This window comes from Ostrea edulis, chromosome 6 (genome assembly GCF_947568905.1).
Source record: "Ostrea edulis chromosome 6, xbOstEdul1.1, whole genome shotgun sequence".
Lineage (NCBI taxonomy): Eukaryota > Metazoa > Mollusca > Bivalvia > Ostreida > Ostreidae > Ostrea > Ostrea edulis.
In genome coordinates, this window is record NC_079169.1 from 19,474,899 (window position 1) to 19,546,987 (window position 72,089).

The window sequence follows — 72,089 nt, forward strand, 5'->3', positions numbered from 1 at the left end:
CCACCAACAAGAGGCCCATGGGCCACATCGCTCACCTGAGTCACCTTGGTCCATATCAGAAGATTTTCCATATCTATTTGCATGTAAAACCGTAGTCCCTATTATGGCCCCAAACCTACCCCTGGAGGCCATGGTTTTTGCAAACTTGAATCTACACTATGTCAGAAAGCTTTCATGTAAATGTGAACTTCTTTGGCCCAATGGTTCTTGAGAAGAAGATTTTTAAAGATTTTTCCTATATATTTGTATGTAAAACTTTGATCCCCTATTGTGGCCCCATCCTACCCAGGGGGCCATGATTTTAACAAACCTGAATCTGCACTATATCAGAAAGCTTTCATATAAATTTCAGCTTTTCTGGCTTAGTGGTTCTGGGAAGAAGATTTTTCCTATATATTTGTATGTAAAACTTTGACCCCTGTTGTGGCCCCATCCGACCCCCGGGGGCCATGATCTTAACAATTTATAATCTGCACTATATCAGGAAGCTTTCATATAAATCTCAGCTTTTCTGGCTCAGTGGTTCTTGAGAAGAAGATTTTAAAAGATTTTTCCTATAAATTTGTATGTAAAACTTTGATGCCCCCCTTGAGGCCCCATCCAATCCCCGGGGTCCATGATTTTAACAAACTTGAATCTGCACTATATCAACAACAAACAAACAAAAAAAACCAAAAAAAAAACAAACAACTTTGACCCCCTATTGTGGCCCTATCCGATCCCCGGGGGCCATGATTTTAACAATTTAGAATCTGTACTATATCAGGAAGCTTTCATATAAATCTCAGCTTTTCTGGCTCAGTGGTTCTCGGGAAGAAGATTTTAAAAGATTTTTCCTATATATTTGTATGTAAAATTTTGAACCCCTATTGTGGCCCCATCCGACCCCCAGGGGCCATGATTTTAACAATTTAGAATCTGTACTATATCATAAAGCTTTCATATAAATCTCAGCTTTTCTGGCTCAGTGGTTCTTGGGAAGAAGATTTTTAAAGATTTTTCCTATATATTTGTATGTAAAACTTTGATCCCCTATTGTGGCCCCATCCTACCCCAGGGGGCAATGATTTTAACAATTTAGAATCTGCATTATATAAGGAAGCTTTCATATAAATCTCAGCTTTTCTGGCTCAGTGGTTCTTGAGAAGAAGATTTTTAAAGATTTTCCCTATATATTTGTATGTAAAACTTTGATCCCCTATTGTGGCCCCATCCAACCCCCGGGGGCCATGATTTGAACAAACTTGAATCTGCACTATGTCAGGAAGTTTTCATGTAAAAATCAGCTTTTCTGACTCAGTGGTTCTTGAGAAGAAGATTTTTAAAGATTGTTCCTATATATTTGTATGTAAAACGTTGATCCCCTATTGTGGCCCCATCCAACCCCCGGGGCCCATGATTTGAACAAACTTGAATCTGCATTATGCAGAAAGCTTTCATGTAAATCTCAGCTTTTCTGGCTTAGTGGTTCTTGAGAAGAAGATTTTTAAAGTTTTCCCCATTATATTTGTGTGTAAAACTTTGATCCACCCCTTGGGGCCCCATCTTATCCCCGGGGTCCAGGATTTGAACAAACTTGAATCTGCACTATGTCAGAAAGTTTTCATGTAAAAATCAGCTTTTCTGGCTTAGTGGTTCTTGAGAAGAAGATTTTTAAAGATTTTTCCTATATATTTGTATGTAAAACTTTGATCCCCTATTGTGGCCCCATCCAACCCCAGGGGCACATGATTTGAACAAACTTGAATCTGCATTATGTCAGGAAGCTTTCATGTAAATCTCAGCTTTTCTGGCTTAGTGGTTCTTGAGAAGAAGATTTTTAAAGTTTTTCCCTATATATTTGTATGTAAAACTTTGATCCCCCCTTGTGGCCCCATCCTACCACCGGGGGCCATGATTTGAACAAACTTGAATTTGCAATATGTCAGGAAGCTTTCAGGTAAATTTCAGCTCTTCTGGCCCAGTGGTTCTTGAGAAGAAGATTTTTAAATGACCCCACCCTATTTTTGTGATTATCTCCCCTTTGAAAGGGACATGGCCCTTCATTTGAACAAACTTGAAAGCCCTTCACCCAAGGATGCTTTTGGCCAAGTTAGGTTGAAATTGGCCCAGTGGTTCTGGAGAAGAAGTCGAAAATGTGAAAAGTTTACAGACAGACGGACAGACAGACGGACAGACAGACAGACAGACGGACGCCGGACAAAATGTGATCAGAATAGCTCACTTGAACCTTCGGTTCAGGTGAGCTAATAAAAACTGGGCGCCACCATATTATTGAAAAAATGTTGAGTGTGACGGAAAACATCAATCAATCTCAATATAACTGTATCCATACGCATCACAGTTTGATCATTTACAGGTATAAATCATTTTTTTTAAAAATGTGCTCCAATTGTCTAAAATTTTTATTTACATGTACCATCAGTCCTACTCTGCTCACATTTTTGTAGTTTTTGTTGCGTTTTCCGCGGCGGGGGGGATGTTGTACCCCCGCGCAACTGTGGGTTTCTCAAGTCTGTACATTGGACAAAAGGATAAGTCAGGAATGATTATAAAAAGTGTATTACTAAAGGTTGAATTTGATGGATCATCAGAACTTCCCCCAATAACTAATCTGATAAATATAATTATGGGTACCCGATAAAGCAGTGTTGTTTGACACCAACGCCAAGAAAAACATAAGGTTGGAATTGAATGGTCATATGCATTTATTACTAAATAAACTATTATGTAAAACAGATACATGTAAGTATCCAACAATATATACCAAAAAACTTAAAAGAAAAAGTATCATGGAATCTAAAAGTTAGAATATTATGCAAAAGTTACATAAGTCATAAATTAAAAAAAACAAAACAAACAAACAAAAAAAAAAAAACATACCGTGTCAATGTGACCAAGTTATTTTTCTGGCTCCCAACAACTATGGGATAAAATTTAACCCTTCAAAATAGATCATTCTAGTATTAAGAATATAAATTTATTAAATTCATAATATACCAAACAAACATCAACTCCCAACAGTGATTCCCAATAATATTTACCCATCTATTCACCTGTTTCCCAGACATGCTAGCGATAGACGAACCTGTCCATTTCTGTTCTAGCAGACAGCTGATCAACGTATTGACGTCGGATTCGATTGTTGACGTCACGTGCAATATGTAAACACCCGCCATTTTCAGTTAAAGCATAATCTAGTAACACTGAAAGTGGACACGTGCTATATGGCGCAGTTATGGCCGTTTGTCGTTGCTTGGAGAATGGAGATCGCCGATAGCTTTTAATATATTATACGGTGTGACCGTTGAGACGAGCGAAGCCCATTAACATTTTACAACACGACTTTTATCCGTCTCTTCATTTAATGCGGGAAATATAACGCGCTTGGTGTAAACAGTTACAAATTGTGACGTCATATTAGCTGCAATGTTTTCTTCTTCTCTCAAACCAAGCAAAAACAAAACGTTTGAAGCTATGACAAAGCTTGTCTGGAATTTAAAAACGTTAGTTGTACTTTCTAAACAATCTAATTATTTTAATTACGGGATTGTCAATGAAGGATACCGCAGTGACGGCGACATTTTTCCGGAGGCATTATGGGTAGTCCCCATCATTTTTCAGCTGATGAAGAGTAAACCACGTGACTCAATTGCGTAATCATTGGAGCGAGCTTCGCTCGCTATTACAGGTTTCGTGATAGGATTGCTAAGTACGGATATGCCGATAACATCAATTAAAACAAATGATACAGAAAAAATCATCGACGAGGAATTTCGGGACGACATGTTCCACAACCTTACCTTAGTACAGCACTCGGTAAATAATATGATTACGGTGTGACCGTTGGGGCGAGCGCAGCATATCTGAATACATTTTCAAAAAATTTATATTGAAAACAAGGAAAACTGATCTGGTTCACTGTCAATACGTAAGATTACTGCCTTGCTCTTCTCGCCAATGTAGGAACCAGTTTAGCGGGAAATGCAACGAGCTTGTTGTGACGTAGCCTGGTAGTTGTGACGTGACTGTTTACATTTCTTTAGACAATATTTTAAAAAGAAAAAGAAAGGGGGAAGAATATGATTGTCATCCTTTCCTTTCAAATAAGAAAGGTTTGTAATACTTCAAAGATTTTTTTTCATTATTATTTTACGAATCGAACCATCCGCCATTTTGTACGAGGGACTTCTGGGATTGGCGTAAAAAAAATTCTTGTTAGAGGTTGAGATTTATCTCGGATTATTTCCCGCGCTCTAGTCATTAGAGCTCGCAGTACGAGCCATCGCTCCGCGCTGGCTCGCTATAAACCATATCGTATTAAAATACAATTCGTATATAAAACTACAATACATTTCATTCCATTTATATTCTATACCCAATTGGGATCGCCTCATATTTTTCTATATGTATTCTTTTATGGAATGGTGGCCATTATATTGGCACTAGGGTACCGTTTTCGTAACATTTTCTAGGGAACTCTGTCTAATTTCCCTCCTTGTTGCTAACTTCAGGCCATCCAAGTTCTTTAGGGGTCGTGAATAAATACCTACAAAAATAGACTAAAGGGTTGAGATCTAGGGAAAGGGGCCGCCATTCCATATGAAAGCGCAGGGATATTAACTTTTCCCCGAATCTATCCGACAACCATTCCAACACTAGTTTTGCAGTATGTGGAGTGGTACCATCTTTTTGAAACCATATATCATTACTTTCCATCCCTTTTCTGTTTAATTCTGGCACAAATCTTCTTAGTGATGATAATTAACGTCCAGATGTAACTTATGCTGTTTCACCATCCTCCTTATAGAACAAAATGGTCAATAATTCCAGTGCTGCTTAGCGCTGCTCAAGCTGTTTCTTTCTGGCTATGTAGGTCTGTGGTCTTTCTTCATTAAAATTTGGTTTTGATTTCCCCCACTATGCCTACTTTATTTATTTTTTTGTCCATAAAGAGTAAGTTGTGCCTCATTGGAGAACCAGATGGCATCGGTTAAATCTGTGCTTAACATTAACTCTGTAAACCAATGATGTACTAAGTCTTACGCTTGCATTTAAATACCCCCTTGATTGATGTGTGCAGTGTTTCTTGGACAATTTGATTTACTTCATCAAGGTTCTCATCTGAATCTCCTATCCTTGGCCTTCCTGGTATTTCCCTTTTTCTATCGTCAATAGTTCCATACTGTTCAATATGTGAAATAGCAGCTTCCTGGATAAAGATTGAACATAAGGATATTATTTCTTTTTGAGAAGTCTATTCACTAGTGTTGGTGGATTTCTCACGACGTCATTACAAATAGTTTTCTTGGTCATCTTATGATGTCTTCAAAACATCATTAAAATATATGTGACGTCATGGTTTTTTGTGCACATATTACAGCAAATTCTGACAGGTTGCACTTTGCAAACTTCTTATTTTGTGATTATCTTGCACCCTGTATGTAAGCGCCGAGCATAGGCTTAAATTGTGCAGCTCTTCGTCGGCAATGGGGACGTCTCCATGAGTGAAAGATTCTCGAGCAGGACGTTAAACAATATACAACCAACCAATCTGATCAAGATATAGGGTTCACAGAGGGTGTAACCGTTCGACAGGGGATGCTTACTCCTCCTAGGCACCTGATCCCACCTCTGGTGTGTCCAAGGGCCTCTTGTTTGCCCAACTATCTATTTTGTATTGCTTGTGGGAGTTATGAGATTGATCACTGTTCGTTATCTTCACCTTTCAATTCCTTATTTCATTATTTTGTGAACCAGCTTTACTTGTTGATAGTACAATGATGCAATATATCGTATATCATGGACCCATGGTATATCCAGGGTCCATGATTGCCCTATTCGTAATTTTGTGTTCCTTATAGGAGTTATGAGATTGATCACTGTTCGTTTTATTCATGTTTTCATTGCAGACAAGTTCAATGAGCATTGTACGTATTACTTATACTGGTTAGGGTCTACATGATTGTTAGGCAATATATTAGTATTGTGTTTTTTGGTGTCATGTATTCTGAATTTAGCAAGTGTATTGTGTGTTATGGTTTTGTTTGTGTGAAGTCGTTTCTTTGTAAATCCACTTATTTCTCGTTTGTGTTTCCTTTTCACATGCCAAGGTTCAGTTTGAATACGAGTGAATTCTCTTATCTCGAGCCAAACTGTTGACACTCGGATATTGTCATTTCTTGAATAAAGGTTACAAAGAAAATATAAATACGCAACTGTAAACACAAGTGTTCAAGCAACTTTACAAGAACAGATAAATTAAGATTTATCAAACTGGCTAGAACTATATAGTCAAATTTCCAACCCTCTGCAAGGTGTCAGCATTATGTGTTATACCTTAAAAATTGTCTCACGAAAATAAGTCAGATGGATCTATGCTGTACCTTGTAATTGAAAGTTACATCATAACAAGAAATAGAACGATTTTTTATAGATTTTTTAAGGAATAATAATAATTTTACAGATTTCTAATGAACTTTAGCATAGATCAGTAACGTGATCCTATTACCAATAAATGTTGATTAGTTGTATATTGTTTAACGTCCCGCTCGAGAATGATTTCGTCACCATTGCCTGTGAAGGGCTGCATAAATATATTGATCAATATAGTTCGACTATTGTAACGACTGGGAATATTCTGACAGAAATGAAAGTAAAATGTAAATGTTTAAAAATATATATTTTTCGAAAATACATGAGGGTATGAACAGCAACGCCTCACCCCGGCTTACTTTTCATAAAACGCTACAGGTAATTAGGGAAATGATTCTATGATAGAGGAAATACCAGCATAGGAGCTGTTGCTCTAGACAGCATTTCTAAAAGTATAAATAATTAGTTATCTATGGAAAATAGAAACTTTTCCACTATTGATAGTTAGCTATTTTTAAAAACGTTTATCCTGTGAATAAAATTCCTCTAGAATACACTATTTCTCTATCATGCGCAAAATTTAAAGATTTCTGCAATAACCTATGAGATCACATGAGGATCGATCTACCTTAAATGAACCCCTATTCTATAGACCCTTCCTTAGATGTATCAAAGTGTGTCCTTTAATGACGTCCAGGGACAACCACATGGTCCATGTATTCATTCTGTAGCGCGCTTTGATGCAGGAGCTGGTGTACGCAATTTGTTCGATCAGACGTCATCAATATGTATATATCATGGAAATATTTCAGAAATGTTCGTTTTGTAACAATTGGCAGATCTGTTGAATATACAAAAAACACTAAAACAATTAGTGTTAAATAAACTATACAAACTCTCTCCGTACACGAGTCGATTGTTTATTGATGAATCACACGAGCGTTTCGCTGAAATAAATATAAATCTCCTTAATCAAAGTGCAAAGCAATCACATTTATATTAGCTATATTCTTAAATGTTCGGGTTTTTCTTCTTCTTTTATTTCATTGATTGAATTAGGCCATTACATTGCGTTCCCATGATGGCAATGATTTCAACAGGCAAACACAAGTACGGCGTTTGATTGGGTAAATTTGATTCTGCGGACTGTCAAATGTGGTCTGCATGACGGGCGGAATCGAAAACTCAAGGTTACGAACCCACATCAACATGAACTACGTTAAAAAAGCAGTTAATGAATGTTTTTGAAGTCATCATTGAAATTATCAAGTACACAAAGCAATCTCCAAACGATTGTTCCATTAAACCTCCCCTTGGATTGCATCCTTTGTTTAACAAATGGTACCTATTAATGTGGATGGACATCCCATTTGCTTTCAAATCAACTGACCTAGTACATTACTGTGATCATAACAAAAACAAAACTTTGTTCACATCACGATGTAACGCATCGCTTCATACAAGAACAGTTTGGGATGAAGAATTCAAACTTTTGCTATAACGAACACATTCGATATGCCATCTCATGGAAATGTGTTGTGTGGATTTTGGACAGATTTCAATGCTTCCACCGACCCACAGCAAGTTGCTTTGAAACTGAATGAACTGCAGATATTTTGATATACATGACAGGTATACATGTATGTTTTTATTCCAATTTACCAATCCTTTCCATTTTAATTAAGCACATCATAGATCTCGGTCATGTTATAAACAACCGTGGATTTTCGAAATTTCTGCAATTCTAACTCGGACACTTATTTTTCCTGACATCCGTTCATCTGCCGGGTGTAGGTGTGAGAAACTGCACTACGTCACCCCGTAATATATACAATATGAACACAAAAACATTGTGGTGAGTGATTGCATACACCAAGAGAGTTCATTAGCACTAAAGAATGCGATGTCAACGGGAAGGTTGAGCGGAAAACCTAATCAAACACGTTTTCTTAATTAAATTTATTTCAATCAAGACGATACAGAAAAACGATCCCGTGTTTGCTTTTTCAAGCAGCATTTATCACCTTTACTGCGATCAAAGAATTTCATTACCGACCCAGATCAGTCAAAGCGGATTAATCAGGGTCACCAGAGCGATCGTTATCCCCAGTACCGATAAATCATAAATCGCTTACGTAATCTGATCAACTCTGCATCAGGCTGCTGCAGAGGGGGAAACACCGCTTGATGATAACCGGTCTGATTGTGTGTATTTCATGTATACAGAAACCCCGCTTTATGTTCCTTACAACTCGGACGTTGCTGAGTAAAGAGGACATTGCTCGCAAAAGTATTCACCAATATCGTTTATCTGTAATAGAGAAAATTACGTGGGATTGGTCACATTATATCTATCCCGATACCTTTGTCACGCCTGCTCTGTATCCCACATCTGGTCATCACATTGCACGATCCGGGTAACCTGACACAGAGCAGGACTGGCGGTCCTCTTCACTTGAGAGACCACATATTCCTTATCTGTGTTCCAAAGAGTACATGGCTTCAGAAGTTTACGCTATTTAATGATTCAAAATAGCATCGTAAATATCTTGTTTTAATGTCCTGTTATGCGTAAATATTTACATTCCATGGAGAAATCTTCAAGGTTTCATTGAAGGTATTGGACTATAATATGTAACGAGATTGCCTCGTTGTTCTGATCCCTTAACATGCATTGTGCTTCGTCACCGCGAACAAATTGTACCATCACAAAATCGTATGGAGGATATAGATGGAGTATCACAAACAATCGGATAGTTTCACATGTTTCCGTTCCATTTACGGACTTATTCTGTTTAGGTTTGGTCGATGTCGAGTAGGTTTCTGCTTTATTGAATAGCTTTATGTGTTTCACATTAGCGTGTAAATGTGATTACAGATAGTGTATTGAATCTGCTGAGTTCACTTAATGTGACACGTCGGTAGGAGCGGGTACTATACAATTCCATTATGTGTACAAGTGAAATGCTTATAAACGTGTCCAGCAATGCACGTGTTTCGTATACAGTATAACTTGTTTTAACTGGCTCCTGAGTAGTCCAGTGCTCTATTGATTCCGGCCGCTAAAGTTGGTCCCTAACATATCTTTAACAATTACTTTATAAATACTATCGTTCCGATAACAGCGTGACACTTTGCTTGATCGAGCGTGCAAATTTCAAGACGAGACTTCTCATATATTTCAATGAAACAGGTATTATTTTTTGTTCCTAGTGAACAATCACATCGAAAGAAACTTAAGATACATTTTAGCATACTTGATTCTGATAAAATCCGGCCGAATCGAACTAAGCCAGGGTATACCCGGCGACGCGCTAAGAATCAAGTGACCCGGCTACAGTAAAGTCATGAAAATGTTGACCTTCTGTTGTATAAACATTATTCCGCATAGAAATGACCTACATATTTACAAATCATGTTTATTTCACCAGTGTAAAAATTAAAAACATTTTGTCTTACAATAAGCCACTCTCGATACTACTGTCTCCAAGGACGCCAGCTTGAAGCCGCCTTTGCCTATCAAAATTTCCCAGCTCAATAGGCAGAATGCGTGCGCAATTCCGGCTCACAATCAATTGTGTCACCGGTCATCGCCGATTAACCCGGGTACGCCGGATCGTTAGAATCAAGTATGCTAATTGTGTACTGTATAGTGTGGTCATATTGAACCTATACAGCCAAACAGTGACCAATGTATCGTCGTATGAAACTTAAGCCTGCTCACTCGAGTAAATTGACACGCTGTTTTTGGAATGATAGTAATAGGTGTGGTGATAATCGATTTGCTTTCAAGGTCCTAACCGCTATTGATTAGCTTAAACTATCCTGTTTAAACCGGTCACTCATAGATCCACCATCCAACTTGTTCCGGTCGATCGCATTCATTTTACACAAGGTTCCAAGTACTCGTAAGTAACTACTCAACAATTACCCACCTAGCTGCCAATGCGACGAATTTGTCACCGTCGTCTGCACGTGGTTTACGCAAATTACAAACTCCTCTGGGGAAACTAGCTAAATAAAGGTGAGTATTCATTAATATCAATACACAATAGGCCTCTGACGAGTCAGACAGTGAAGATATACCGTTAGTTCAACCAGACAGTGAAGATACACCGTTAGCTCAACCCTTCGTGGTCCCGTGGGGATCCGGGTTACAAATAGGTCCTTAGTACCCCTTGCTTGTCGTAAGAGGCGCCTAAATGGGACGGCCCTTCGAATGAGACCGCAAAAACCGAGGTCCCATGTCACAGCAAGTGTGGTACGACAAAGACCCCTCTCTGCTCAAAGCCGTAAGCGCCGAGCATAGGCATAAATTTTGCAGCCCTTCACTAGTAATGGTGACGTCTCCATAAAAGTGAAATATTCTCGAGAGGTACGTTAAACAATATACAATCAATCGATCAACCCGTCATGTCTGGTCGATTCATCGGCATTACAGAAATGTCTGTCTCTCAGTTTGAGACAGTTGAAAGCGATGTTCCTGTTGTAGATATCTACGATGAAAATTGGGAAAGACTACCACAAACATGCCGAACAATGACGGCGGTGTGCACTGTAGACGAAATCGAACATTTATTTAAAAGAGGAAAGGTTTAACAATTTAGCAATTGAGAATACGAAAGCTAAGTAATCCTAATACAAGATTTGAAATCCTACAGTTGGAAACAAAATAATTTTAATAAAAAACGAAATTAGATTAAACAACACTGGACGCTTATTTCAAGAAATTAATCAATCTGGTATTGTGCATTTAATTGAATAAATAGCTGTTTAAATTGGAATGCATATTGTACTAGTATAACAATATTTCGTATTTTTCTCGTATTGAATGACTTTGCAATCCAATCATTACTTCCATATCTTGATGACATTACATGCATTGACAGTGAATCAAAGGGGAATAAATCTGATACTTGTAAGCATTCTACACTCCGGACTCTTGAATAATCCGGCCAATTTCTTTGGAGACTCCCCAGAGCCGGTATAGACAGCTTCTACTGTAAAGTTAAAGCAATGCTATGTCTTTCAAAATATTTTACCGAATATACAGGATCCCTATTTTGCATAAAAATCCATATCTTTTTAAAGGTTTAATGTAAAAGGTCAAGGTTTTGTTTTACGGAATTCTGAAAATCGTTTGAATGACACTCGTAGGAAAGGTAGAACTAGCTTGGATTTCTCGTAAAAATCTGATACTTAATTTTAGTTGGTGCAGTCAAAATTTGAATGAAAGATCAGACTTGAGTCCATGTTTCAAGTGAAGTTTTTATTTATGAGAAAACCAGGCCTGGAACATGTATCTTTTTCATTTTTAAAGGTCAAAGGGCAATACAATTAAGGTACACCTTTGGAAATATGGCGAGGTTCCGGTGGAATCTTTGTGCATTACTTTGTTTGCCTTTCTTTGGTCAATGTTCACTTTGAATATACTTCAATATAATTCATAAAAAGATAAAAAGTGCCTTCACTTGTTCATACTACGTGGGGATTCTTCGTATGACTCACAAACCCATCTCTCTCTCTCTCTCTCTCTCTCTCTCTCTCTCTCTCTCTCTCTCTCTCTCTCTCTCTCTCTCTCTCTCTCTCTCTCTCTCTCTCTCCAAAATCACGTTTTATGTTCCGATGTGAAATTCATCTGCTTTTTGTCAATGGAATTTTCCAGTAGAGTTCACCCTTACTGGTTCCTATTTCTGTTGTGTATATATATGTACATGTAATTGTTAAATAGATCAGTATTTCCTTTTCATTGTCTATTGCGTTGGACATGGGTAACTACACTTAGTCTTGAAATATTACAAATAATGTGAAAGTATTGGTGCCTTTTTGTATAAATCAATTAGTTTCCTACTGACCTGATGACAGAAAATAATCAATGAAGAATATAAACTTTTGTATGACGTGTCTACTCGGTAAAAAATATTTCACACCCCTTCTACTGGGTGAACGACCATTCGACCAGTCTGTATAAAATATGGAAATTTTCATCTTTAAGATTCTTGAAGAGAATTTGATTTCTATGTGCCAGAGATCGGAACGTCGTTTCGGAAATTGAGGCAGGGTTCAGCTGTTTATCAATACAGTGCTGACGTTCGGTAGTACATCCCAAACTTCAACAGTTAAACCGTTTATAAACCCCGTCCGTGTTTGATTCCATCGATTCGGGTAATTCTTCGCGTGAAATCATTCATTACTATTGGTCAAACTGACAGGCCAGCAATTCCTACTCCGCGCGTGCAAATGTGCCTTATTACGACCCGATTTCAGATATATCCGCAAAAGCCGTTAATCCTTCTAACACTGTTTTTCTTTTATTTTGAGGTTAGCCTGCATAGGATTATATTTTTTCTTTCAATATCAACACCGTTCGATAAAGATGACGAAGCACACAGGAATATTGGTAATTACTTGAAAGGATTACGAAGGAAGGGGTTTTGATATCGTGAAACACGCAGTTTGTGTTCAATTTGCTGAAGAAATTGACGAAGTTATTAATTAGAAGTTATTAGAAATGAGCAAACGATGGATTTCAATGGGCAGAGGGAAAGCAAAGGAAGGGAGCAGTTTGAAGGTAATTATTTTTTTCTTTGCAATACCAAATTGTAAATTTGAAATAACTAAAATGTTTTTAAAATTGGAAAAGAATATTTACATTTCTGAATATTTCTTGGTGCTATAGTGATATCATTTTATGTACCTTTAGATACATTTGTGAACATAAATTTTTACATTTTCTGAAATGTCTTTTGTTTTTCATTTTTTTTATTCATTCATTAATTTTTCTGCTTATTCTTGATACAAAAAAGGGGAAGTATTTCGTAAAGAGATAAGAACAAATTGTATGACATTGATACAATCAGGTAAACTCTGATAACATCAAGGTAAAAAACAAATTGATGGAGTTAACTTCCACGCGTTCAAATCGTTGTGTTCAAAGTTATAAAAGTTATAAAGAGTTCTCTTTCCAAACATTACATGGCTGATTTAAACTTAGATTAATATAAATGGTTTTGTTAATGTATTTCTGAAATTTGGCGAGTACCTTATGACGAAAATTCCCGTGAGGCCCTATGGAACGACGATTCGTGACAGATGTCGGCGCGTTAATTCCCGGACGACAGTTGTTTATACCGGTAATCGAATCATCAATTACATTACATGGCCCATTTCCTGTGGCTCACCTCGGCTGATGTACTGGTCAATTCTGGTCCAATTGTGACCCCAACCAATGGAAAGCTAACTATTGAGGAAATGATTTCTTGTTTTTTAGCGAGATTAACCAAATCGTTGTGCCCTCGTAAAGCCGACAAAACTACCTTTAAAAAGCTGATAACAAATATTTATGAATACGATAACATATTTTGAAAACCATCTTAAATAGATTATTTCCCTGACGTTTCATAAAAAAGTAATATACACATTGTAACTAAAGCATGTGCCGCAGTTTTCCATGCACAAAAACCCCCCATGTAAACAGAGGAAATGTCGGACATCCCAGGTTTGGATTAGAGATAAATGTATTCCTTTCACCGTCTAGAAAACAGGACAGGTGCGCTAAAAAACTACTCACGTATAACGTTTTCGTCAGACATGCACAAAAATAGATTTTGATATACAGTGTAAATATATACCACAGAGAAATACAAAATTATGTTTTTGAAACATAAATGTTACTAAATAAATTGTGGCTTGTTCATTCTATAGACTGGGTAAGTTGTGACCATGCTGACGATCGTTGCAGACTTCTTGGTACATTTCATTTCTCGATTATGTGCTACTCTCTGTTTTTCAGTAAAATGGAAAAGTGCATCGAAAACATTTTATTGCAAAAAAAGAGAACACATAGCTAATATGTCTACTCTAGAACACGAGTTCTAACACCATTTTTGTGGAGTTAGAATGTTTTCCTAATTAGTACGTAACAATTACTAAAATGTCAAATTAATGCCCCTCTGACAAAAAGCCTGTGATACAAAATATATTGACCGCCAAACGAAGCCACTTTATATTGACCGCCGAAGAAGCCTCTTGTGGTCTCAGGATGAGCAGCCGCTAGAGGGGATATCACAATAGAATTATAAGTCTCCAGACCTCGATGATTAAACTTGAATGCCGTTTCCAATCGGATTACAACAGAGTCTTATAAGTCACTGACAGGTCACAGTTTCTGCGCTTCGAGGCGAGGAGGGGGCTGAAGGAAAGCTTCCGGCCATGGCGCCATTAACGCCACCTCTCGAGACAAAGGAGAGTCTGCGACATAAATATGCACATAGGACAGGAAGCATACTGTTTAGAAATACACAGGAGTACATAAAACATAGAGAACGCTTCGGCTACTTTTGATTGGTTAAGTGTTGTTGTATAAGTGGGTATTTATGTTGATCATATTGGCTGAAAAATATAAATAAGATGCAATATATGAAGCATTTCAGTATTATCTGTGAATGAAATGTTTACGTTAACCTTTATGAAGGTATTGATTTTGTTGCTTCGCAAAACATCTTTTCGAACACGCCAATAAGTTTAAACAGGAACCATCACACGACCCAATTTCTTTTGTACAGAAACTGGCCGCAGGGTCGCTGACGTTTGTCAAGGCCTATTCCAGTGGGCAGGCCAGTTCCGCCATCGATGGTTTGGAGGACGAGCTCGAGGCGGAAATACAACGGGAAAAACAGACAATAGCTACATCCGGATTCGGAAGGTAAATATCACGTGACAAATACGTGGTGGCGAATAGAGTATTAGGTATTAATGATATGATTCAGAGAATAACTGCGATTCCAGAATTTGAATGATATGACATCATCCGTAGCCCTGGAAACCATCCGTTTGTCCTCCACCGTTCTATATATCACTCGTTTATTATATAATAAATTTTCAGGTTTGATCAGATATATTGTGCATATTAAATTCAAATAATATCCCTATCAGAAAATTTTCTGACGTAAAATACAAACCTTCAGAGTTCACTTGGAACATTTCGGACCAGAAGCCCATGGACTACAAAGCTCACATGAGTTATCTTGTTCGTAATTCATCAATAAGGTTTGGACGTAACCGGAACAATGTTCAGTGAAGGGTCTGAGGTTTCCCTACCCTCTGTATAAGTGTGCATAACTGGTCTTGAATCCCTCTCTTAGTGACACTCTGACTTAAGATGTTAGAGGATGTCTGTATGTTCAGATGTAGAAATGAATTTTATCCATCATATTCTGTGTATCTTCTACTTGATGGGTCAACATCTGAACAATGCAAACAGAGACTGTGACATAATTTGGTCTTTTCTGGCTTATTAGCTTAAAGTGAGCGACATCTCACATGAGCCCCTGACTTGGGTGTAATGAGACTAGTGTACAATAACCATGATAACTACAAGAGGTAAACATTAAACCGAAAATTGCTGTCATCAACGGTTGGTAATTCATGCTTTAAAATCTTAAGTACATTAAATGATTTTGTTCATCCGTATAAACTGTATAAATATGTTTTGGATTGCCGTAAACTTGACAAATCAATACTTAAACAGATTCATGAACAGCCCCACTCTTCAGACCCACCGATTAGAATCTAAGCAGCGGATTTTATACCGCACAATTTAAGCAACAGTAGCAGCCAAATCCCGCTAGTAGGTCTCGAGGGGCTGTCATCCCCTAGAAAATTACCAAAGTCTCGCGGGGCTGTCATCCCCTAGAAAATTACCCAACTTCATAAAGCATTTAAAGAAACAAAAAAGGACAGTCGATTTAATCTGGAACTCAATGTGTGAGTAATTTTTATGTTATTCTCGATTTGTATCGAGCTGAAGAATTCACCACATGCAGATTTACACTTTCCAAGATTAAACAAAACTCAAGAACACATTGCAAAAGATACAAACAAATTGTGAGGAGTTTGTAGGCTGGGATGCTTGTTATAGGCTTCACCCGCCGCTATTTTGGTGAACCCCGACATGCTTTATTGCTATTTCAGTTTCTTTGTGAGATCATTGTTTTAAAAAATAAATTTCAAATTACTCTGTTTTTAAAAAGCTCTCTTACAACTACTAAATACATAGGTTTTCTGCAGGATCTCGTTTCAGTTATCCAATATAAAATTAATAGTCTTTCTAAAGTGAAGATTATTAGAACACGATGATGCAATCCGCGAAAGCGTGATTTGAGTAGATTAACATTAAATAGGATAATGGTATTCTGTCAGAATAATGACTGGTATTTTGTGGTAATTACCGGCGTTTTTAATAACAAGCAATGCATCCTCCTATCAGGGAATCTACAACACTCCTATGCGTAACTCTTAACAACAGCGCCTTATCTCCAGTTACACACGATCTCAACACCGGATCAGATGCTTCGCCAATAAAAACATTATCACCTCCCTGATTACCTTCTGGAATTTGTTTATTTATTAAATTTGATTCTTATTTCGCTCTCCTTCTCTTGATTATCTATGTCAATCACTCGAGACATGGGGCCCGTGAACTCTTGTAATAATGCATCCATAAATTCTCATATGCGAACAAATGAAACCCCCATTCCTTATTCATAACACATCAGTAATATTGATCATTATTGTGGATAAGATGCCTTTAATTAACAGACAAATTCCGTATTGTACGCAAAACCACGTTGTTAGAATACTGAATATAAATTGGGGTGTCTGCAAGGCCATCTATTCTCGGGTCCTTGATGAGACGTAAACGACCCAATTGTTGATTATTTGTGTATAACGTTAATGGGTTGTAGGGTTTCAGTATTACTAAATATATCAAGCTTCACAGCTTCGTAAAAACAATGACGTCACTATCTAAAGAATAACAGTATATTATCAAATATATAGATCCTTTGAATTATCCTTTAAGAGTGCAAAGTCAGAGAAATTCTGTTCAATGCATACTAAAGTAAATCAAATAAATATGTATTACTCCTGGGGGATGAAAACAATAATTCATCAAAGATCAAGTGCCTGGAACCCTGATTTTCTGAACACAAACGGCGTCAATCAGATATCATATATTTACCATACGGTGGATATTAATTACAACCTACCTTTTTTGTTCCTAACTTTGGACAGACATTTTCAGAATTCCTTTCTATACACATGCACTGGTTCTTGTAACATTTTATATTAAACGTTTGATTTATTAAGCGTATGTACATGTACAAGTTGACATTATAGAAATGTTTAGTTTGTATAGTCGCAGGTTTGTGAAAGTCAGCTTAAGCTCATGTCGCCACAAGTTGCTACTGTGTTGTCTGACCTGTGTGTTGTCTGACCTGGGTTCTATATATGTTGTTTCTTTTAGGAATAACTCAATGATGGTATATTATTATTCTCTTATAGAATGATTGAATGAGAAATTATACAGCGCGATTGGTACTCCTCCTAGGCACCTGATCCCACCCCTGGTGTGTCCAGGGGTCCGTATTTGCCCAACTATCTATTTTGTATTGCTTATAGGAGTTATGAGATTGATCACTGTTCATTATCTTCACCTTGCATCTTATAAATTCTCCGATTAGGTATTGTAATTTTACTGGGTTTTCTTTCTATATACATGTATTTGTATGAAATGTTTGGGACATTGCCCCTAAACTGGTCGCGGCTACTCAGTATTTACATGTATATAACTGGTCGCGGTTACTCAGTATTTACATGTATATAACTGGTCGCGGTTACTCAGTATTTACATGTATATAACTGGTCGCGGTTACTCAGTATTTACATGTATATAACTGGTCGCGGTTACTCAGTATTTACATGTATATAACTAGTCGCGGCTACTCAGTATTTACATGTATATAACTAGTCGCGGTTACTCAGTATTTACATGTATATAACTAGTCGCGGCTACTCAGTATTTACATGTATATAACTAGTCGCGGTTACTCAGTATTTACATGTATATAACTGGTCGCGGTTACTCAGTATTTACATGTATATAACTGGTCGCGCTTACTCAGTATTTACATGTATATAACTGGTCGCGGTTACTCAGTATTTACATGTATATAACTAGTCGCGGTTACTCAGTATTTACATGTATATAACTGGTCGCGGTTACTCAGTATTTACATGTATATAACTGGTCGCGGTTACTCAGTATTTACATGTATATAACTGGTCGCGGTTACTCAGTATTTACATGTATATAACTGGTCGCGGTTACTCAGTATTTACATGTATATAACTGGTCGCGGTTACTCAGTATTTACATGTATATAACTGGTCGCGGTTACTCAGTATTTACATGTATATAACTAGTCGCGGTTACTCAGTATTTACATGTATATAACTGGTCGCGGTTACTCAGTATTTACATGTATATAACTAGTCGCGGTTACTCAGTATTTACATGTATATAACTGGTCGCGGTTACTCAGTATTTACATGTATATAACTGGTCGCGGTTACTCAGTATTTACATGTATATAACTGGTCGCGGTTACTCAGTATTTACATGTATATAACTGGTCGCGGTTACTCAGTATTTACATGTATATAACTGGTCGCGGTTACTCAGTATTTACATGTATATAACTGGTCGCGGTTACTCAGTATTTACATGTATATAACTGGTCGCGGTTACTCAGTATTTACATGTATATAACTGGTCGCGGTTACTCAGTATTTACATGTATATAACTAGTCGCGGTTACTCAGTATTTACATGTATATAACTGGTCGCGGTTACTCAGTATTTACATGTATATATCTATTTTGTATATAACGTTCGTGCTCGTGCTATGACAGCGCAAAACCTAAAATGTAGCTACTTAAAAATGCTCCTCCGTCAAACGCTCGGCATTCAGAAGTAGGAGTCGTGAGTCTTTTGGACGATATCCCCGTGTCGCGACAGACGTCGTCATGCTACGGTCCTCGCCGTCCTGCATAGGTCTATATTTGTGGCACTTCATCTGCAGCCGGTGACGTTTGGAGGTTTTTTTTTTAGAAGGGACATACAACAAAGCAAAAACAAATCATTGTAGTGGGAGGTCCGTATTAATACGACACCAAATCTCTCGGATTTTTGTTTTTAATGAGGGAATATTACGGAAGTTTAAGGAATGTGTTTATGATTTTCAATGTTTTAGTGAGTTCATTAGAGTACTCAATGTCCTTGTTTAAGTGAGTTCGATAGAGTAGTCAATGTCCTTGTTTAAGTGAGTTCGATATATTACTTCCTGATTTTCTTTGTTGGTTTTCTTTGTTGTAGTGAGTTTGATAGAATACTTCCCGGTTTTTTTGTTTGTTTTAATGAGTTCGATAGAATACTTTCTGATTTTTTGTTTGTTTTAATGAGTTCGATAGAATACTTTCTGATTTTTTGTTTGTTTGTTTTAATGAGTTCGATAGAATACTTTCTGATTTGTTTGTTTGTTTGTTTTAATGAGTTCGATAGAATATTTTTTGATTTTTTGTTTGTTTGTTTTAATGAGTTCGATAGAATACGTTCTGATTTTTTGTTTGTTTTAATGAGTTCGATAGAATACTTTCTGATTTTTTGTTTGTTTGTTTAAACGAGTTCGATAGAATACTAGTACTTCCTGATTTTCCTGTCTGAGGAAGTATGATCAAATACATCCTTATTATCCCCAATTTCGTGAATACAATGAAATACTTCTTGATCGATGGATTCAGGGGGAGTGGGGGACGTGCTCATTAAAAAAAGTTATATTCAATAGAACATTACTAAGTAGATGTCTGAAACTCTCCATTCCTGAAAAATAATGGAACGTTATCACAATAGAATGACGTTCCAGCTGGATTTTAATCCTTAGTCCTATTCATTCCTTAGTCATTCCAGTAAAATTGTAATAGTTCATTGTACATCCCCAGTCCTATACTAAATCTCAATCCGGTAAACTTGTAATGGTTCATTGTACATTCCCCATCCTATACTAAATCTCCTTTCGCTGACGTGTTTACTCTTCTTCAGCAATGTTTACACTTGGCCAATCGGCATCAAATAAACACACTTCTGAAATGCACTTCTACCATATCGTAAAAAGCGCTGCTTTAGTTGCCTTGTGCTTTGCAATTACACGGATTCAAAATAAGGACATTTTTATATTATTGACAATTCCATGTACTCCCAAGGACACAGCACAGTCTCCCGATCCAGAATAATAAATGCTAGATGAGTTCTGTATGAAAGTTGGGGAGGATGGAGGACAGGGATATCAACTAGTCTAGAATAACTAATTGCATTTATTATAAAGTTTGAAATTTTATCAAATGCATCTTCACCAGTAAATAAGATTCTCGCAGGTCTTATGTTCCGGTTATGTTGAGGGTGAACGTAGAACCGCATGAAAGGTGAAAAATTCCCCATGGGATGATTTATGTTAAGTAAATATTCTACCTAATTGTTTTACTACTTTTCAATATAATATGCTAACGGTTTCTGTAAAATAACATTTGCTGTTTGATATGATGCCATGAACCCGTTTAAAAGAGTAGATACTTTATTTTTATCAGATAATGAACAGTTCAATTTCACAACGTAACAATTATGAAAGCGTTGCAGTGGTTTAAATAAAACTTGGCATAACTGCCTGTAGAGAATCAACGTTTGATGCTGTTGTTGGGACACATATAAATGAATTCTTATTCATTGGATTGCCCTAGCTTATTTTCATATTTCAATGAAAGCTGAAGATAAGATCAATCTCATAACTCTGATAAGCAATACAAAATAGATAGTTGGGCAAACACGGACCCTGGACACACCAGAGGTGGGATCAGGTGCCTAGGAGGAGTAAGCATCCCCTGTCGACCGGTCACACCCGCCGTGAGCCCTATATCCTGATCAGGTAAACGGAGTTATCCGTAGTCAAAATCAGTGTGCCACGAACGACCTAACAAACACCAATATCAATATTACGTAAAGGTTTGACACTACACAAATTCACTGGGTTTATTTTTTTTTTTTTTTTTGTATTTTGCTTTTTTTTTTTTTTTTTTGGTTTATCGTTGCAGAAAGTAAACACAGTCATACAGCATTTAACACATAGCCGATACATTTAAATTCAAAATAAATACATGCAATTTGTAATTGCAAAATTTGATTTATAAACATATTTTTAATTGGTAAATATAGATAAGAAGTTTGAAATTTACAAACTGTTGAGACCAATGTAGATTTGTTACACATTAGACAGTGCATTGTGCTATCAACACCCCCATCAATGCGAACACATCATAAGAAACCACTATCCCAGGAGCGATCTGATCTTTCATTGATATGGCTGAGGATCGTTCTTCAGAATTATCAAGTGATTTGTTCTTCCTCCCCTTCGTCTTTTGTCCCAAATCTTTCTTGATCACGATTTTAATCGGAAATTGTGAATATGAACTTTCCTGTTCGTGTGTAGTAATTATGAATCTATATCTATATCTCGCTTCTACGATCGACTTCCAATCCAGGCGATATTGTCTTTTCTCGTCAAATTAGGCTGGCTTCTGTCAACTAGCCCTCCAATTAAAGGGGAAAAGAATGATCGGTTTCATTCGATAAGAATACAAATTAATCTCAGGCTGCTTAATTAAAGTTGCACGTACGACATCAAATGGCAAAATTCATATAAAACAGAATAGCATTCCATTACCACCAGTATTCTTTAGTTAAAGGTTGAGTTCGTTCAAAATGAGGAAGAAATAACATTTAGATTAAGATTCATAAAATTAATTAGATTTTTCTCTTTCTGGACCAGAAGGTTAATTATGAATTTATTGAAATCTTATTCCTATAGTTACACGTATTGCTGTTCACAGCAGCTTTAATTCGATGTGATTTGTTTGTTGTGAAAATCTTTGATGTACAGCTTTAAGATATAACGAAGTTTTGGCTTTCATTGATACATTGCTAGGTCAAACCCTTTTTTCTGCATTTCGTGCAGAACTTCCATTATACCTGCTGACCGCCTCATTTCCACCTCAAGGTACAGATAGTATATTGAGGTAAAGACTAACGCCCCAGACCACAAAACTCTCCCAGAAAAGCATTATATGTGTCAAAACAGGCTAAAACTCTTCTTTATCTTGATGGTTCGTGAGGTGTAAATACACGTAAACTCACCACGTGGTCAATAAGATTCTAAACACAGCGGATAAACATACGGCGAATCTTAATTGATTAGATGCATGTACATTCTCACTGTGTAAACAACTAAAAGCATGGTACTTAAAATGTCGAAAATCGTCAATGTTGAAGGAGGAATGGTTTCGTATTTCTCCCGAGAATCTCTGTTCTGTTTAATATACTCTTAAGGTATTATACATTGATGTTAGATGATAGAAGAAATATAAAAAGTACCTGTGCGTGTACCCTCAGAACGTGTTAACATACAGCAATAAATAAGGTCTAAAACTTGACATCTCTTTGTTTTTGGTATGTCGTAAACAGTTCAATAACATGTAACAAGCATGGCCCAGCGAAACAAATCAAGACCGAAACTGAAGATACAGAAGACGTTTCAACACCTCTAGACTTAGACTTTAGTGTCATCACTTTATAAATGGAGGGATGCTGAATTCTGAAATAAGCAATGGTGGCTACACATGATTTGTGATTTATCCGTTAATTCAAGCTAACGAGGACAGGACACGGAAATGTATTCTGTTGATGAGTTAAAAGCGAGTCTTAATGAGTATTAATTGATTTTTTTGTCTAGACTATTGAATAGATAGAATGTTCGTAAACATGGAAGATGTGTCCAGAAAACACAAAAATGCATTAAATTGTCTTTAATAGTACAGTCGTTTATGGAGTCCCTCATATACAAATCGAGCTTGAAGACTTTCAAATCACAATGCATTAATCTTTCTTTAACTCAACATTTTGCTCTAGAAAATCAACAAAAACATGTAACATAGAATGACTGAAGATGTTGATAATTTGGCTAGACAATAGTTACATTCTACTATTTAACAAGCATTCTGGAAGTATCGTACCCAACCGGTCACAAGTCAATTCGTATGCGTAATATTCTTTATACGGTCCCAAGTTAATTCGTTTGCGTAATATTCTTTATACGGTCCCAAGTCAATTCGTTTGCGTAATATTCTTCGTACGGTCCCAAGTCAGTTCGTTTGCGATATATTCGTCGTACGGTCCCAAGTTAATTCGTTTGCGATATATTCGTCGTACGGTCCCAAGTAACTTCGTTTGCGTAATATTCTGCGTGAATATTCTTCGTGAATATTCTTGAAGCCAACATTTTATGCACACTGTGAATAGATTTGATAATAAAAATGATTAGGAAAATTGAATTTAATAGATATACACATTGTCAGGACCACATTCGGTCTTGAAATTTCAGTTGTAATGCTTTTTGCATTTTCTTTAATTTTTATATTCAAAGCATGTCAACGATCATCTACAAACGAAATATTATAATTAATAGATGTGGTAAATCAGAGAAACTTGATTTTTTTTCATAATTAAAACAAAAAAGTAAACTAAGTTGTGACAGATGGATTGTAAAGTACATGTAGTAGTTCACTTCGACTCCGTCAGCAGCGGATTAATAAGCGGAACCTTGACAAATATCAATAAAGCATTGTAATGAATACACGCATTGCTTTATTGTTTAGCTGATAACTGATTATACCACACTCCTATATAATAAATATGCTAACATTGACTCCGCTGACCAACATATTGGGTGATTGTAGAATTACTGGCGAACGATTCCCGTTCCCACCGGCCCTAACAGCTTAATAAATCCCATTCCATTCCATTATCTCGTCCTTAAGTCGCAATGAGACAGTCCCAAATTGAAGTGCGCTGAATATGAGAGATTTTATTGAATATGACAAGGCATCGGTCGTTAAGCCTGTTAAAAACGACCAAAAACAAAGTAAATTGTATTTCCAGCGTTACCCTAGCTCTGGCCTATTTGTCAGATGGCGTTCAGCGATCGATACACAAAATCCATCCTGTTCTTGTCCTTTAATATGTTATGAGTTTGTAAAGAACTAAGTTGTTGTGACGTCTTGAACAGAAACCATCTCATAGGGGTGGAAAAACCGTGAAATGTTTTTTAAAATAGTTTTTTAATGTCCCATCGAGAATGTTTTCACTCATATTGAGACGTCACCAGCTATAGGTGACGGTGTTAGACCTCTGCTTAGAACTCAGGACCGTGCCAACGTCTGCTGCGACATGGGACCACCGTGTTTAATGTCATATCCAAAAGACCCATGTTTCTCACTTCTAAATGCCGAGCGTTCGGACAAGGAGCAACATTAACCTATATTTAACGGCTATGACACAAGTGGGGAACGAACACACGACCTTCCTGTTACGAAACGAACGCTCTATACCACTGAGCTACCGCTGGGTGGGGATGAAGAACGGGCGGGGGTGAAGTGTGAAATATGTCAAGGAAATCCATTAGCTCCCTTTATAGTTCAGTGTGGTGTAAATTACCGTGTGTTGGTTCTTTAGTTGGTTGTATAGTGTTTAACGTCCCGCTCGAGAACCTTCTCTAATATGAAGACGTCACCATTGCCGGTGAAGGGTTGCAAACTTTATGCCTCTGCTCGGCGCTTACGACCCTTCAGCATGTAGGAATCTTTTTTATGCCACACCTGCTGTGACACGTGGCCTCGGTTTTCGCGGTATCATATGAAGGATTGTCCCATTTAGTCGTCTATTACGACAAGCAAGGGGTACTGAGGACCTATTCTAACCCGGATCCCCACGGGATGTACAGATTATGAAGGCAGTTTGATATGGTTTTGTTTGTATTAAAATGAAGAAAAAACCCCCACAAAACTCCAGATCCACCCATTCCAAGTAGGAAACACGCCCCACAGCATGATTATCCCTTTCTGGGACCGAATGTTATGTTTTCTGTTGATTTTGCTCTCCTATGTTGAATAGTCCAATTCGCTGGTCTGGTTTATACCCTATAGTTTTCTCTGATGTGTCGAACTATTAAAACGACTTGTGAAGTACAAAATAACAAGATACCATCAGAGGAAATTAACAGGTCATATGTACAAATGAATAGGGCACTACCATCAGAGGAAATTAACAGGTCATGTGTAGAAATGAAAGGGCACTACCATCAGTGGAAACTATCAGGCCATGTGTAGAAATGAAAGGGCACTACCATAAGAGGAAATGAACAGGTCATGGGTAAAAATGAAAGGGAACTACCATCAAAGGAAATTAACAGGCCATGGGTAGAAATAAAAAGACGTTACAGGGGGGAGGGGGATGCAACGAGTTACTGGGAATACAGCAGGTCAACAAAGAAAGAAATCGAACAAGTCACCGGGGAAATAACGGAACCGACGGAAACTGTAAGGACGGTGAAACGAAACACCTCCTTTGTAAAATATCGCTTGTAATGGAGGATTGAAACTATGTGTTGTTTTAAAACATTTCACTACAAATTTAAGACATTTAGATACATGTTCGTCACTATGTTCGTCTGTTTTACCTGTACATGTCACTATGTTTGCCTGTTTTACCTGTACATGTCACTATGTTCGTCTGTTTCACATGTACACGTCACTCTGTTCGTCTGTTTTACCTGTACACGTCACAATGTTTGTCTGTTTCACCTGTACACGTCACTATGTTTGTCAGTTTCACCTGTATATGTCACTATGTTCGTCTGTTTTACCTGTACGTGTCACTATGTTTGTCTTTTTACCTGTACATGTCAATATGTTCGTCTGTTTTACCTGTATATGTCACAATGCTCGTCTGTTTCACCTGTATGTTTTACCTGTACATGTCACTATGTTCGTCACCTGTACATGTCACTATGTTCGGCACCTGTACACGTCACTATGTTCGTCACGTGTACACGTCACTATGTTCGTCACCTGTACACGTCACTATGTTCGTCACCTGTACACGTCACTATGTTCGTCACCTGTACACGTCACTATGTTCGTCTGTGTTACCTGTACACGTCACTATGTTTGCTTGTTTCACCTGCCACTCCGTTTATCTGTTTCATCTGTTGCTCTGTATATTGTTCGTCTGTTTCAACTTTTGCCTTGTCCCGGTTCAACTGTGGAGTTTTAGATATGTAAAGTGCAGCATGACTAATTTGCATTCTATCGGCGAGTAAACTGAGATCTAAGTTAGCATTTGCATGTATTAATTATATAAATGCATGGAATAATTACTGCATCGATACCACATCAAACATCGGGTTTGTGGATTGCATATTAACCAAAGTAAAATTCGTTTTATTTGAACAATATTCATTATTTTTCAGCCATATGATAAAAAACCTTTATTGCCTGTTTGAACTATATTGACATTCTATAAACTTGTAAAATATGTATTCATTTCATGTCGTGTTTGATCAAATTGATCGTTGTTGACATAGCATAGCAGTAATTGATATTTATTTTCTTTCACTCTTTTTCATTTTTAAGCCTGTAGATAGTACTAATGTACTGCATAACTGCATGATGGAAGTCATATGGATATATATGTATATATATATAATTATTGGAGTACAATATTTGGTGTTCGAGTAGTGCAGTGGTAGCGACTCTAACCTCTACGACTCGGGTTCAGTCCTCATTATCAGCGGTGATTGCATGTGAGAGGCCATGGTGGTCACCCACTCGGATACAAGGTTTTCTGTGGGCAGTCTGAAATCCTTCCACACTAATGACCCCCTCAAGCAAACAGCTGTGTTAAATCAGATAAAGGATACCTGGGGAAATATGATCTCAAACTTTTATGAGATATCCTAGCCTTTACCATCTAAACCGTATAAAGATGTATTTTTATCTAATACTAACAAAAGTACAAAGAACCTTTTTTATCAAGTGTAGTTTCTTTCACACAGCAAAAGGCGGTCAGTGTATCGTATGATTTTCATTTTCGTTAGGCGCTGATGACAGAAATATTTAACAGATGGCGCAATTAAAGGTTTAATTCTCTATTACAGATGGCGCTACAAAGGCAGTAAGGTACTCCGCAGTAAATACGTCTTGCTGCTGATTGTTCTGTTAAACATTGTGGACTGTGCTCTCGTTCTTGGTGAACTCGTCCTTGACCTCCATCATGTAAAAAGTAGGCCAATCTGTAAAATTCAATCATATCAAATTTGAAAGGTTTGAATTCAAAAGCGATAGATTCTCATGTTTAAATTCTACCACATGTCATGTATGTATTTTCCGTTTTTAGATATCATAACTGACACTGAAGCCATGTCTTTAACATTCCAACAAAACCTTTCCCAAAGATACCCGGAGAAATTTCGAGTGCAGGACACAAGGCAGGGTTTGCTAACGGCGTATGATACTGTTCTAAAAGCAAACTTAGTTTGGCCTTCTAACATCAACAAAACTACAAAAAAAGACGGAACTATTTCTTTTCCAACGGTGGTGAAAATACAGGAACTCAATTCATCCAAAAGTGATAATGACAAGAAACAATCTCTAGAACACGGAGACTTGGATACAAGAAGGAGGGTCAGAAGGGCGGTGACAGATGATGGATCCACCTCTGAGTCGACTGGCGAGGAGTCTGGCTCGGTTGCCATGGGAAACGGAATGCACTCCGACAGCGTAGAAGAAAAGGTAGCCAGCGTCTTTCACGGGCTCAGTCTCTTCATCGTGGTGGTCCTTCTCATCGAGGTAACAATTATAATGTTCGAATAGCATAGCTCCATAGGGTGAATCAATGAGAAAGAAAACATGGTGTCCTCTATTGCAAAACACTGCGTAAAATGTTGGAGACGCTGTCACAAAACTATCGCAAAATAGACGGGATAAGTTGCCCATGGAACCTTTTCACAAGATACCTCATGGCTAAAATAAGAATGTTTCTTCATTCCATACTATCACCTATAAGAATATTAAACATGCATACTCATTCTTTGTTCATTCAAAAAACTTCATTGTAACAAATTACTGAGGGTTAGATGCTTCTGTTAGATGTAAATGAATAACATTGCTCAAACTTGATTTACAGATGCACACAATCATAATTATTTGATAAATCAGCCTAATGTCACTATAGACATGTGTCTATAACAGAGTATATTATTGTAATGTCATGAAAGAGGGGTGGAGGATGCAGGTGTTGCAGAAATCAGTTTACATTAATCAGGTTGCTACTCAGTTATCTAAGACACTGGGAAATCTTAAGTATCAAATTAATTGCAATCAAGTCTATGTGTTAAAAGGAACCGGTTATTAAAATTTTCTGATAATTGCGATATTTTTGTTAACAGAATATTTGCAGACTTGAAAATACCTGTATGCGTCCTTTCCTGGTAATGCACTGCGAGGTTTATATGTGAATCGAATGCTCTAAACAGGGAAGTAAAATAAAAGTACCCAATCAGCATTATATTTCTACCAGATTCTTTTATATCCATCGTTAGTATAACTATAGTGTTGTAATGATGTGAACAAATGTTTCTCTTTTTGAAGAAAAAACGTTAATTTTTCTTTCATTTGGCTAACAAGTCTACATTATATAGTGTGGTAATGATGTGAACAAATGTTTCTCTTTTTTAAAAAACGTTAATTTTTCTTTCATTTGACAAACAAGTCTACATTATTTGCAAACAAATATGAAATAACTTCCGGTGCTATATACGCACCATTTCGCTGTAGTTCTCGTACTTTTAAGTGATCATATATATATATATATATATATATATATATATATATATATATATATGTGTGTGTGTGAAGACATGAACTGTAACGAAGACGTGTAAAATTTGATTTAACGTGTCTAGTGAAAATGCGCTGAAATTTTATTACGGCATAATAATTCTTTTTCTTTTAAAAGGGTAAAATTATGAATTGTTGAAATTCCAAAACTTTATAGATTGATAATACTAACAATCTTAATAATTAGTATAGCAGATGTTGAAAATAGCTACGAATTGTGCGTTGCTATTACAGAATGTTTACATTTGGAGAAATTGTAAAGGCTTTGGATATCCGAACACTCAGCACAAGCCGATAATGTATCGCAAAGAAATCTCTTCGTCCTAACATTTCTTTCATTTTTTACTCTGCATTCATCTTCTTTTGTAGAGTGTATTCTAAAGATCATGTCTATCATTTTCATTCAAGTTTATCAATACATTCCAGACTTCGCTGAAGGTCGTCTGCTTTGGCAAGCACTTCTTCAACCAGAAGCTTGAGGTGAGAATTTCTTTAGTTTTATCGTGTCTGATTTACCTCTAACATCCAATATGGCGGTGATGTTTTGACACAATGGATGGTAACTACGCAACGAAACACTTGTATGAAGTCTTTAACATGCTGAAATATTCTTAAACAAATGTGGGGAAACCTTTGCAATCAAGGCTATATCTAATGATATAAGCAATTGTTATACTGAAATTCAGCTTTGTGCCTAAAACTAATGTATCGCTCCAGCATTTCTAAATTATAAATTAGACACTTATGATTATAACAACGATAATTAGATGTCTCTGATTCTAACACCTATATAGCAACACCCGACTTTAATGAGGATGATTAGTCCTCTGATTTTACAGAGGATCATAAGACGCCTCGGATTTTAATTAGACTGCTTTTGTATAAATAATTAGACACCTCGACTTTTGATGATGATCATTAGACTATTATCATTTTGATAAGTATAATAATTAGCCCCTTCCCGAAATAAAAAAAACCCCCAAACCCATATTGTAATGCATTTTAAATCACTTAACCATATAAATATAACAATAATTATTATAGTAGCAAAAGGACTAGGGAAAAAGTTATCCAACTTATGCAGTCCGTCTCCCTATGTTAACTACAATTACACATGTAGTATTGACACCCAAGGTATGAACATTCATACATCACATGTGAGAGAGAGAGAGAGAGAGAGAGAGAGAGAATACAAAATGTAACAGATACACGGATAAAGACGAGATGTAAACGTATTTACAGATCGATCTGTCAAGAACAGGAACCAACTACAGCCATTGTTGTAAACGTTAGCGTGCCATAAAATTAAACCTGTAGCACACCGACAACATTTACATATGTATGACGAAAATATAAAAACAGCCTTGTGTACATGCAATAGAACCGTGCATGAGTTTAGCGTCTCTTCATTGAAATTTATTAATGATGGTGTATTTCAAAATATTTCCCTCCATAGAAAGCACCTGCCGAAATACTCAATCTTACACAGTATGAAGAAGTTGGTATCTCGTATAGTTTATATTAGTAGACAAGTTTCATGGATTTTGTAAGTTGAAAGCGTTTCATTTTGTTGTAATCAAATTAATCGACCCTGAAAAATAGATTATGAGAGGTAATGTACAAGACAGTTTCAGGTGTAACAAAAAGTTCATTGATTTGATTGTACTACTTCGTGGCATAAATTGAGAGAGATATTCAAATAAGTATTTGAAAATATTCGCAGGTCAGCCTATCCCACTATTAAATATATCATGATTTATTACATTTTCTCCCGGGGAAATTTTTATTTCGGTTTGGGACGTCTCCATAGTTTTAGTGATGCTCCATGATGACGGAGCAAAATCATTATATATGTTTTATATATTTACATATCCAATGTTCTTGCCTGTGATAGTTTAACACATTGTAATGGTTGTCTTTTCCTCATGAATGCGGTTGTGAAGAACGCCCTTGTGAATGTTGATAAATATAGTACGTCTATTTTAACGTCAGGGAATTCCAATAAAAATGAAACTAGAATGAAAATTTAAAAAAATATTTCTTGAAAATACACGAGGGCATGAACTGCAACGATTCAAATCAACACACTTTTCATGGTTCAGGAAGTATGCCAGCGTGAAGCGTTAACATTCATACCCTCGTGTATTTTTTTAAAAGTTAAATTTACTTCCTAAATTTCAAAATATATGCTTTTCAAAATGAAAACTCTACTTTATTTTTTCATTCAGGTATTCGATGCCTGTATCGTGCTAGCTTCGTTCACCGTTGACTTCATATTCGTGAATGGGATGGCTGCGGACGACATCCAAGACTTTGTGTTCATCCTGGCATTTATGTTACCATGGGGAGTGATTCGTGTTGTCAATAGTAAGTGTTACGTACGCTTTCAAAATTGATGACACCATATTTTGATTCAATGATAGATGCTGTGAATACACATTTTGTATTCACCATGCTCAGTAGTCAGTATATAGGTAAATTCTTTTTATGCGCTTTTGGATTGAAATGCGCATGTCATAACGGAGGTATACGAGTATGTATATCCAAGATGGTTTTAAATATAAGGTGATGCAGAGGAACAGCATTCAACTTTCAAATCAAATGGGTACTACTTCTTTAGGAACAAGTATTGTGTAAAGTGAAATTTAACACATGGTTCTCATATCTCAAAGACGACGATGACGTCACAGGTCAGATGTCCAGTCACTGATGACGGATTTATCTGATAATTACAAAGAACACAGCAGATTGTACATCATAAATAACGTGACGTAAGACGGAGGGATTAGAACGGATTTCACGTGATCTTAATCAACAAAAGTTATGTCATTGCCGTGTGCAGAAAGATAATGCTGATAACGACGGAATTCCGCATCAAAGATAACAGATTTTTTGAATTTAAATACTTCACACAATGCTTCATGATATAATTGATTCTAAGTTTCTTTTGATGTCAAAATAATGATAACTATTACACTCACATGTATGCTGAAATGTATTTTCTTAAATTTCATTTTACTCAATGCATTCTTACTATTTACGCATATCGAGCTAGGTACTGTGATCGATTTCAATAAGGCTTTAAAGATCAAGATATAGTAATCGATTTCAGTATGGCTTTAGAGATAAAGAAATAGTGATCGATTTCAGTAAGGCTTTAGAGATCAAGATATAGTGATTGATTTCTGAGAGATTTTATTAGAGATCAGTGTGATAGATTTCAGAGAAGCTGTATTAGAGATAAAGAAATAGTGATCTTTTTCAGAGAGGCCTTAGGTCTCCATGACGCCGTAATTCATTTCTGAAAATGGACGTACAGGGAAGTGATGTCTGCTTTTGAATTTATTAATTTTGTTCAGATCTGCCTCTACTTCAATGAACTTATAGTTATATTCATACAACTTTGAATTGTTGTAAAGGAAAAAATTAACCTGTATTTCGCAACACACACACCCACTTTAAAGGTTATAAAGGTAAAACTTATAGTGTATTTCTCAAAATACGCATTACAATAGTGGATGACTTAAATATAATTTGATAAAAAACAAAGAATTTTAGACCAATGAATGGTACTTTTATAAGAATGATATATAATGCCAGATACTGAGATAGGTAAAAAATATCTGATCGTGATGAAAAAGTGACGATAACGAACAATGATTTCCATAGATAACAGAAAGAATATAAAATAGTAGGGCAACGGACCCCTGGAAACCAGGGATACTTAGAAAGGGTAAGCATATCCCTCTTGACCGGTCATACCCGCCGTGAGCCTTACACTTAGATTGGGTAACCGGTGTAAACCGTAGGTAAAGTAGTAGAGAACGGTCAAATAATTGATACGAAATACGTCAAGAAGATTCGACCTACTGACATTTTCTATTTGCAAATTACATCATTTTAGTGATCATAGGATTCAGGAAATGCTGATTTTAAACAAGACCGTTGGAACCTCTGTAACATCAACGTATTTGTCAGTAGCCTGCCTCTTTAAAATTTTATCATACGCAGAGCATACTCTCGCGTATAGAATCAGTGAAGAGACAAACACTCCATATGATAATGGAATATTGCTACATTAACATTGGAAGTTGAAAATAGAGGAGCAGAAGTCATTCCGTTTGACATAAAGTTGAGTTGTGAGTTTGCCGTCTTTGTTCATTAAAATATCCAAATATGAAGCATATCGTGTTGTTTATTTCGAGTCCGCTTGGATATATCGAATGGACATGAGGTGGCAGGGGACATTTCTTTTGGTTTTGAAACATGTGGGTAGGGGGTATACATCAAAGTTAGATTATGACAGACTAATGAAAAATCCTATTTCCCTTTTATGTCAATGCTTGTATTTCATATTGGTGTATTTAATAAATTATGACCATAAATTACATGTAATCTATACATACTGGTGCTGGTGCACAAAATATGCTCTGAGCAGGTGTCCCTTTTTTGCTTTGATTTTCTCTCATTTGGGCTAATCCACACCACCTCCACACCATCATAGTACCAAGCGTGGGGATTTAGACACTATGCACAATCAAGAACCCTGTCTGCCCTTCATAAAAATCTACCTTTCATATGGGGCTTTCCACCTTCCCTCTCAGCTACAGACCTTTTGCTGGACCATGCATGTTTTCAACGGAATTTCCTCAGCAACTGACCACGTGTCTTAGTTTCGTATTTGCATCCATCTATATGCTAGGAATCATTGTAACACCTACATGTTGTATATCAACATTTTTATTAAGCACTCAGCTACATTTGACTTGTATCCTAAAATTATTGTATACATTTTTACCCATGTAATATCATTTCAAATATGGGGTATTTCCATTTTTTTTTTTTAAAAAGTTGACCGGGCCTATAGTACAAAACTGTTCTCTGCTACTTGAATGTAAATACATAAAATGTCGTTCATGTGTCTAAATGTCGATTTGAAGATCATGTCAACTGGAATACATCGACTTCTAACGGCATGCAGAGCAACGAGTATTAAGAGCTATATAGAAACTAGGGACCTAGTCTTTAATGTGATTATCAATGTGATATGTGGAGTATATACATGACCATTAATGTTGATTTCAGGTTTGGTAGTCGCTGTTCGTGATCACGAGCACTTCCGGTTAAAACTTCTTTACACACAGAAGAAGAAGGTTGAACAGGAGAACAAACAACTCCGGCAGGACAGGGAGAAGTACACGGTGAGTTCACACGACAGGTGTCCTGCTTCTCATCCGGAATTTCATATCTTACAATGCTCCAGTGTTTGTGTTTTGATTTGGGTATTTCATTTCATACAATGTTCCTTTTTCGATCATTTCATTTCATATACCGGTAATGGTCAGTGATACATTTTCTTTTCTGGACCGCCGTAAAATTTATGAAATATTGCCAAGAATGGCGTAAAACCATAATCAATCAATTAATTCTTTTTATCCGGGTACTTCGTTTCCTACAATGGTCCGCAATTGATTTTCTTATCCGAGCATTTATTTCCTAGAATGGTCCAGTACTAATGTTTATGTTTCTTATCCGGGTATTCGTTTCATACAGTGGTCTAGACAATAGACATGCACGATGTAAGTGTATAATATCAATGGAAACAATTGAAATTTGATACAATGGATTGTAAAGGAAACTGTTTTACAGAGACATGTAATTCCTTTTGTTCATAGTTTGTGAAAAAAATGATATTTTTAAAATATACGACTTTGACAGGAGTTTGTTGAGATGACAAACTCGCGAAATTGGAATATTGTAATATGAATTCTTCGCCAAAGCATTACTCATAAAGAAATTGACAACACCGATATCCAACATTCCATATCTCACTAAAATCTTGGTTTTTGCATAAAACTAAGTGCAAGCGAAATTCATTCTGAAGGAAAAATCTATCAAATAAGATGCTTTGAAAGAGAGAGAACTGAAACGAAATAATGCATCATATTAAGGAAAATTGTCAGCCCGTCACGAGATAATAGAATGAATTTATCAATAATTGAAAAGAGAAGGATAAAAATGGTTATTCCCCCATGCTGTAGTCATAGGTTTCCCATTTCTTGTTCAGGAATTACTCAAAAATAATATCAGAAGTTAATTACATAGCAGAAGCTCGCTGCTCTTTCTAATATAGGACATGGTGCAATGTTTTAGAAGATGATGTAATATTGTTCTCGTGTATGAATGATATTACACGTTCACATGACTGGAACTAAAATAATGAACATCAGGAGAAAATTTAATCAGTCACATGTATAAAAGTTAATCTGTACCTAGTCTGACTAGATATAAATTTTGCACTCGGCGTAAAACCTCGTTCCCACGCGCCAAATACACCCGGGTGCAAAATTTGTAAGAATAGTTTGCACACAGTATGTAAAATCGCGCATGAGAACAGGGCTTTGGTCGCAATAGAAAAAGAATGAAATTTCAGTGAGACTCGAACTCACGATTTAAAACTAGCTACCTGTAGTGAAAAAATTAAAATGATAAATATATAATTTGTATTTATATATGCGTCAGTCACTCGATCTGTTATTTTCCCTTGATATGATTATACCAGTTGTTTTCTTAGCACTTTTACTCTTTGTTGCTGGTTTAGCCACCACTAATCTACAATCCCCCTGTCCAACATTACCAGATCAGTGTTTAAAGTAGTCATCATTAAGGACACCCCCCCCCCCAAAAAAAAACTTGGCCCCTATCCATCAAAATCATGAAATCAACCCCACAACAATAGCCTCTGATTGCACGTTAGTTTGTTTAGAAATTAATATACCCACCTGTTCTATCAAGATTTACTCTCAAGAGCCTTACATGTCAGTCTAATAACATAGGTAGAATTCTTAATGCGTGAACATAACTTAAGCTATACTTCATATCGATTACAATTTGATACAAATGCCATTACAAAAATTATTTCAAATTCATAAATTTGCTCAAAATGAATGGACTTCATTAAACTTAATTAATAAGAGGGATCTTCAAACTTTAATTACATGCACAATGCACTTTTTAGAGCAACCTTTATAAATGTCTACAATGTAACATGTGATATGTACCAAAAAGCGATTTAAAGGTCATCAAGAGAAACTGCATACATTCACCAGACTTGGATTCATCAGAAATGTGACAGTTTGCACGCCTCGGGTTCCATCCATTGACAGTACCGCTCACTATCATTACCACTCCTCATCTCCTGTATTAGGCAAACTGATTTGACATTGACTCTTCATGCCACCCACAGATCACGCCCGGCTTCTTTAGTTATGAATTCTGTTTACTTAGATATTAATTAAAGCTATGGAGTGCACACGATGAAAATTGGCGGCTACATGGAAGAACACTTAGTTAAGCAGCCGACATCGCGCGCGGCGCCCGGGAAATCGCTGCTTCAATCTTTTGATCAGATTAATGGGGATTATGGACCCCCGCATAGCTCTCCTATGCAATATATCTCATTGAAACTATTCACTCTATTTTAAAAAGCTATGGGAAGAATTGTTCATTACATGGGTGATCACAATTCATAAATTTATACAACTAACTTAAAAAAAAATATGGAATGCAAATTTGATAATAAACATATAACTGTTCATCGTCAATCATGACTTCAATCATGAAAAAATTAGGTCATACATAAACCATAATTCGAATATTGTATTTGAATTATGGTTTATGTATGACCTAATTTTTTAAAACGCCAATATCATGAAATTGTAGAGTTATTCTGACATGTATTTGTTTCTCTGGGTTTTGAGAAGGTATATTAATATTATAAGTATGTTTCTTTGAACTGTAAAACAGATGGGTTTTGGAACGTATATTCATTCATGCTCTAAGAACAATCACAGACATGTTTGATTTTAACAAAGAAATCAATAATTGACTTTAGATATGTTTTTTTTTTAAATTTTCAGGAACAATTGGATTCTATGCGAAGGTTGTGTTTGGCTGAAGGGATTGAAGACTGGAAGGTCCAACAAACCATTGGTAACGATTATTTACAGCATAGACTGTCTCTGAGATAAATTCAAATATGCATGGATTGGTAACATCAGACAGTGTTTTAATATTAAAATTGAGACGTTGTTTAAACTCACTTTCTGAATTGATTATGCACATTTTAATTTCACAAAGATATTTTTCGATTTCTTGAGCAGCTAGACAACCAATCAAACCCGGCAAAGGAATAATGGGATCGTTTGCCAGCCTTGCCCTTGGCGCGCTAGGTGGACACAAGTCGAACGGCTCCAGCTTCTGGAACCTTCTAGCGACACCAAAACTAAGGCGTGGGAAATCAGAGGAGTGGGAGGGAAAAACTGGGGTCCAAATAAAGGAAGACACGCGATCACTGAGGTACACTGACAGGGTTTGGACTGTGGCAGGGACGACCGACCTCCATAAGAAAAACAAAAAGGCAAGGTCACTTTCGCATCAAAGCACGGTAGATAGCGATCCAGGGACTCCGACGATCATCAAAGGGAGACTAAAAGCCATCAAGCGCTTCTTGAGGCGACAGGACCCTGTGGATAATGCTTCGTTTTCATCCATGGACACCACAGAGAAAGACTCAAAGTGTTCTTTGAACAACATCACGCCATCTGAAAATTCATCTCCTCCAATAAGTTTTGAATTCGATAGCATGGACGAGATAGACCATCACGTTTCGTGTTCTCCTACGTGCGAAATCATAAATGAAGTGTCAAGAGAAGTAAGTTACACAGACAGCCATTCATACTGTGATCGACGAGAAAGTACCAAGTCGTGCTCAGAACCAAACGAAGAAGAGAGTGCCTATGTTCGCCGAAATAGCAGTAAAAAGTCCTTTCGGGAATCGCACAGGACAAGTTCAAAGAGACGCCGCGAAGGACTGAGCATGCGCCGCTGTGAATCAAATCCAGAGGAAGATTCCGGTACCACAGTAGAGAGGATCATATATGCTATTCCTGATGAAGCAAAAGAAGAGACCCCAGACTCATGTGACAAAGTTACTTTCTACAACAGTAGCGAAGAACAATCTGAAAGTAAAAGCACTGAAACAATCACAGCAAACTCAGAAACTGAAACAGAAACAGAAAAGATACAACAAAAGGATAGCTTGAAATGCAATGCGACGCATGATTGTCCCTTAAATCAATTGAATCATCATGACGAAAAGACTAGCACATATCCAAGTATTCAAGCTGACAGACATGAAAATAAAATGGCAGAAAATACGACGTATTATATTGCCAAAGAAAATTTCAAACTACAAATTCCACCAACAAGTTCATTTCTGACTAATTTTAAGAAAGATCAGCACGTGAATCCGACAAAACGATATGAACCCAAATTTGATAAAAGATTAATTCCAAACGTTCCCAAATCATTGAATATCAAACCATATGCAACACTACGAAACCCCAAATCCCTTGTATCTAAATCCAAGAGCGAAGATTTTAAAGTGATATGCAATGGTAACTTAGCGACAGTGAAACATTCTCTGATTGAGAACAACAATGAAAAACACTTCTCTGATACTGGTGTTCAGAACGCTGCAAAAGATAAACTGGAAGGATCTCGAAGTATCACTGACGACAACATACTAAATAGTGACCTCACAAAACTACTCTTATGCAAAATGTGCGGGAAATGTAAAGAACATACTTCCGGGTTTTCTGTGTGTTCCTGCACGTCAGACATATTGCTGCATTCCGACAATGCTAAATGCAAAGAAAACCGGTCCATGAGCGGTCTGAAGAGCGACTATCAGGGAAAGCACGAGAGCAGTTGTGAAGATAATGACGTATGTGAGGATGATGACGTCATGCATCCGTTGTTAAGAAAGAAATGACAATATCTTATTTTCACCTTTTCATAACTTAACTTTACTTATAAAGTGTTTCATGTATTTTGTATAAATATGCAATACATTATATTTTTCAGAATATTAATCTATTAACATCGTTCTTGGGTGCTTATTTTAAGATAATGAACAAAAGATATTACAGACCATCATTTGCATTTAACCCCTGAACATATGTCATGTTGGTATTTAAAATAAAAACCCAGCTAAGTATCGAGACGTTTTATCAATCAAAATCAACGTCACAATTATGAATATCATCAAAAGTTTCCAGAATTTGCAAGTCAAACGGCATAATCTTCTATAAGCAAAACAAAATAGATAGTTGGGCAAACACGAACCCCTGGATATACCAGAGGTGGGATCAGGTGCCCTAGGAGGAATAAGCATCCTCTGTTGACCGGTCACACCCGCCGTGAGCCTTATATCTTGATCAGGTAAACGGAGTTATCCATAGTAAAAAATCAGTGTGCCAAGAACGGTCGAACAATCGGTATGAAACAAGCCATATAGCATTTGACCCAATGATAGGTTGTATTGGCAAACTAGATCGTTATAACATAATAATAATCATGTCCTTTATTTAAACAGGATATCGCAATCAGTTAAAAAAAAGTTTACATTGTGGTCCTGAAAATATATACACAGATAGTAGTATTATACAGATACAATATGAAATAGTATATGAAGGTATGTTACATGCTTAAAAATTGAAAATAAACCAATAATCAAAGTACTGATAGGCGGTGGCGTGGGTTAGGAAAAGCTTAGCTAAGGTGACCTTAAAACGGTAACTGCCTGAATGAGCAATCATTTATGGTGATTAATTTTGTAATAATTCAGAAATGGTAAAACAAGATAAACGATTTCATAAAGAGTTTATTAAATCCAAAAGAAGAAACATTTATAAATAATTTAAAAATGCAGTTTCCAAAATTGAATTAAGATGAGAAAATAAAAGGAACATAAAACTCATAATCCATGCAATGTTTTCCTCTTGATCTTATAGGAAAATATTTCAGAACTTTGAGAACGATCGCCTTTTAAAATGTTTGTAGTTCACTGTTGGTTGTATATTTTTAACGTCCCGCTCGAAATTTTTTTCACTCAGATGGAGATGTCACCATTGCCGGTGAAGGGCTGTAAATTTCTGGTCTATGCAGGGTGGGGCATTTATCGTGCCGCATCTCTGCTGTGACACGGGGCTTCACTTTTTGCAGTTTCATCCAAAGGACCGACCATTTAAATCGCCTCTTACAACAAGCAAGGGGTACTATGGACCTACACTAACCAGGAAAAGAATGGAGAATGATATATCATACAACCTGTCAATGGATCAAATGTTACCTGACGTATTTCACACCAATGGTTAGGCCGTTCTTTACATATTGATTTTTGACTGCGGATTACTTCGTTTACCTGTTAAAGATATAGGGCACACGGCAGGTGTGATCGGTGGACAGGGGATGCTTGATTCTCCTGGGCACTAGTCCCACAACTGGTATATCCATGGGTCCGTATATGTCCAATTCTTGATTTGAGTACATGGGTATTTCATAGGAATTATAAGATTGATCACTGTTCATTATCTTCACTTTTTGCCATTAAAGTCTGCGACTTATTCTTTTTGACATAGTCATATAATTCTAGCATGCTGTGTCATTAAAAAAAAAAGAATAGATATCTAACTGAGAAGAGACTTATTTTTCTTATTACAGGTTAAGATAATGAACTTTTTTCAAAAGATATTTGAAAAGTTATTCATCATGTCCTTAAAATATTTTTATATGGATTTGTAATCCTCAATTTGTTCTTTGTCATGTTATTTCAATATGAATTACAATATATTGGTGAAGTTCTCAAAAAGATATCTCAAATATGCCTCATATGTATGAAATAGTTTTCAATTTTTGTAAATCTCATATAACAAAAAAATATCGTATATTCTAACTGCTGAAGTATCAGTTCTCAATCATAAAATTTTATGAACTATTAATGAAATGCTCAAGTTTTCAGAAGATGTCTTAACTCAGTCAGAGTGTGTTAGTTCTTGTAAACATGTATTTTCTTTTTCAAATTATCTCAAATATACATGTAATATCAATTTCTCAATCACCTATATTCCCGTGGGGATCCGGGGGAGAATAGGGCCTCAGTATTCCTTGCTATTCGTAAGAGGCGACTAAATGGTGCGGTACTTCGGATGAACCGCAAAAACAGAGGTCCCGTGTCTCAGCAGGTGTGGCACGATAAAGATCCCTCCCTGCGCAAAGGCCGGAAGTGCCGTGCACAGGACTAAATTTTGCAGCCCTTCACCGACATTGGTGACGTCTTGATATGAGTGAGTGAAAGATTCTCGAGAGGGACGTTAAACAATATTCAATCACCTAATATTTCAATCATGCAATCTCAATAAAGATTTATCAAACTTTCAAAAGTTCTAATATGGTCAAATAATTTCTATCTATTCTCATCTTTAAAATATTTCTCATGTTCAAAGATTTGTAAATAGTTCTCATATGATGAAATACTTCTTAAATTGTTCTTGTTAGAGGGAAACCTCAAAACTGCTAAAAAGTAAATAATTCAACTTCTCCAGATATTTCGACTCAAAGTACATTGTAATTTAGTTGTGTATGTTCCTGACTTCCGCATTTTATTCCGTTATTCAATGATTTCCCGAAGACTTGAAATTCTCAATCACTAATTCTCAAACTAATTGAATATTGGTGTTATCAAAAAGATATCTAGAGTTGCCTTGATCAGGGAGGATGTAAAAATCAAAACGAATCTGCAAAATTAGGGGAAAAAAAACAACTTCTACTAAATTGTAATTACAGGAAGAATAATTACAGGATGAACTAAGCATCGAAAGAATCTTTTTCTTTGGAAACAAGTTAGGAACCGCTTCAAATTAGGCGAAAAGCAATACGAATAAAACAATGCATAAAGTGAACAAGAATTAGACTACAAACTATCTTAAAGGCATTTTTCTGGTAAAAGTACAACACAAGAAACACTTTAAATTACAAAATACCTATATGTAAACCTCAAATCTATAAAAATCCATGTGTATACTAGCTCTTATCAATGAGTGTGAATCAAATGAAGTGAAGTTTTGGAAATTTTAGTGACTAAATTTAAGAAAAAGAAAAAAACTTCACATGTCGCAACCACCTGTAATTTGAAGCTATCACAAAGCAATTGTCTTACATCGTTGATCGATTGATTCCCTTTTGAATTGAACTGTCCACGCACCTAATATATTTGTCTTTTGCTAAAGGAAACTCGTGGTTTTGCGTAATGTGTACAATATCAAATTCAAAGAAGCCGAGATGCACGAGGTGAATGAACAATTGTTATGAAATACGCCACACAAACTTGAGCTATCATTTATAATCTCTCAGTTAAATAAATAAACCAATAAACAAATCATAACTATTGTACTAAGAGCAACGGGAATTAATATCAACATGAATTATTAACAAGATTCAGTTGGAACACGGCGGGTGTGACCGGTCGACAGGGGATGCTTACTCCTCCTAGTCACCTGAACCCACCTCTGGTGTGTCCAGGGGTCCGTATTTTCCCAACTACATTGTATTTATTTTGTATTGCTTATAGGAGTTATGATATTGATCACTGTTCGTTATCTTCACCTTTCATTTAAACAATTAGATCTTTATAGTTTAGATAATCAATATCGTAACAGTATTTTGCAAGAAATGTACGGTACCTTATATTCAAAGAATACGATTTTATACTCCGTGTAAGTTGGAGGGCTTTCAAATGCCGACGCAGAAACGGCAACTTCAAAGGCGCTGACTATTATGCAGGACTACTATTGGACTTTCGGTCCACGGTGTCCCGTGTTCATAGGGAAACACCTGTGGTCCTTACTTTACGACTTTTCGTTTTGTCGTCTATTCGTGATTTCCGGGCGAAAAGTCGCTAATTATCGTTTTGTCGTCTTTTCGCTTCTAAATAACGAAAAGATTACACACTGTAAAGTGGCACAAATCATCCACCATAGTTTACACACTCGTCGTAAAATGACTGCATTTAATATGAAAGGTGAAGATAACGAACAGGGACCAATCTCATAACTCCCACAAGCAATACAAAATAGAGGGTCGGGCAAACACGGTTCCAGAGGTGGGATTACGTGCCTAGGAATAAGCATCGCCAGTCGACTGGTCACACCCGTCGTGTAATATCAGTATCAATGCTTTTTTGAAAAGAAAACGTGCGATTTTGATAGCCTAACTGATGACTTCGCGCTGCACTGGAAGACTTTCCCCAGATGTAAGCCAAATGACGTCACCCGTCATTGATTTGGGCCTTAAGTCTAATTTTTATTACCTGTCAGTTTTCTATATTTAACTAAATGTTTAAATATGTAGAATAGATAAACAAGCCAAATTACAAGTGCACATGTAATATTGTATGTGTGTGCAGACATGTAATGTTATTCAAAGAGGAATAACTCATATACTATTAACTCAATCATTAATCGGTCGATTTTTTGTCTGCAACGTAGTTGCCAAAATATAGAATCCAATTCTGGGGTCATTTTTAATGTATAACGAAAATTTGAAAATTCTCAGTACGGCGTTGCTGGGTACATGGAAAACAAAAATAACAAGAGGTACTGTGAGCAATGCTCACTAAGAATATCCCCTGCTTACCCCAACCTCCAAAAGGGTGTTGTTGATAGGTATAAATGACCTCTTTCCTGAGTGTAGAAAAGAAAGGGCATGACAAAACCTTGGGTAGTCTTTTCTCTAGGAGTGCGCTTGACCTTTGACCTTAAATACGATAGGGAACATCTTCGTCCCATGGGTAGTCCATATGTATGTTATGATGACTGTGGATAGGATAATGCTTTAGAGCCCGGAAACCATATTGCTACTTTGATGTCCAGCGTGCTTGACCTTTGACCCCAAATTCGATAGGGAACATCTTCGTCCCATGGGTAGTCCATGTGTATGATATGGTGACTGTAGGTGGAAAGGATAACACTTTCGAGCCCGGAAACCATTGCGTCTACAGATGGACGGACAGACATCCCGATTCCAGTATACCCCCACAACTTTGTTCCGGGGGGTATAATTAGAAATATGGGAGAAAATACTCCATTATGAGTAGCCGTGAAATATTAAGGTGATTCCATCCTCGGGATTGCAAAGAAGGGGCAAAACCCTCGGGTAGAATTACCTCATATTTCATGGCTACTCAAAGAGAGCGTCTTTTACAAAACATTTTCAGTAACACACAACAAAAGATGGTGTTGCACCGAAGCGGGAATTTTTCCTAATCGGAGCTCCGCCCCAGCACTCGTGACGTAGAACTGACCTTCATTCAGATTTATACTTATTGCGTATTTGCCATTTAAATACCTGAAGGATTCCCCAGTACTAGGGACAAGCCTAATACATTTTTTGTGTCAATACATTATACATATAGTCCAAAGACAATTTTTTAAATCGTGGAAATTAAATTGTCTCCTTTTTTCCCTGAGTATCAGATACAATGTATACGGTTACATGTTACGAGTTTATCAAATATTTAATATTCTATACTACTACAGTCCAAAAGGTTTATAATCGTATGTATTATTTTCTACAACCAACAATTGGCAACTGTACATGACTCTGGCCACAAAACAAAATATGGGAAGTTTAATACGCATTAATAAAGTTCAACATTATTCAAAGTACATGCACCAGTAAAATTTGATTCAATATAGCAATTTGCTACTGGAATACATATAAACTCAAACTGTTTAACGGTTATTTACCTTGTTTGGTCTTAAAGTTTTTCTTCCAAAGCTTTGCAAAGTTCACAATGTTTTTTGTAAAAGGCACCATGCCTTTGTCAACAACTTTCATTCAAAAACATACAAGTTCTCGTTAGCAGCCTTGACTATTACAACACAGGTACTGCATGCTGTATTCGGCGTGTTTGTTGAGAGTCCTATTCACAAACTAAACAGTGTCCAGGTTAGAAGTTTAGTTCAAACTCGACACATAGTAATAAACAGAGATTTGACTAGAAACATTTATAAAAACTAGATTTGACATGAAACATTTATAAAAACTAGATTTGACATGAAACATTTATAAAAACTAGATTTGACATGAAACATATATAAAAACTAGATTTGACATGAAACATCTAGAAGCGTGTTTCAATTAAGAAAAAAAATCTAGATGGAAAACGTAATATGAAAAAAATGTGTTCTTGAGGGAGTCGAACCCGGTCGTTTTAAAAATAGAAAACATCTTTACATATTAGAGTCAACGACCTTACCAACTGAACCACGCAGTGAACCATACATTACTATGGAAAATTAACGTACAGGTGAAGTTGAAAATAATACCAGTGATGTCGTTTCGATTTTTTTTAAATTTACAAAAAAAAAATGCCCCTGTGAAACAAAATTTCAAAGCGACAGTTTTTTTTTTAGAGGAAAACTCGAAGAACGTGTTCATGCTAAATTTATTTTGTTGCACGGAGGCAGTTTTTCTGAAATTTGGGGATACCCCTCCATTTCAACGCTAAAAATCATATAAATCGCTTATTGCTTGATTTCAATTCGAAATATTTTGACTAATTTTGTCAATACATGTCTTTTAAACTTATTTTCAAAAAATGATTGGATCAAGACATAAGTTCCAATTGGTTTTATCATATATTTGAATAACTTAATTTTTTCGATCTTTCATGCAACACCTTAAGGGAAATTAACATGAGACGTGCAACACCTTCTTTAAACAATTTTTGTTTTTTGTTTTAAACGTTTTAGCCAAATAATCAGGGTAGAAAAAATGAAGTTAATAGAAAAAAAAAAATAAAACCAACCAAACAAAAAAAAAAAAAAAAAAAACAACAAAAAAAAAAAAAAACCAACAAAAAAAAAACACCCAACAACAAAAAAACACCACTAACTAACAAATCCTCCCAATACACTGTAGCGAGAGGCCCACATGCTTTTATCGGTCACCTCAGTATTACTGTAGTATCAATAGTCCCATGGGCTACGAAATCTAGATTTTAAAAATCCTGTTCTGCATATCTACATGTAGTAATCTAAATTTTAATATTCAGCAAAAGTATAAAACAAGATGTGTTCTTAAAACTTATACGCTCCCGAAAGTGTCCATACGGATGAAAGGCTTTACATAATATAACAATCTAATCCTTATTTTATTGTAGTCTCTGATTGGTCAAATTCCATTTAGGGGAACGTTATTTTGTATAACCTGGTTTGGTATGGGGACACACCTCTTAGCAACCAACAGTCGGAACTATTTTGTTCTCTCTCTAAATTTACATCGCAGCATTGTTTTGAGCCTTCTATGGAATAGAAAGTCAACGTGTGCAATAAGATACTTCAGTTTAATACCCATATTGTTTTCTCGTTGTCAATTAGCATCTACTTGTACGCAAATCACTGTTGTAAAACATCTTTCTCTGTATGATGATCGAATAAAAGATTAAAACAAAATTATATTCGAATCAATGAGTTACCAAGTAAGCACTGCCCTGTTCATTTTAAAATACATTTCTCACAAGGGAAAAGGGGGGGGGGGGGTCATTCCTTGATCCGCCTTTCAACAAAACAAAAAAATAAATCATACGTCACATTTTATCACATGACGTCAGTCACATTGACATGTGGATCGCGTATACATATTTTCTTGTGTCGTAATCAGGGGCGAATCCAGGAATTGTGGTTATACGACGGGCGTCATTTTATGAGACAGTGGGACTGGGCCTTGAGGCCCCCAGTGGGTCCAGGGTGAAGTTCTGGTGGGGGCCCAGGGGGCGTGTTAATTAGGTGAAATTAGTAAAAAAAAAATTAAGTTCTCCAGATAAAGTTATTCAAAAAATCAAAATATCTTCTCATTTATCTCTACGGGAGTGGAAGAAATTATTGCTTCTTTTAAATTGTTTAGTTCATTTTTCTAAACAAGATACAAGTACCACGATCTACCTTATATTAGAAAATTTTAGAGGGGGCGCCGGCTGCGCTGCCCTTAAATCCGCCACTGGTAATAGCAACAACGTTGCATGCAAGGGTAAGTTTTCATGCAGTAGAAATTTTCATAGAGTTAAAAGCCGCAAATTATTGCATTTTCTGATGTTTGAAGACTTACTTTGGGTAGGCCTAAACAATGCAATTTCCCGTATTTTCTCAATCTGTTGGAGATGAGCGACTTCAAAGTCGATCTGTAAAGGGCAGCGAAATACCATTGCATGCATAGTCTACACATATTTTCTGTCATGACAAAACCTTCGATACAATATTTTGATAAATAGGCTCCTTAGAAATATGATTAAAGACGGCTCCCTTCAGAGCTAGACGCTTCGTTGTTGTTGCAAAGTGAATCATAGCGCGACTCAGTTGACTTGTATTTTTCTGGATTTATGTACATTTTGATAACCAAAGGTTAGTAACTTTGTCACTTGCGTTGAATTATAAGGAATGACTTTAATTCTGGGGCATAATATACAAGTATAACCTGGTGTGGGTTGGTCGCTTCGCGAATTATAAAAAGCATAAACTGACCCAAACCAGGTTATACTCGTGTAATATGCCCCAGAATTGAAGTCATTCTTAAATATTAAACATTAACACAATTAGACTAATTTGGATCTGTCCTAGAGTCAAAACCAATTCACAATTTTGCTAAACCCTTTCCTGCTTTTCCTAAATATGCATCTGTCCAGTGGGAATCCGGATTAGATATTACATATTATTTTTAGAATGACCTTGTCATTTTAAAACGATGTCGATACATTTCGTACCCAAGTAGAATATATCTGCATTCAGATGAAATATATGCAGTATAAATGGAAAAATTCAAGGTTCTTGTTCAAGCACCACAGACAACTAACACATACTCGGGTTTGATACCTCTCACTACCGATGTGAATAAGAAACCAAGATCTTATACTTAGAACAAGTCTCGGTCAACCAAAGCGCAAGGTCAGGTTTTCCCCCAGGTTGAGGGAGACCTGTCGGATAAAGAAGACGAGTCTCTAAATCAAAACAATACTTACATGCTTGACAGTCCCAGTCAACTGATCAATGGTGCTCTACACAGAATGACAGATGCTATAGGTAAGATTTTCAGGAAGTAAATGTGTTTTTCAGTTATCTGTTGGCGCCGTTTTTATTGGTGGAATAGAGAACCCAGATACAAAGTACCTGGGAAGAGACCACCGACCTTCCGATAGTAAGGATATTCATGGGGACATGAATCTTTTAAGTGGGGGGGGGGGGGGGGGGGGGGTAATGTAATATTTCGGGTTTTGATTTTTTTTTTACTTTTGAAACGACCCCTTTGTTTAGGTACAGAACTGTATGGTTATGAAATGTTTAAATACAGAACATCTTATCATCTGATGCATTCTAGCATATATATTTTCTTTAGAAGTTTATATCAGTCTTTTAATTTTAGCAAGAGTTCATTAATATTCTCATGTTGTTCCATGTTTAGCGTATACCAGTTGAGAAAAACGTGTTGTGAAAATGTAGAACACTTTTCTTGTATTAACCTATATGAAATATTCACTGATTGTTAACTGAAGAATTCAGATATTTATTGATAAATATTGTTACCTTAATACTGTTTTACATCTCATGGTATACTTGGCCGTTTGTGTGTCGTATTTTCATGTTTTCTTCGCTTTAGGTCTATTTACATTTTCTTCATGAATATGGCATTGTGGGATACACCCTTGAATTTTATCGGCATTTATAAGGTAAATAATTAATTATTTATTGTTGAATGAATGAAAGTTGTTGTTTTACGGTGACATATTCATTGTAATGTTGTTTAGTTAAGTGGAACTATTTTCCGTATACGTTTTCCCGTATTTTCGTAATATTACGATGGATCATTTTGGATTCATTTCAAAATTAAGGATTATCTAACTCATGCATAGCTCTTATCCTTGGACGAATTTGGCTCCACTTTTTTGGCACGCTGTTTTTTGGCTATATTTAGCTCTAAAACTTCATAGTTATTTCGGATTTCAAACATTTCGGTTGAGCATCACTGAAGAGACATTATTTGTCGAAATGCGCATCTGGTGCATCAAAATTGGTACCGTATAAGTTTTATATCTATACGATTTCGTATGAGGGGTATAACGCGGGCATATAAGGGGGGATTTTTCCGTATGTCACCAGTCTGCTCTTTGTATTTTTGAGGTTTAGATCATTTCTTGGGGCGCATTCATTAACTTTGTTTAATATTTATTATATCTGAAAGATAATCAAATACGGCTGTGTAATTTGATTAATTGGCTTTTAATTAGGGAGAGTGTATTTTAAACACTTTTAGGATTTAATTAAGATCACATATCTTGATTATTTGAAGATCCGATCTTATTTGAAATTCCCATTAATCATTTATCTTTAATTAATTCTAATTGATATTTAAAGGGACTGGTTCACGATTTTTGATAAAAATATTTTTCATTTTTGATGTTAAACATTAAAAATATAAATCATTTAATGTTGACAGCCCAAATTTTGACCTTCTGAATGCAAGAATAAAAGCAATATTTTAGCCTTGAATCTGTGTTATGTAAACAAAGACTCGAGTCATATTATGTATACAAACAGGCAAGTGAAATATTGATTTTGTAAAATAAAGCATCTTAATTTTGCGTAGTCACAAATTTTAACTTTTAGAAGACACCTTTTACCCCAAAAATGTTTGAAATGTGAAAGATATAATATACTTAGATCGATATACATTTCTTTTGAAAATTTCGTAAACATTAACATACCGCAATCTTTGTTTACAAAACAAATAATAAACTGTCTACAATGAGCTGTGATAATGTATAGCCTTAATTTTATGTGAAATCTTTTAAACACATTAGGCAGTAAATTTTGATCGTTAAAAGTGAAAAAGAATTGTTTTGGAAAAATCGTGAATCAGTCTCTTTAAAAGATTATTTTGTGTTTAATAGTAACAAGAGGCCCACAGGCCTTGAATACTAGTGAAAAAGTATCACTACTTCTATGGGCAATGAAATCTAGAAAAAATCCTGTTCTAAATATATAAGCTAAATTCTAATGTTCAGCAACAGTATAAACAAGATGTGTTCTTAAAACTTCACTGCCCTCAAAAGTACATACACTGATGAAAGGCTTTAAATAATAGGTGTATTAACATTAAAATATCAAAAGATATGACTAATTTGGACTCATCCTAAAGTCATAACCCTGGGTTATAAAATACATCATTTTTTGTACAGCCTTTTCAGCTATCTCTACGTATGCATTTAGATTTTATACAGTATCAGCACACTTACATACACACTATATACTAAGTTTGGTCCCACCCCAGGGTCAGAACCCTAACTCTGGAGAAAATCAAATTTACAATTTTGGTAAAAGACTACCTGCTCTATCCATTTAGCACTATATACCAAGTTTGGCCCCTCCCTGGGGTCAGAACCTCTACACCGGGGATCATGAAATTTACAATCTATGTCCCCCTTGTTCCAAATATGCTTCATACCAAATATGAAAAGAATTGGAATGATAGTTATCAAGAAGTTAAAAATGTCTATTGTTCACATATTTAATAACTGACCATTTTGTCCCCACCCTGATACCAAAACCTCTACCCCTGGGATCATCAAATTTACAATTTTGGTAAAGGACTACCTGCTCTTTTCAAATATCTATTGAGTGTCAATATAGTATCTACAACACTAAAGATGTTATTTAAGTGTTTTACACATAAACACTATATACCAAGTTTGGCCCCGACCTTGGGTCAAAACCCCTACCCTGGGGATCATGAAATTTACAATTTTGGAAGAGGACTTCCTGCTCTCCATCACCATGCATTTAGTTTTTCTTACACATGCACAGTTCTTGAGAAGATTTTTGAACATTGGTCAAATTTGGGTAGTTTTTGCCCTGCCCCTAAGGCCCCAGGGGTGCAGGAATCTTGAAATTTACAAATTATGTTCCCCTTGTTCCAAATATGTTTTATATTAAATTTGAAAAGAATTGGAATGATAGTTATCAAGAAGTTAAAAATGTCTATTGCTCACACATTTAATAAACTCACCATTTTGGCCCCACCCTGATGCCAAAACCCTTACCCCTGGGATCATCAAATTTACAATTTTGGTAAAGGACTTCCTACTCTTTCTAAATATATATTTAGTGTCAACCATACTGAAGAAGATGTTATTTAAGTGTTTTACACATAAACACTATATACCAAGTTGGCTCCGCCCTAGGGTTAGAATCCCTACCCCAGGGATATGAAATTTACAATTTTGGTAGAGGCCTTGCTCTCCATCACTATGCATTTAGTTTTTCTTACAGATGTGCGGTTCTTGAGAAGATTTTTGAACATTGGTCAATTTTGGGCAGTTTTTGGCCCTTCCCTAGGGCCCCATGGGTGCTGGAGTCCTGAAATTTACAATTTATGTCCCCCTTGTCCCAATGATGCTTCATACCAAATTTGAAAAAAAATTGGATCGGTAGTTATTAAGAAGTTAAAAATGTTCAATTGTTAACGCACGACGACAACCAATTGCAATAGGTGACCTGAGTTTACTCAGGTGACCTAAAAAGGTCTTATTTTTAGCCACATCTCTTGATTATTTCAAGATCTTTGATATGGCTATTTCCTGGGATTGAATTAATATAAGAGTGGTTAATAGCCTGGTTATATATATTTTTAAATTCATTATATCTTATTTATTGTTCATTTTAAATTTTATGCAGACTCAATAACTTTATGAATATTTAAATTTTGTCTTTGTTCCTCAGAATAAAAATTTAGTTATAGAACCACTATATCTTAATATCCTGACAAAACTTGCAATAGCTGCCTGTTATTTATAGTATAAAGCAAATTTATTGGAAAGTCTTGAGAGCTATCCCGTTACACAAGATTTTACTGCAACATCTGCAAAAAAATCATACTGTCGTAAAGATATAGTCAAACGCCACATCATAAACATCCACCTGGACACAGAATTTAATGATAATACCCTTATTTTTACAGACTACAACTCACAGAACTCTCGAAAAAACCGCAACAATGGAAACTCCCATTTGAAAGCAGACCAAATTTAAATAAAACACCCGTATTCCGCATAGTGCTAGCCAAGACACCTTATACATACATGTATAAGCCTTCCAGGTCTACATCCGTTGAAACTATCTGCCTGAACGAACTTCCACCAAGCTTACAAAACAGAACATTGATTGATTGATTTTTTCCGCCACACTCAACAATTTTTCAGTTATCTGGTGGCGTCCAGTTTTTATTAGTGGAAGAGATAACCCAGATATAGTGTATCTGGGAAGAGACCACCGACCTTCCGAAAGTAAACTTTCTCACTTATCGGCGCGAACGGGATTCGAACCCGCGATTTTGAGCGGGATGCTCTAACCACTCGGCCACGGGGGCCCCAAAACAGAACAATAACAGTTTATGGAATATTTATGGACTCTTTTAATCAATAAAATTAATATCAGTGTCCATTACCGTATAAGTTTTACATATAACTTTCAAAAACATTTATAAAGTATCTTAACGTATTTGTATATACATGTTTTTACATTGCTAAGTAAACATTCCACATTTTTGTTAATAGTAACGTGGTCCACAATTTTTATGCCCCCGAGATCAAAGATCGGGGGGCATATTGTTTTTGTCCTGTCTGTCATTCTGTCTGAAACTTTCACCTTGCTAATAACTTTTGAACAGTAAGTGCTAGAACTTTTGATATTTCACATGAGTATTCCTTATGACTACCTTTCCGTGGGCATACCAACATTTTTGACCCTGTGACCTAAGAGTTTGACGTACTTTTTGAAAACTTTAACCTTGCTAATAACTTTTGAATATTAAGTGCTAGAGCTTTGATATTTCACATAAGTATCAGGGGCGGATCCAGGAATCGCAGTTAGAGGGGGCGCACTTTTTATAGACAGGGTGTGTGGGAATTGAATGAAGACATGCAGCCATCATTCGAACAAGTAAATATTCCATCAGTCTGTTGATTTACTGACTGCACAGATGATTGGACAAGTGCATGGAAGTCTATAGTATCTCTTGCTTTTTCGAACACTTCAAGTGAGGGTGGCACAACTGTTTCTTCTGTACAATAAGGAATGAATTTGCCTGTAAAACAACAAACATGCTTGAACATGGAGAAAACTGCTTAGAATCTCAAGCATTTACATGGGTGTGCTAGATCTTTAAATTTGTTATGAGTGAAATATTCTTGCGAGGGATGATCAACAATATACAATCAATAAAAACAGTATAAGATATTTTATACAAAACCTCTGAAAACATCAAAGGGCATGTAAGATGTAACTAGAAATATGTCCATAGGACATGAATGTCCTGCCCAATATGATATTTGTAATGCAATATGAAAACAAGAGGCCCATGGGCCACATCACTCACCTGAGTCAACTTGGGACATATTTAAATATTTTCCCTATATATTCACATATAACATTTTGATCCCCTATTGTGGCCCCAACCTACTCCCCGGAGCCATGATTTTTCTAAACTTGAATCTGCACTATGTCAGGAAGCAGCTGCCATATGAATTTGAAGCATCTAATGAACAGAAAAAAAACCCAACAAAAAAACCCAAACAAAACCAAACAATGGCGGCTCCCATATGGATCACTTAATTTTCAGAGAAAGTATGTACATACTTTTTCTGTATAGATTATTTCTATTCTTTTGCTGATTTTGTCATTTCTTTCTTTTACATATGTGTTACCTTTAGCACCTTGCTTTGAATGGGGCATAGAAATGTAGGATAAGTAAAGTAAATATGTCATATGGCATTGCAGCCGTTCTGTCACATGCCCCTTTTCCGCTCTGGGCTTCACAGAAGTCATAGGTGTCTATGGCTCTACTCCTGAATAAAGCAGTGATTGTTTCAGAACTTTTGTAGCATCCTGCACTGTCAGACCATAAATGGACTTTGCTGACACTATGATTTCTTCAACTATATCAAGAATAACAGACCTAGTTGCATTGGAGTCTTGAGAAATTTGACCACAGAAGATGTGAATAAAAGCCAAACTTTCTATAGTTTCCCTTCTTCTAAAAGCAACCCCTATGTGCCACGACAGACCTCTTTTGGCAAACCAATTGCTCTGGTCTTCTCTGTATCTCCTAGGAAGATATTTCATCGCCCAATCAAGAACTAAAATAACTTCATTGGGCCCCATGTTAGCCATGATATCAGACTTGGCCTTCTCTTGATGGTTAGTTCTTACAATGTGTGTCTTCCAGTTAGAGATGTTACACTTTGCTTGAGCTAGCTTATATTCGTAATCATCTCTGTTCTCCTCTTTTTCTTTCAAGTTACTTTCTGAAATTAGGCTGCTGATAGATGAAAGTAATTCATGAATTTGTTCACAGTTAATGCACACCATATCATGTTTGTGTTCACATTTCCTGCCAAACGGTCCTGGTTCGTCACTAAGGGCAAACTCTCGACAGTGATCAGGAACAGTTGATGACTCAGAAATGTGTACCTGGAAAAAAAAAATTGAATTTAAGGTTGACGTACTTTCTGAAAACTTTAACCTTGCTAATAACTTTTGAACATTAAGTGCTAGAGCTTGGATATTTCACATGAGTATTCCTTATGACAAGATGTGAGTATCAACATTTTCTACCCTGTGACATCGACCTTGGAGTTTGACCTACTTTTTAAAAACTTTAACCTTGCCAATAACTTTTGAACAGTAAAAGCTAGAGCTTTGGTATTTCATATGAGTATTTCTTGTGACAAGGACGTCTCCATATGAGTGAAATATTCTCGAGAGGGACGTTAAACAATATTCAATCAATCAATCTTGTGACAAGACCTTTCCGTGGGTACCAACATTTTTTACCCCGTGACTTTGGAGTTTTACTTACTTTCTGAAAATTTTAACCTTGCTAATATCTTTTAAACAGAAAGTGAAAGAGCTTTGATATTTCACATGGGTATTCCTTGTGACAAGGCCTTTTCTGTTGGTACTAAACCTTTTGACCTTGACCTTCTTTTTTTTTTTTAAACTTGACGTTGGTCATAACTTCTAAATGGTAAGTATTAGAGCTTTCATTTTGCACATGAGTATTTTTTGTGGCAAGATCTTTCTCCATGTGAGTAACCGCCGCGGTGGCCGAGAGGTTAGAGCGGTCGCCCCGCATGCGGAAGGCCGCGGTTCGAATCCCGGCCGCGACAGACCTAAGTAAAAAAAAAAAACAACGAGGCGTCGTGTCACACAGGTATGGCACAATAAAGATCCCTTCCTGCTAAAAGGCCGCAAGCGCCAAGGATAAGACTAAATTTTGCAGCCCTTCACCGATTGATGTTTTCCGACACAATTTTTCAGTTATCTGGTGACGTCCAATTTTTATTGGTGGAAAAGAGAACCCAGATACAATGTACCTGGGAAGAGACCACCGACCTTCCGAAAGTAAACTGGGAAACTTTCTCACTTACCGGCGCAAGCGGGATTCGAACCGGTGCCGACAGAGGTGAGAGGCGGCGTAATTTTTTTTAGCGCGATGCTCTAACCACTCGGCCCTTCACCGACAATGCTGATGTCTCCAAATAGAGTGATTAATTGAATATTCAGACACGATTTCTAAGAAAAGAAAAAAAAAAGCTGATGGGGGGTCTGGGGGTCCTCCCCCAGCAGGGTGTCAAGGGGCAGCGCCCCTGATCTAGGGGCCCAGGGGACCAAAGGCCCCCGGCCGAAAATGGCTATTTTAACATTTGAAAGCCCCTCAGGAATGACCTCCAGAGACCCATATTAAAGTTGTGAAGGTTTGACTACCTTCTCCAGCCATTCCCATACATTACGTAGGCCCTTATCGATAGTTTTTACATCACCGCCTCGCTGCACAACGTGTGCAGACATTGTTTTAAAACGAGATCAGTTACTTAAACAAACTGTTGATTGGAGAAACCGAATAGCGAGGCGATGATTCAACCAATGGACAATCAGAAGACATATATAACTTGAAGCATTTTACAACAAGTAAAGCTCGCATCAATGACGGAATACTAACAAAAGCGGATTTTAAAATTTAGAGCGGAAATGAGAAATCCGGAAAGCGGAATTCCGCTTTAAAGCGGAGAAAAATCATGTCACAGCAGGTGTGGCACGTTAAATATCCCTCCCTGCTCAAAGGCCATAAGCTCCGAGCATAGTCCGAAATCGAGCAGCGCTTCACCGGCATTGGTGACGTTTCTAAATGAATGAAATATTCTCGAGAAGGACGTTTAGCAATATACTGTATATGCCGGTGAAGCGCTGCTCAATTTCGGACTATGCTCGGAGCTTATAGCCTTTGAGCAGGGAGGGATATTTAACGTGCCACACCTGCTGTGACACGGTACGTCGGTTTTACCGGTCTTATCAGAAAGATTCTGGAGTGGTACTTAAAACAATATAGATTCAATCATAATTTGTATGTATATTTCTGATGGCGAGACACTTTAATTTATATCTTGACCTTGAACTCAGGATTTAACATACATTTAAGAAAACTTAACCTATTATACAGTATGCAAGGTGAAGATAACGAACAGTGATCAATCTCATAACTCCTACAAGCAATACAAAATAGATAGTTGGGCAAACACGGACCCCTGGACACACAAGAGGTGGGATCAGGTGCCTAGGAGGAGTAAGCATCCCCTGTTGACCGGTCACACCCGCCGTGAGCCCCATATCTTGATCAGGTAAACGGAGTTATCCGCAGTCAAAATCAGTGTGCCAAGAACGGTTTAACAATCGGTATGAAACACGTCAGACAGCATTTGACCCAATGCGAGGTTGTATTGACGAACTAGATATCTGGAGTTGTTAATTTAGGTGGGGCTTTAATATTTTGAATATAGATTCTTTAAGGAAAGACATTATTTTGTGAAGTTTAACCTTAATCTGGGAGTTGGACCTACTTTTAAGATAATCTGACCTATTCAATGAAAGGAGAAGAAAACGAACAGTGATCAATATCAACTCCTGTAAGCAATATAAAATAAAGAGTTGGACAAATACGGATTCTGGATATACCAGATGTGAGATCTACATGTATGGAGCGCCAAATTAACATAAACTCAAATAATTGAAGATATCTTCAATTATTTAAAGATATCAATTCATTTGATGCGCACAATAATTTTATGAAAGATCTCTTCAAATAATTAATGATATCTTCAATTCTGAATTATTGAGCGCTTTAATTGAATTGATGATAGCATTAATTCTTCAGCAGAATTGATGCTCTCTTTAAAGCTGTATGGTCCGAATTACAATGTTTTTTTTCCATCTCGTGAAAACGCTATTAAATCATTGCACGTATGTAGTTATGAGGCTGTACGACATATCATAAATTATTTCACCTGTTTTAACCCAAATTATTTGATTTTAAATCGATGTTTACAAATAACCGCGTCACTCTGCCATTTCAAGTGACAGTCACGTGACCAGTTCAAACTTTCAGATCATCGGTGGTCTTATCTGTGTAAAGCTGTGATTTTGTTATAACAGTACCGTACCATAAGTTTAATAGAAATAAAAATATCAAATACCTCTTAGTAATTCGTTGTTTTACGCTCTTTCAGCCTTAAAACTAGACATTTGCGTATGAGTTAATGCATCATGTTGGGATTCCCCTGACGCGCGTGGGTCTATTTATATACGTCTATTATGGAAGGATTTATATATGTAGCCACTATATTTACTTTCTAAATAATATTCGCACTGTTTTCTTTTACATGCAGATGTTTTCAAGCATGTAATTAAGGGAAAGTTAATAACTTTATAAAGTAATTAATCTGCTTTAAAGTAATTATGTACAAAAATAATACATGAACATCGGGTCATACAGCTTTAATAGTTTCCGCCGCGAGAATTTTTGTTGCTAGGTGGCGCGTGTGTAGTAGCGGGTATCAACAATTAATGTCGTGTAGACGTTAGCGCAGTGTTATCGTTCAGTTACGAGTTTACAATGCCACAGTATTGTTGTGTGCCAGGATGCACGGGATTTGGAGGACACAGATTCCCTAGAGATCAATACGCTGTAAAAAGGTGGAGGATCGCCATCAAACGAATTGATCCCAAAACAAAACAACTATGGAAACCTGGACCTATTGATGTTGTATGCAAAGCACACTTTCTTTCGTCCGACTATAAAAGCACATTATTAGGTTAGTATTAAGCATGGTAGTTTTTCGTAAAAGCAGTGATTTTGTCACATCCATATTTATGATATTTCAATGAATTATTCGTCTTTCCACAGTTTAATGCATATACATATTTAATGCGAAATTCCTCAAAGAAATAATTTAGAACTTTTTAAACAAATTTAAATAGATAATGAAACTATAAGCATTGATATGTAGGCCCCTAGGCCTACTATCTTTTTTATTGAGGAATATTGGATTATTTATATAAGTTTATTAATTTACTAAGTACATGTACATTATAGAAATAATTTCAAGTTAGGCCTACATGTAAAGATTGCGTTTGTCCCGCCTTCTCCCATTCCAAACCTTCTATGATTTCCTAGCTTTTATTAAATTGATTGTACATGTACTTAGCTTTTATTATTATCATTGTTATATGTTTTTTTATTCAGCTTTTTATTAGTATTAAGTTATTTACTATATTATATTTAAGAACATGATGCTTTGTGGTTGCATGTTATTTTTTCAGGTGTGCTAAAGACACGTCACTTGGAGGATTCCTGCAATGATAAGTCTATGTCTAAACATCATTTTAATTTTATTGATTTATCTGAAAAGTTGATATCCTTATTTAAGTACATATAAATCACATCTGGCATCGAAGTTGACCTAATTATTATTTTCTTCCAATAATGTATCTCCGATAATAATAATTACCAGTTCAATAATATATCATCTGACTGCAGTGATAGCTAAATCAGAAGGCAATGCAAGGTGAAGATAACGAACAGTGATTAATCTCATAACTCCCACAAGCAATACAAAATAGATAGTTGGGCAAACACGGACCCCTGGACACACCAGAGGTGGGATCAGGTGCCTAGGAGGAGTAAGGATCCCCTGTTGACCGGTCACACCCGCCGTGAGCCCCACATGTAAAAACACAAATTATAGAGTGAAATCCTTTGTGTTATTATTGCACTCTTCCTGGTACGTTTTTGAAATTTAAATGACACTGTTTTAAGTATGATATATATGCCTGAGATGTTCCCTAATATATACAAAAAAATTTAAATATAAAATTATGAGACTGTTTTTTCCTTTCAACCTCAAAACAGTCTGACATTATTTTTGGTACATGTAATACATGTACAAACAGAAATGTCTTACATTAGGCTACAGTTCCATGAACTTTTTTTTAGGGGAACGGGCAAGACTTAAAGAGGATGCTGTGCCATCTGTTTTTCCCTTTACTTCTACATCTTCAACTTCGAAGGGGCGACAACCTTTTCCAAGGATCATGACTCAACCAAGCATTTGTGATCATCAGAATGTTCAAAATGAAGTCACAGTTGAATCTTCAAATAATGAAATAGATACCGGTAATGTAGAAAATGAGTTAGCCCCGATAAGAATGTTACTCATGAAGGTGTTCAGTGTACACTTCTTGGACGTTTTTCTATTGAAAACTTTAGAACAAATCCTAAAGCCATCAATTACTACACAGGTTTTTCAGACTTTGAACAGTTCCAATTCTTTTTCCACTGTCTTGGCCCAGCAGCATTAGATCTCAAAAATCAGTCGACTATTATTTCTCCCATGGATCAGCTGTTCTTGACCTTGATTAAGCTGCGTCAAGCCAAAGAAGATTATGAACTTAGTCTCATGTATGAAATTAGTGAAACAAGTTTCAAAAATCATTATCATGTGGATCAATTTTTTGTACTTCCAGCTTAAAGATCTTGATATTTGGCCATCCCGAGATATTATTGACAAGAACATGCCTGAAGACTTTTTAAAGAAATTTCGAACTACAAGAGTAATTCTTGATGCGACCGAAATTCCAATTCAAAAACCTTCAGATGTTAATGTCCAATCAATCACCTGGTCTGGTTATAAACACCGTAACACTTTGAAAACAATGATTGGCTGTACCCCTAGAGGGGCTGTGTCCTTTATCAGCGATTCTTTTGGTGGGTCAGTATCAGATCGACAGATCATTGAGTCATCTGATATCATTAAACAAGAGTCTAATATGTTTTTGCCAAAATATAGCATAATGGCAGACCGAGGCATTATAGTGCAATACTTATTTGCACCCATGGATGTATTCGTAAATACTTCTACCATGCTCAACGGTAAGTCGCAACTTGAGCCAAAAGATGTTGTTAGGGACCGGAGAATTGCTTCCAAAAGAATACATGTAGCGAGAGTAATTGGCCTTTCCAAGACATACAAAATACTCAGTCACCCACTACCATCCAGCAAATGTGTTCTAGGATCAAGAATTGTGTTTGTTTGCTTTTCTTTATCAAACTTTAGAAAGCTCATTGTAGATGGTTATGCTTAAAGTTGCCTAATCCTCAGCTTTGTTGTCTCAGAGTATGCACTTACTCCTCTTAAAGATTTACAAATTCATTTTAAGAAGCCCATTTCTATAATGTAAATACTATTAAATTCAATGCTAGTCTATTTCTGGTCTTTAGTAAAACTTGCTGAGGATTCGACAACAAAAAGTCATTTAATAATAAAGATAACAATTCTAGTTGTGTAGTTTTTCATTCTATATCACAGTATCTTCTCACATACAAAAGTATTCTGATATAATAGTATGTTCAACACTTGTCATGCAATATACTAATTTCATATTTTGTGTTGCATGTACATTCATTCCACAAAAAGAAAACATAATATTTTATAATCAGGATCACTTGTACATTCATCACAATGTTAAGTATGGTTTTTTATTTTCCCAAGTTAAATTCTAATATTCAGCAGCAGGATAATACAAGGTGTGTTCTATATGCTAGAAACTACATTTGCAGCTAATGCATGTAATTATCAAATTGTAATCCTTTCACACTTGACAAAAATATGCACATCAGGTGTCAATGAACGGAACATGTTAATTATATCGAATCCATATCCCTAGTATAATCTTTCTGTTGAAAAAATAATGCGCCTGGAACTATTCATACTGATGTGTCTATGTAAACAAATTGGAAACCTCTTACATACAAGAAGCAACATATGGTCTGAAGTGCTTCTTGTAGAACATTTCCAATTTTGGCAATAAAATAAATCTGCAATATTCATCATTATATGCAATTTTCATGATCAAGATATCACAAAAGGTGTAAACGACAAAGTAGCAGATTTTTCTCTCTGAAATAAACAGTTGGCCTTGAATTTGGTCATAGTATTTATGAGTGGATTTTAAATTAATTTTGCCACTTGATTCTTCAAGAAATGGAAACTTTTCCCCAGGTGTAATAGTAACATCTCTACCACCATATGGACACTTCACCTCAAGTATAGCATCATTTCCAACCAACCCATCGGGTGTAGCTCCAAGAAAAGGGTACTTTTCGGACACAAATAACCCACACTTATTGACTTTTAAATGAGTTAATTCCTCAAATTTAGAAATTGCTTTGTTTTCATACTGTCTACCATGAATGATGGGACAAGTTGCAATGGCTTTTGGTTGAAAAATGCTAGAACAAGGTTTTTGAGTGTTCCTGCGGCAAGTCATTTTTGATATGTCACCAAAGCGTGAAGCGGTTATTCTCCATTTCCGTTGCTCGAACCAGGTCTTACTCTTTGCTTGCATCCTTGTGTATTCTTCAATGTAAGGTAAAGATAACGAACAGTGATCAATCTCATAACTCCTACATTTTTTGTTGAAACCTACCAAATGCACTGAGAGATAGCAAATAGGGATTATCAGATAAGTTTAAAATATTAAAAGGATTTGTATAATCATTGGACTGATGCATATACCAATGGATACTAGCTTCAGGATATACATGTTTAATGCAGTTTTAGATGATACAATTTTCATCATATTGATAAACATCACTGACAATTACAGTAGAGGTTGAGTACCATGTATGGTCATGTTTAGGTCAACTTACAGCAACAACTTTGTCAACAAGATGCTCTGTAAAGGGTAGCTGCAGGTAATCATGATCTCTGCTAGCAACCTACAATGTGCATACAATTTTGCTGTTATAAGTGTTATTACAATTAGGCTTTTAGTTTTCATAAATACACTTAAATATACCAATCAGGCCTGGGGTCAATTACATATAAAGCAATGTAATGGCTTATGTAAAACTTATACGGTACCAATTTTGATGCACCAGATGCGCATTTCGACAAATAATGTCTCTTCAGTGATGCTCAACCGAAATGTTTGAAATCCGAAATAACTATGAAGTTTTAGATCTAAATATAGCCAAAAACAGCGTGCCAAACAAGTGGAGCCAAATTCGTCCAAGGATAAGAGCTATGCATGAGGGAGATAATCCTTAATTTTGAAATTAATTTCTAAATTTTATAACAGCAATTAAATATACATCCGTATTTTCAAGCTAGTAACGAAGTACTTAGCTACTGGGCGCTTACCATTACTTAAAAAAATTGACATTACCATTACCCCTATTTTGAAATGGAATGCATTACAATACACATTACTTGATAGTGCATTGCATTGTACATTACCTAAAATACTGATACATGTATTAAAGAAATGGCAAAACAAAATTATTTCTTTATAATGATTTATAAATTTTAAATATACAGTAACATAAGCACCCAAAATATTTATCAATGTTAGGAAATGCACCCAAGTTATCCAATGTATTTGATTATCATCAATGTTTCAAAAGTTTCATCTTTCAGAGAACAATTTTTAATTCATGAAAGGAAACTTCAGGTGATCTTTTTGTTCATAAGGCCTAAAAGTCAATCACTAATATAATGAAGTAAGGTCAAAACAAAATGTATGTTGGTTTCCACTTTCCAGTCCGACCATAAACATTTCTGCTGACCATAACACATTTTTTTCATTCTCACAAAATTTGCAAATGTCATCATTTATTGACTTATTAAGTTATTTATTATGCACTATATACTAGACAGATTCCAAAACACAGAAACAAGTTTGTTTACTGTACAGTGGAAGAAATTTTTTGATTCATCATATAAGTTGTATTTGCTCACTAGATAATCACTATATTTTATGCATAGTAGAATACTAAATCATTAAAAAATAATTCAACATATAGAATTTAAAAGAAAAGCACTACCCATCTACCCTTAAAAATTTTGGAGACCAACATTTTTTTTGGCCTAATCTAAACCTCCAAAATATCAAATATTTGAAGAAATGCAATGTGAATTACAGTATATTTGCCACAAGCAATGCATTACATTACTATTACTTGTAATGCAAAAATGGCCCATTACACTGAAATTGGTTGTCATTACATTACCATTACTCCACGTCTAATATCAATACATTTGATTTTTGTTACATGTAAATAGTGCCTTTGAGATTACCTGAAGACTAGTGGAAGGAGTTGAGTATCTCATTATAATATTCATAGAAGACATGGAACAGTAGTTCACCATACAGTTGTACACAGAACTGGAATATCCTGAAGTATATTTCAAATATTTTTCCTTTCTAGGATCCTCCAGCATTTCATCAGTGTTCTTTCTCTTCCATGGGATTTTCTCAGCAGCTAATGGTTTACCTAAATAATATTTTTTAATCTTGAAAAATGGAACAATTAATTCATTGAATATTGTTTCAATGGTGATAAGTCACCCTCCTTGAAATGGTTGGGTGAGTGAAGGAGAGTAACTTGAAATCTGTCCATAGGACATGAATGTCACACCCAATGTGATATTTGTAATGCAATATGAAAAAAAAAAAAAAAACAACCAGGGATTTATTGGTACCTTCTCATGGCCCTATATATTCTGTCTTATAAGTTAAATTTTTCCATTTTTTGAAAAAATTGAAATACTGCACTTATATTCATGGCAGAGCATAAAAATGATATGCATGGTAGTGCGTCACTTCTATTGATTGTACATATAATACACACCTTCATACATTTTCTTTGGCACATGGAAGCTCTGAAGGTTGTCTGTACACCCTTTTCTGATGGCTAGCATGCCCTTTCCAATAAAATCCTCAATCATCAGTAAACCTGCAGCAACATGCTTACATGTGTCATGAGGTTCCTTGCCTGCAGGACACTCACAATGGGAATTCAGAGGATCTCCATTAACTTTATCCAGTCCAATTTTAAAATTGTAGGATACCTGATAAGAGTTAAATTACATGGATATGTATTCCTGGACTGCAAATTAAGCTTATGGTGAACAGTCAATTATAATAATGATAAAATTTATATTGCGCCTTATATAAAATTTACTCTAAGGCGCTTAATTTACAGAAGAGGAATGAAACAAAACACAATTAAATGAAATTAAATGGCATAAAGATATATAACTGTAAAATTATCAAAATAAAACACTATAATTAATATCAATACTAAAGTTTTTTTTGGAGGGTGGGGGTGGTCATTGTAGCATGACTATTAGCATATAGCATAAAAATATTATGTAACATATCAAAACCTTTTGTTTCATTGCTGCACCAACTATTCCTGCTAAATAAATATGTGTATCTTCTGACAGTATGCTACAAGCAAATATTCTTCCTCCTGACAGAAGGTCTTTGCCCTTTTCCATTGCTTTAATGTCTGATGACATCTGTTTGTCTTCTGCAAAATTAAAATCAATTGGTACTGGTAAATTTAAATTAACCCTGTATCACAGTCACCATAATGACCATATTAAAACTTCTAAGTTCACAATTAGATAAAATCTGTGAAGTTACACCTAAGTAATTGCATGGAGTGTCAGTGGTGGATTGTGGGGTGTTATTATTTGGGTTGCAAACCTCACCCTATCATCTGGTTCAATATTGATAACAAAATGATTTCTTTTGCCATTTTGGACTCTCCAAAAGTCTGAGCAGAAAGGAAAACTTGGATTGCACCTCCCACCTTATTTTAAAAACTATATGCCCCCGCCCCCTCCTAGGATGCTGTGAATACAGTGTGAGGACATTAATAATTTTAAGCAATTTTTTTAATAGATATATTTCAAAGTAGTTTATTGAATGAAAAATCCTTGTTCTAAAGCCATAATTTATATCTTGTTTACCTGCCATTCTATACAGGAAGTAATTCTCAATCTGGTCATGTATTAAGTTTGGCATTGAAGTTCTGGCTCCGGGGCCATAAAACTTAGCTAGCTCACTTTTGAGACCAAAATCTGAGACCGTCTCAGATTTCGGTCTCAGTCTCAAGTTTGGTGTGCCATAAAAAATTCTCGTCTCAGTCTCAATCTCATATTTCTAGTTTGATCTCACTTATGAGCTCAGAAAGTTAGATCGCTGGAAAGGTGTCTCAACTCCGTTTTTTTTCTTCTCACTTTCAATATGGCTTCCGCAGCTGCCCGATTGAATCCGTATAACATCATCCGTGGGAGAAGAAGAGCGCCCCGGCCCCGGATTTTTCAAGATAGATCCAATCCCCTAGAGGATTTGGAAGGTGATGAAGTTTTCATTCGGTTCCGGTTTCGTCCAGATACAATTCTGTGGATTGTTGGCTTAGTATTTGATGATTTACAGAGACAGACCCATCGAAATTGTTCCCTACCCCCTTTGCTACAAGTCCTCGCCGCCCTGAGATTTCTCGCCACTGGCTCGTTTTACAACATTGTCGGAGAGTCTCTTGGGATTTCAAAGTCAGCGACAGGGAGAGCTGCTCGGATGATATGCCGTTTGTTAGCATCCATGGCTGCGCGCTTTATCAATTTCCCAGCCAACTTGGATTCGTACAAACGTACTTTTTTTGAGATTGCAGGTAAGCATTGCATTATTTGAGTAGGGTAGTATTCCGTAGGGGAACCAGTCTTATTCAGGGTTAGACTAATTACTGCACTGCTATGTTAAGGTTTGATATATATATATATGTTATTGTATTTCGTTTTTAAAGCTAATTTTAAGGTATTACAAATATTTCACGATATCAGTTTGTAGTGGATAAACATGTAAATAAGGAAATAAATAAATATGACCAAGATATTTTTCTCTCGGGTGAGTGAATTACCCTGGTCAAGTTATTTCCCTTTTTGTTTGTGTGCTATGTACACGGATATTATTACACATTCAGTTCACACAACGATTCAACGTGACAATGCATTCAGCTTCTATCCTATGTTTATCTAGTTCACGCACCTGAAAATTCAGTGTTCCTATGCAGCTGTAGATGTCCTCGAGGATAAGTATATTTGATTAATTTAAAAAAAAAAAGAGTTTTAATCCGATTTTCCTCTGTTTTGCATTGCACATGTATACAACAGCCTTGACGGATGTGTTGCTTATGAAGCTTCACTTTTGTGGCTATTCTTCTTGTCAAAGTCCTATTTCTACATTCAAACTTCGTTGTATTGGCTGCTTACATCCCCTTTTCCCGAAGCAATAAGTAGAAAATAAATTGGTGAGGTATATTGTACAAGTATATCACTATCGGAAATGAACAATGTGCCTTTAAGTCTTCGTATTGATAGGGTTTCCGAACGTTGTTGGCTGCGTGGATGGCACTCGGATCAAGATCAAAGCACCAAGTGAAAACGAGGGAGATTTCATCAACAGGAAAGGATTCCATTCACTTAATATTCAGGTACTCATACCCCACACAAGAATGTTTTTGGATATAAACTTGAAAAGTAGTAAAATGTAAAGCAATGGGGTCGCAGTTGATATGCAGTTATACTCTATTCAATAGCTTATACAAACCATTAGATCAAGGTTTTAATTTATTAAAACCGTAAGGCGCATTTCCATGTTATTTGTTTTTTCATGCAGTCAAATTAGACATTGTTTTGTACCCAATTACTCATCTGCTCCAGGTATCTTGACCAGGGATCATCCCTGTAAAACTTAATTTTGTGCAGATAATTGTCTTTACAGTATATTTTTAAGATTTGAAACTCGAGAATTTTTTTTTTTTTTAGGTTCATACAACATTTATTCACATTATGACAGTCAGGGTTTTAACATCATGCCCTTACAAACCCAAACTCAAGAATTTTTTTGAGTTTGTTGTTTCAGAATTTTTAATTTCATTTTTGGTGTATATATCATTCATGCTGTGTACTGACCTGGATATTCCCTAGCTGCAGAACTGTAGCTCTCTGAAAAAATATTTTGACATAACAGAGAGCTACAGTTCTGCAGCTAGATATTCCCATGAAACCAAATATTTTTATGTTCCCGAGATCGAAGATGGGGGGGGGGGGGGGGTATTGTTTTTGTCCAGTCTGTCATACTGTAATTCTGTCTTATCGGGGGCATTTGTGTTTCACAAACATATCTTGTAAATTTGCAGTTGTAAAAGGCAGGTATAATGTTAAGTAATTGCCATATATTGCTTAATAAAAAACAATTGTTGACATTCACAATTAATCATAATTGTAGATGGTATGTGGACCCAATTTCAATATCACCAATGTTGTGGCCAAGTGGCCAGGGTCAGTTCATGACTCTAGGATGTTTAAGGAGTCTCTATTATGCAGAGAATTTGAAAATGGTATGTTGATATTTTTACTGCAACAAGGTAGTACCAAACAGATGCGTAAAAGTTTTCCTGAAGTTCAATACCTTTGAAACTTTGATATTTTGTTCTAAGGAACAAAACCTCTTATAAAAGAAATCTATCATAATAATTTTTTTCTGTACTTAATTTCAAATGACAAGGAATCTGACCCCGTTAGAATAATGTGAAAGTTACAACCTGATATGCGTTGTCGTCTTGGTCATATTTAACGAGGCCAAAAAAAAATGTTGGTTTCCACTCCACTTTCACCTCAACATTTTTGATGATCGGAAAGTATTTTTTTTTTATATGTTGAATCATTTTTTAATGATTTTAATTAGTATTCTACTATGCCTAAAACATAGTGATTGCCTAGTAATCAAATAAAAAGTTATAATATGGTAAACAAAAACTGTTTCTGTGTTTTATAATCTGTTAGTGCATTATAAATAACTTCATAAGTCAATAAATATACTCTTGTTGTAGTGATGGCATTTGCAAAATCTATGAGAATGGGGAAAAAATGTGTTAGGCCTAAGGGTCAGCAGAAATTTGTAGGGTCGGTCGGAAAAGTGAAAACCAATATATATATTTTTTTGGCCCGATTTACATTCTGCATATCATTTAAAGATTTAACTTTGGCATTATAGTATATATAATAATAGCAACTCTTCTTCTGAGATGCGGGAGTCTTATTGCTGTGTTTCTGACAATATGCATTGTTTATTGATATAGGGCATATACAAGGCATACTGTTGGGGGATTCAGGATATGCTCTCAAGAAGTACCTCATGACGCCATATTTGAATCCCTCAGATGTCCACCAGGAGAGGTATAATGGTGCACATTGCAGAACTAGGGTTCTCATTGAGCAAACCTTTGGCATATTGAAAAGAAGGTTTGCTGGTTTGCATACAGAGCTGCGACTTTCCCCAGAAAGGGCCTGTAATGCCATTGTAGCTTGCTGTGTGTTGCACAACATTGGAATTGTCAGGGGTGATATCCTACAGTTTAGAGGGAATGATTGTCCCCAGAATCCCACAGACTACGCTGAGAGAAATGTTAGAGTTCTTGATGGTAAAGCAGTACGGGACCACATTGCAAGAAATTACTTCTAGGTAAAATAACATTTAGTCAAAGTTATTTTAAATTTTATTCAAACCACTAATAGTTTTAATCATTGTTAAACAACGTCATTTTCACTGTTGAATATGACATACAATGGTAATTTTAATCATTATCAAACAATACCATGTTCACTGTTGATTATTTCACACAATGGTAGTCTCTATGCACTTAACTAGCTCAGTATTTACCACAGGTAAACTGTAAAGAATACTATTTTGTAAGATATAGTATTGTTTACATCTATTTATTTACACTGTGCATGTGTAGTAATTCTAATTAAAATAAGGACTGATCAAGCAGTTTATAGAGCCTTTTACACAAGTAATAATAACTAAAAGCCATTGTCTGATTGCTTTGTAATCGTTTATTACCATGAACCATCCAGTGCCTAGGTTCAATGTGTCTACACAGAATTGCTCACAAATTATCTGCAGTGTGACATACACAGAAGACAAGACAAGACAGGATATTCAAAATAACACACAAATCTAATCATGAATTACATCAAATCAAATATAATTATAATGATACATGTAATAATAATATTGAGGATAAGAATATATTTGGAAATGGTTTTGTTCAGTAATTCAGGTATATCATATAGAATACAATACTTTTAATCAGTCAAGTTGTTTTTTTAATTGGAATTTAACTGTCATGTTGTGCATACCACCCCTCCCATTTCAGCTCACCTGTTCAAATTTACATTACAGTTTCCTGACATAGTGCAGATTCAAGTTTGTTTAAATCATGACCCCTGGGGATAGGGTGGGGTCACAATCTAGGATCAATGTTTTACATGCAAATATATAAGGAACATCTTTAAGTACATGTATGACCAAGGTGGAAGTTTTTTTTACCAAACACAGACAGACAGACAGACAGGCCAAAACTAGATGCCACCATATCGTCGATTCCAGATAAATATAATAAAGCCTGTTCTAGTACATTACCTACATGTATTTAAATTTCTGAAAAATGAGACAGAGACAGGTAGGAAGAAGATTGAAATGAATTTTTTCGCATTTCTAGAAGCTCTATTTCTGATCTAACTTTCTGCATTTTTAATTTCATTAATTCCATCTCAAATTCTAATTTCTTTTTCTCTGTTACAAGTACATCGCGATGTATGGTGTCAATTTCTCTTGAATGGCGTTGTTTTTTTTTTTACAGAGGGTGTGTTCATCTCTACAGGTTGGGGACAACACCCTGAGGCATTGGAAGTTGATGGTCCTGACTGCTCTACATTCATTGACGGTCCTTCCTTCTCTGCAGTTCCCGTTTCCTCTACAATTATTGCAGACATTCTACCATTAATTCTCTAAAACCAAGTTTGGAGACATATTATTTTTTTAGCCCACTTGACCTGAAAGTTCCAATGAGCTTTGTTGTCTGTCTGCTCGTAAACTTTTCGACAATTAAATTTGAGGCTCTCATATATGACATTGTTTGTATTTTTATTTTTTTACTAAAATACACTTTCTCAAGTAAATTTCAAAATCTGTATACTATTATTGCTTACCTATGTGCAAGCTTACACTTGTCTCCATCCCCCCTTCCACTCCTTCTAAAGATGGCTTTCCAGATAGAAATGCCAGCATGGCCTCATCAATGGGGGAAGGAGATGGGGGCTTTGGACCTCCACCTGTCGAGGGATATTTTCCACTACTGTTGATTTTCTTTGCTGTAATAAAATGGCATATTTTAATTTAAGGTAGCTCACTACACTAAAGCTTATACTCTTTATGACACTACATGTACGTCACAAGATGGCGATTTAAATGTTTTGTTCATATGTGTTGAAATAAATTTTTGAGCCACCTTAAATGAGATTTAAACATGTGTAATTATATAAATCTTAATTGAACTGATGCACAATTAAATATTTATATTTGCCATAAATCCATGTTTACCTCGCTGCTTCATATTTGACCATTGCTTCTTGGCCTGTTTAATGGTCCTCTTCTTGCATACCCTTTCCTGTGAATATTGTATACATAAGTCTTATTACATAAATCAAACTTGAAGCTAATTAAATGTTCCACTGTCACATTTACTTAAACTTTTAGAATAGATTTAGATCATAGATATGAATTAGAAGTGTTTGATAAAATATCTTTATATACATGATATCTTGAGAATAAAATCCCTTTAAAAGGGGGTGGGGGGGGGGGGTACTGTGTACAATTGGTAAGTTCAGGCTTAAATTGTTGCCATGTAATACTAATATGAAATTGGAAAGGGAAAGTATCCAACTTCACCATATTTGCATTTGAATTAGTAGTGAATTTGAAAATGAAAATAAGTTGGGGTGGGTGGGTAGTTCTGATATCCAGATAACTATAAGGCTAGTACAAGAGTGTTTCCTAATGATTATATAAAGTAAAATAGAAATATTACAGAACTTGAAACAAAGATGAAGTTATACAATGATGGTCTTGCACTCTGACTCTTGTGTATGTTTGTTGTAATCAAATAACCTGGTCTGAATGCAAGGGGAGTCGGAATTGCATGACACCCGTTTTGATAGTTCCATACGTAGGTCTATGAATGTACTGAGGTTTCTTTTAAAAATATGGTAGGATAAGTGATAACATTGTTTAAGAATCATAGTTTTGGAAATCAATGCGCCCCTTGAGTCCAAAACCCGGATCCCCTTTTCATATTACCGAATCCGCCTCCAGAAACAATTCTATAAATAGCATTTGATACTCGCTCTGCACATCGACAAAAGATTCAGTAACGCCAATCTAATTAAAATTAGATCTTTGATCCGCTCATGCAATCGATTGCATGAGCGGATCAAAGATCTAATTTTAATTAGATTGCAGTAACGCAGGAGTAGATCTACTAGATTTTTTAAGCGATCGGTCAATTTATTTTTCTCAAAAACAACATAAATGAGAGTATTCTTTGTCTAACACATATCGCACGGAATGCGCAGAAGTATTAAGAAACAGAATATGCCCCATACTTTGATTTTGAATGAAAGGAGATCTAGTTACTTTTCTCAAACACTTAATATCGAGTACCTACGAAAATTCACATGGATGTTTGTTTCATGAGCTGAATTCAAGGTTTGAAATAATTTGAGAAAGAACCATGATAATCTGTCACAAGAATACATAGGTACAGGCAAATATACCTGTAATTACAAGTAGATCTAACTATATATGGTTTCCATATCATTTCATTTTCGTTGTACCACAGGAGTTTGAAATTTTATCGATAAAGTTAATAAAATGTACTTGATTGACCAAGCCATGCATGAGATATTCGTACAAACTCCTGTGGTTATACCAACGATTCTGATTGACTGCGTTTTTGTTAATCGTTTCATTGACGAGAGACTCATACATGGACAGAGG

At 36.0% G+C, this 72,089-nt stretch overlaps 2 protein-coding genes across 2 annotated transcripts; one reads left to right on the forward strand and one right to left on the reverse strand.

Annotated features, from left to right (window-relative positions):
• Positions 1-12,477: 12,477 nt before the first annotated feature.
• On the forward strand, positions 12,478-39,113 carry LOC125646319 (uncharacterized). The gene is made up of 9 exons (XM_048872552.2): positions 12,478-12,946; positions 14,940-15,079; positions 27,312-27,436; positions 27,551-28,002; positions 29,479-29,532; positions 31,281-31,419; positions 34,138-34,253; positions 36,972-37,044; positions 37,215-39,113. Exons 1-9 carry the CDS (start codon positions 12,887-12,889, stop codon positions 38,885-38,887), a joined length of 2,832 nt encoding a protein of 943 aa, XP_048728509.2. The 5' UTR covers positions 12,478-12,886; the 3' UTR covers positions 38,888-39,113.
• A 13,891-nt stretch (positions 39,114-53,004) lies between these two features.
• LOC125646321 (uncharacterized) lies at positions 53,005-66,486 on the reverse strand. Its single transcript, XM_056141768.1, has 6 exons — positions 65,156-66,486; positions 64,565-64,710; positions 64,027-64,246; positions 63,473-63,669; positions 62,044-62,112; positions 53,005-54,470 (listed from the first exon to the last, which is right to left on the reverse strand). Exons 1-6 carry the CDS (start codon positions 65,208-65,210, stop codon positions 53,832-53,834), a joined length of 1,326 nt encoding a protein of 441 aa, XP_055997743.1. The 5' UTR covers positions 65,211-66,486; the 3' UTR covers positions 53,005-53,831.
• Between the last annotated feature and the right edge of the window lie 5,603 nt (positions 66,487-72,089).

Excerpts from the sequence above, each read along its gene's own strand:
- LOC125646321 (XM_056141768.1), bottom strand. The coding sequence starts at position 65,210 with ATGCCAAACTTAATACATGACCAGATTGAGAATTACTTCCTGTATAGA. Across the intron at positions 64,711-65,155 it reads CTTCCTGTATAGAATGGCAG|AAGACAAACAGATGTCATCA; the intron begins GTAAACAAGATA and ends TTAATTTTGCAG. Across the intron at positions 63,670-64,026 it reads GCCAAAGAAAATGTATGAAG|GTAAACCATTAGCTGCTGAG; the intron begins GTGTGTATTATA and ends AATATTATTTAG.
- LOC125646319 (XM_048872552.2), top strand. The coding sequence starts at position 12,887 with ATGAGCAAACGATGGATTTCAATGGGCAGAGGGAAAGCAAAGGAAGGG. Across the intron at positions 12,947-14,939 it reads AGGAAGGGAGCAGTTTGAAG|AAACTGGCCGCAGGGTCGCT; the intron begins GTAATTATTTTT and ends TCTTTTGTACAG. Across the intron at positions 31,420-34,137 it reads AGTGATTCGTGTTGTCAATA|GTTTGGTAGTCGCTGTTCGT; the intron begins GTAAGTGTTACG and ends TGTTGATTTCAG.